The sequence below is a fragment of the Telmatherina bonti genome (assembly GCF_933228915.1).
Source record: "Telmatherina bonti genome assembly, chromosome: 7".
Classification (NCBI taxonomy): Eukaryota; Metazoa; Chordata; class Actinopteri; order Atheriniformes; family Telmatherinidae; genus Telmatherina; species Telmatherina bonti.
The window spans coordinates 37999231-38071319 of record NC_136625.1 but is presented as its reverse complement, the minus strand read 5'-3'; the positions used below and the strand labels follow the sequence as shown (position 1 = coordinate 38071319).

Genomic DNA, 72089 nt, shown 5'->3' with positions numbered 1-72089 from the left:
ATGGATCTGGTGGAGTTTTAAAGCATAAACATCAAACATCAGGACTTCCCGTCAACATCTGGAATAAAGTATGAGACCTTGGTAAACTCCTGTTTTTACAGATGTTTATTGATTCCTCACTTCAGTAAACCGGATTTTACAGTTTTACAGCACAAATTCACACAACTACAACTTAACAGGCCAGAGGGTCCTATTTACAGATGTTTCTGACATGGAGGAGGGAGGGAGGCAGGGTACCGGTAAAAATCTGTTCCCACGTCTTCAGCACGTTTACATTTGTAGCAAAACAATAAATAAGAAGAAACAGAGAGAAAGCAAACAGTAAACAAGTGAAATCGACGAAGGATTCGGTGCGTCCAGCTGAACAGAACGACACACGTTGTTTATATGCAGGAAAACTGTCCTGCTTGTCTTCTCAGCCTGGAATGTCTCGTGTTGGTCTGGAAGACGAGACGCACAAACACCACCGAGCGCAGACTCCAGGGTCGGATTATTCACAGTAAGTTACATCAAATAATAAATAAATAATAAAAAATAAGTCTTTTAGCTAAACAACATGTGCATGCCGACTGAAAGAAGGTTGGTATTAAACACACGAGCCTCCGTCCTCATCAGAGAGACCGGTAACATGCTCCCAAACATCAACATTACAGGACCGGGAGGTTGATGAGTGCAGTTTCACATCGAGTACATCCAGTCAGAGTCCATCCAACATGCACGCTGCCGCCTCGTCGCTACGTCCTCGATGCCTTTTCATTCAGACACCAGCGGCAACATGCAGCACATCATCCTAAATCCTCCCATCATCACATCTTCTTCATATTCACACAATTTAAACGAACACATATGACCTTCAGACATTTATACACGGCTGTGGAAATAAAAGCTATGATCCTCTTTTCTGTGGGCTTTAATAAATAAGGATTTAAAACTACACTTAGCATCAAAAATGAGAAAATGAGTGTTTGGTGGGAATTTCTCCTCCTGGGGGACGTGGACGTGTCTCATCAGTTACAACCAGATAAACGCCACATTTCATTTCGCTGGAAGTTGTTTGTTTACAGGAGAAGTTATTTGTTTGTCATCGTATTCCTGCCTTTACACTGGGAAGAACTGGTTTTATCCAGCTCAGGATGGACGTCTGTCTTTCTGGGACAAACTGAGTCTGAGATGCATCCACGTCCTCCGTCTCTGCAGTTTCACCTGGAGCCCTTTGTAAATGATGTAAACAGAAACTCCATCGTCCTCCTGTAGTCAGACCAAGCAGAAAGCGCTGGTGGTTAAACCTGCAGTTCCCTCTTCATCCACTAGGGGCTCCAAAACAGAGCGAATCCCCATAGACTCCCATGTTAAAAAGACCAACTTCACAGCAGAAAAAAACATGTTTACAGCAGAAATAAACATGTTTAATCTCAAAATTTAACATATTTAGGGATATGTCCTTTTGATTGACAGGTACCCAATCTCCCGCTTCAAGTAAAAACGTAGAACAACCGTGGTTTTTAGCTGGTTTACAGCAGAAATAAACATGTTTACAGCCTGGTTCAAAAATCCATTTTTGGTTTATAGGTCAGGTTTACCTTCATGACAACTGTGGGGGGAGTGAAGTTTTTTTCTAACCTGCCCGTTTAAAAGTAATTTAATCTCAAAATTAAGCATATTTAGGGGCGTGTCCTTTTGATTGACAGGTACCCGATCTCCCGCTTCAAGTAAAAACGTAAAACAACCGTTGTTTTTGGCCAGTTTACAGTAGAAATAAACATATTAACAGCTGATTTAAACATGTTTACACTCTGGTACAAAGACATTTTGCGTTTAGTAGTCAGGTTTACCTTCATGACCATGCCCCATAATTAGGGGCGTGTTGGCTAACAGCGTGATTTAGCTTTAACCCACCAACCTGTGTTAGCTGGTTAGCTCTCGTTAGCGCCAGTTTAATCTAATTAGCTCTTAGCTACAGGCAGCTAGTAGTTTGATGATTGTCAATCATCCACTCCCATGCTCACAGCCCGCCTCTTAGGTCCACCTATTTCCACATTTTAGTATTTTCCTGCAGTGACTACTCGCTGTGACGGCGCCAAGATGGCGGCGGTGGGAGCCACCCACTGGACTTTAATCAGCTCTTCAGAAACCTACTGGCGACGTTACAGAGGCTCCGCCCATTTTCAAAACATACAGTCTGAGAGTGCGACTGGCCTGATGTAGCCTAAAGGTCGAACCTGCAGCAAACCTGCCTGTAAAGAAGACTCAACAGGGTTTCATCAGCACCAGGTTGGTAGATCCACCAAACACTCGTTTTCTTAGCTTCTGTGCTACGTTTAACAATCTACAGGCCCAGCGTGTCACTCCTAAAGCAGCTGACACCACTTTCAGAAAAACCTTTACAAAGTGACTTTTAGATGGATTCCTTAAAAAACAAAAGCAGAAAAACTTCAAGCGACCCTAAACATGAAGAAAGTCCAGCAACAACCCACAAAGCAAGTCTAACATGTTCCCAGCAGGACCACTGAGTGGTCTCAGACTGGACTGGTTCAAGTCCAGTTCAAACTGTGTAACTGGAACCATCATCTGAACTTGACTGTGGAGGGAATGCAAGCAGCTGACTGGTGTTTATGGACGGCAGTGTTTGTGTGTGTATGCATGTGTGTGTGTGTGTGTGTGTGTGTGTGTGTGTGTGTGTGTGTGTGGGGGGGGGGGGGGGGTGGGGGGGGGGGGGGTGGGGGGGGGTGGTCAGTCGGGCTCAACAAGCGCAGTCTTGATGGGACCTCTGGGGCTGCTCGGTGAGCTGGGGGCCCTGCTTGGCTCCGGTGGCGTTGGGGTCGTTGTTGTCCAGAGTCTCTGCCATCCTCTCACAGATGATGTCCACCAGCCGCTCGAAGGTCTGCTTTACGTTGATGTTGTCTTTAGCGCTCGCCTCAAAGTACTCAAAACCTGTAGACACACACACACACACACACACACACACACACACACACACACACACACACACACACACACACACACACACACACAGAGGTTATACTTCCAACGTGAAGATTATCCTACAAATCCACTCAGCTCATCGAGTCAGCACAGACTGAGGTTCCGGTCGGCTCACACCACAAGTTTTCATGTCAGAACCAAGTAAACATGTTACCACCTCCACCTGCTCAGTATCTCACCAGCCAATCACACGGCAGGCAGCTTGTAGTCATGGTGACAACGGCAACTGTGTGATGCTTCATGTCAGTCTGGAGCAAAATCTCTACCTATTCTATTCTATTCTATTCTATTCTATAGTCATTTAGCAGATGCTTTTATCCAAAGCGACTTACATATGAGTGAGAACAACACAAGCACGAAATCAAACAGTAGAGGACATGGTAGGAAGATGCTTGTGGACTGTCCAGTAGGACGCAGGTCCTTACATGAAGGGCTGCAGGCTTTTTTTGTTGTTGTTGTTGTTTACTACCTTCCCACCCCATAATACCACCTGTGTTTTAATACAAAGAATTAAAACCATAAAGTTTGTTGTAAAGAACTGGTCTAAGTTCTCCAACTTTCCAACAAATACAGCTATACTAAGTGTTGAAGTGCTCCTAGAAGAGCTGAGTCTTCAGCTGGGTCTTAAAAGTAGACAGGGACTCTGCAGAGCGGACAGAGTTTGGGAGATCATTCCACCATCGTGGAACAACAGAGGAAAAGAGTCTGGCTGGTGATTTAGCCCCACGTTGTGGTGGTAACACGAGGCGTCTTTCACTGGTGGAACGTAGCTGTGGAGAGGGAGTGTAGGTCTGGATTAGGGAGTGAAGGTAGACGGGAGCCGTTTGAGTTATTGTTTTGTAAGCCAGAAGCAAAGCTTTAAATTTGATGCGTGCTGCAACCGGAAGCCGGTGAAGAGCGATTAGCAGCGGAGTGACATGAGCTCGTTTGGGTTGGTTGAAAACCAGACGTGCTGCAGCATTCTGGATCATCTGCAGAGGTTTAACAGAGCACGCAGGCAGACCTGCCAGTAGGGAACTGCAGTAATCAATGCGTGAGATGACCAGAGCCTGAACCAAAAGCTGAGTTGTGTGTTCTGTCAGGTACGGTCTGATTCTCTTGATGTTGTAGAGAGCATATCGGCAGGTACGGGCAACCAAGGCAACATGGACCCTAAAGGTCAACTGGTCATCCACCATGATACCCAGATTCCAGGCAGCAGACGTAGAAACAAGTGTGATAGAGTCAAGCTTCACACTTAATTGAGGATGTAAGGAAGGATTGGCTGGACAGACAATGAGCTCTGTCTTGCACAGATTGAGCTGAAGGTGGCGATCCTTCATCCATGCAGAGACATCAGCAAGGCAAGCTGATATTCTCATTGAGACGGTTGTGTCATCTGGAGGGAAAGAAAGAAAAAGCTGAGTGTCATCAGCATAACAGTGATAGGAGAAGCCATGAGAGTTTATGACTGCACCAAGTGAGGAGGCATATAGTGAAAAGAGAAGAGGGCCGAGCACCGACCCTTGAGGCACCCCTGTTTTCAACTCGTGAGCTGGACACTTCTCCTCGCCAGGATACTCTGAAGGATCTTCCTGAGAGGTAGAACGAGAACCAGGAGAGGACACATCCAGAGATGCCAAGCTCAGAGAGTGTGGAGAGGAGAATCTGATGGTTCACTGTGTCAAAAGCAGCAGACAGGTCCAGCAGGACCAGGACTGAGGACTGACCGGTGGATCTGGCAAGCTGGCGAGGGAATCGGTGACAGACAGGAGAGCAGTTTCAGTGGAATGGCCTTGCCTAAAGCCAGACTGATATGGATCAAAAAGGTTTTCATCATAGAGGAACTGCAAGATTTGGCTGAAGACTGAACGCTCTAGTAGTTTAGATAAGAACGGCACCAGTGAGACCAGCCGGTAGTTTTCAACCTGGGCTGGGTCGAGTGTGAGTTTCTTCAGCAGCGGGGTGACCCGAGCTTGCTTGAAGACAGAGGGAAAGACACCAGATTCAAGAGAGGAGATGATAATATGGGTCACTGCAGCTTTGAGAAATGCTCTGCAGGATATCGGTAGGGACTGGATCAAGTGCACAGGTTGCTCAATCCATCACGCAAGAATGAAGATGGAGGTCCGACTCCAGCAGGTACCAGCAGCTGGTCTTGATGAAGAGGATGACCCGGTACCAACAGGTAGTTGAAGACCAGTCTTAAAGTGGAATTGTATAAAATGATGAGGATGATGCAGCAGATAACAAAGCTGCCATCTTGGTTCCAGCGGTGGGTTTGGGTCTGGAAGACGTGGGTTAGTGGGTTTGGGTCTGGAGAACTCGGATTAGTGGGTTTGGTTCTGGAAGACTCCAGTGTGTCAGAAGGGGTGAACCACTGTCAATAAGGCCCTTAACCCCTCCAGCTGCTGTGGGGGTCCTGAAAGATGTAACGTAACCTCCTCATCGGGTTAACTGAAGTAAAATCCATCATGGCGTCTTACCCAGCTGCTCCGACAGCTGACGGCCTCTCTCTGCGGCCACCACCCGCTCATCCTCCATGTCACACTTGTTCCCCACCAGCAGGACCTGAGCGTTGTCCCAGGAGTACGTCTTGATCTGGGTGGACCTGTAAGAGACGACGGGGGGAGGAGTTAATCTTACAGCGTGGTTTGTTTCTGTGGAACTGGTTGTGGTTTTTCTATCGCTTCAGTTGAATAAACAGGTCAAGTGACCATGTGACAAAGTGAAACTGGGTTAATTTTATTCTTTATTGTCTGAGGGGAGCTGTGAGCATCATGGTGGATGATTGACATCGAACAAACTCTGAGCTTTCTGTAGCTAAGAGCTAACTGAGCTAACCCGGAGATAACAGGAGCTAACCAGCTAATGAAGGTTACTTCTAAACGGGCGAGTTAGAAAAAAAAATTCACTCCCCCCATAGTTGTCATGATGGTAAACCTGACCTATTAAACCGAAAATGGAATTTTGAACCAGGCTGTAAACATGTTTATTCCTGCTGTAAACATGTTTATTTCTGCTGTGAACATGTTTATCTCTCCTGTGAAGTTGGTCTTTTTAACATGGGAGTCTATGGGGAATTGCTCTGTTTTGCAGCCCTGGCTATCAACCCACCTGGGTGTCGGCCCACCTGGCTATTGATCCACCTGGGTGTCGGCCCACCTGGCTATCAACCCACCTGGGTGTCGGCCCACCTGGCTACCAACCCACCTGGCTGTCGGCCCACCTGGCTATCGACCCACCTGGCTATCGACCCACCTGGCTGTCGGCCCACCTGGCTATCGACCCACCTGGCTATCGACCCACCTGGCTGTCGGCCCACCTGGCTATCGACCCACCTGGCTATCAACCCACCTGGCTGTCAGCCCACCTGGCTATCAACCCACCTGGGTGTCAACCCACCTGGCTATCAACCCACCTGGCTGTCGGCCCACCTGGCTATCGACCCACCTGGCTATCGACCCACCTGGCTATCAACCCACCTGGCTGTCGACCCACCTGGCTGTCGGCCTACCTGGCTATCGACCCACCTGGCTGTCAACCCACCTGGGTGTCGGCCCACCTGGCTATCGATCCACCTGGCTGTCGGCCCACCTGGCTATCAACCCACCTGGCTATCGACCCACCTGGCTGTCGGCCCACCTGGCTATCAACCCACCTGGCTGTCGGCCTACCTGGCTATCGACCCACCTGGCTATCGGCCCACCTGGCTATCAACCCACCTGGCTGTCGGCCTACCTGGCTATCGACCCACCTGGCTATCGGCCCACCTGGCTATCAACCCACCTGGGTGTCGGCCCACCTGGCTATCGATCCACCTGGCTGTCGGCCCACCTGGCTATCGATCCACCTGGCTGTCGGCCCACCTGGCTATCAACCCACATGGGTGTCGGCCCACCTGGCTATCGACCCACCTGGCTGTCGGCCCACCTGGCTATCAACCCACCTGGCTGTCGGCCTACCTGGCTATCGACCCACCTGGCTATCGGCCCACCTGGCTATCAACCCACCTGGGTGTCGGCCCCCCTGGCTATCGATCCACCTGGCTGTCGGCCCACCTGGCTGTCGATCCACCTGGCTGTCGGCCCACCTGGCTATCGGCCCACCTGGCTGTCGGCCTACCTGGCTATTAACCCACCTGGCTATCGGCCCACCTGGCTATCAACCCACCTGGGTGTCGGCCCACCTGGCTATCGATCCACCTGGCTGTCGGCCCACCTGGCTATCGACCCACCTGGCTATCGACCCACCTGGCTGTCGGCCTACCTGGCTATTGACCCACCTGGGTGTCGGCCCACCTGGCTATCAACCCACATGGGTGTCGGCCCACCTGGCTATCGACCCACCTGGCTATCGACCCACCTGGCTGTCGACCCACCTGGCTATCGACCCACCTGGCTGTCGGCCTACCTGGCTATCGACCCACCTGGCTATCGGCCCACCTGGCTATCGACCCACCTGGGTGTCGGCCCACCTGGCTATTGATCCACCTGGCTGTCGGCCCACCTGGCTATCAACCCACATGGGTGTCGGCCCACCTGGCTATCGACCCACCTGGCTATCGACCCACCTGGCTGTCGGCCCACCTGGCTATCAACCCACCTGGCTATCGACCCACCTGGCTATCGACCCACCTGGCTGTCGGCCCACCTGGCTATCGATCCACCTGGCTGTCGGCCTACCTGGCTATTGACCCACCTGGGTGTCGGCCCACCTGGCTATCGACCCACCTGGCTATCGACCCACCTGGCTGTCGGCCTACCTGGCTATCGACCCACCTGGCTATCGACCCACCTGGCCGTCGGCCTACCTGGCTATTGACCCACCTGGGTGTCGGCCCACCTGGCTATCGACCCACCTGGCTATCGACCCACCTGGGTGTCGGCCCACCTGGCTGAGGATTACGGCTTATAAACACCATTCAATGGAAACGGCTGCAAATCGAAACAGTAGTTTGTTGAAATTACAGAAATAACTCATTTAATTTGTGAAAACTGTGATTGAAACACAACTTATGACATCATATGATGTAGAATTAAATATACTCATACAGAACTAAATAACATCATACAGAGTTGATGACATCATAGGGCATGGCAGTCAGCACTACATGAAAATTTATTTTAAGGGTTTGGCGTATTGGAAACGAGGTTTTGGTGGCATGTCCAATCATCATGATGTACGTGTACCAGGTGACACAGAGTGAAGCTGTGATTGGTCAACGCTGTGCTAAAGCTGTGATGGACAAACTGGCCAGAATGTGCAGAATCCATGAAGACTGGCTGAACTGTGTTGCAACACTGTAAGCCCTGCGAGGATCTGTATGGCTGATTCAGACCCGAGTGCTTAGTGTTTACAAAGCGGAATATTTACTGGGATGCAGGGAAGAGACACGAGCCAGGCGGACACAGATGAAGTCAGGCAGTCTGAAACCTCCTCCAGTTTACTGAACCAGTCTCAGATCATCCTGCTGTCTGGCTTCTCCAGCTTCACTTCATCTCAGAAGTTAAACGTTTCATAAAATGTTCTCAGAACAGGCGAGAAGCTGGCTTAAAATACGGAGACATGGACTGCAGCTTCCATCTTCCTACACAAAGACATGCCGGATGGTCTCTTACCAGTCTTGCACGGCATTGAAGGACTCCTCGTTGGTAATGTCATACATGAGGATGAAGCCCATGGCCCCCCGGTAGTAGGCTGTGGTGATGGTCCTGTAGCGCTCCTGTCCTGCTGTGTCCTGCACATACAGAGAAATAAAACTGTTTAGCATGGGGTGTGTCACTGAGGACCGGTGTGACGTTAAAATGAAGACCCCTGTAAAGAATTAGCCTGATGAATGCATTCAGCTCAACTCCCACAAGTATTCCACACTCTCCTGGAGTCTCATGTAACACCAGTCCAATCGGAGCTCACGCTACAAGCTACGCACGCCGTGAAGAAAGAGGTTGGTGTTTAACAGCTGGTCATTCCCACACATACATGATGAGACCCCGTGCATTCGCCACACACGTGATCAGCACGAATAGATGTGTTTTTATTCAGAAAAGTTGTCATCATAGAAATGAGCCATGAAATCAAAACAAAGCTGTTTACAAAGGTGAAAGATGAAACATGTGCTTTGTAAAAGGCTGGTAGGAAGGTAAAGTGTCACAAGTTGTCTGGTTTGAAATTCTCCTAAGAGAAGATTTCCATCACGCTAAGCTGCCTGTTGAAGATGTTTCTGCAAAATAACGAGCAGATTGTGTTAATCAGTCGTCACTGACGTCCAGGTCGTCCTCTTCATCAGGTCCACCTTCTAGAACCAGGTCAGACCATGTAAGTTATTGTAGTACAGTGAACTCATCGCCATGGTGGAGATGATGTGAGCTTTGTGACATGGTGCATCATCCTGCTGGAAGTTTCCATCAGAAGATGCTACACTGTGTCAGAAATGGATGGACATGGTCAGCAGCAACAACTCTTCAGATAACAGATATGTTAGGGGGGATTCTGGGCTACTCAAGGCTCAGTTATGGCCTACCATCCAGGCCATAACCCCACATGGCTGTAATCATGAACAATAAGAAATATAGTTAGACCCCTCAGTTTACTGATGTTCCGACCCAAATAGAGTTCTTCATTTCTTATATTTCGTAGCTTCTTCTCCCGGCTCCCCTCCTCCCCCTCCAGCAGAACATACCTGATAGCCACACTCTGCATATAAACAGCGTGTTAGGATGAAAATACAAAGTAGTGAAGAAGAAACTCGGAAGGCAAACATGGCTGAGAAAATGCAGGAAGGATTTCCCGACCCGGCTCGGTTTATTTACCTCCTCCTGCTAAACAGCCGAGAAAGAGAAAATTGTTGGTGGAAAAAGCTGCGAATAAAAAAGCCTCGGATCACGCAAGGAGCAGAAACAGAGGGGGAGGAGCCAAGACAGGGGGAGGGGCCAATGCAGGAGGGGCCAAGATAGGAGAGGAGCCAAGACAGAGGGAGGAGCCAACAGAGGGACGGGCCAGGAGAGTGAGAGGGGCCATTGCAGGGGGAGGGGCCAATACGGGGGGAGGGGCCAAGACAGGAGGAAGAGTCAAGACAAAGGGAGAAGCGAAGTCAGGGGGAGGGGCCAAGACAGGGCGCCACTTTCACATCCTGCTAGCTCCCTAACATTACCTACCCCGGCTTTAATGGCGGTGGGGAAGCTGGAGTCTATCCCATAAATTACGGTCATTTCCTTTTAGGCCAATGTGGGGGTCATGTGGGTGGGTTATGGCCGCCACACTCACATGGAGTCAACGCTGCCAGTCGATGCAGCTTTGACTCCATGTGAGTGAGGCAGACCAAACTAAAGTGTAGGTGTGCGCCATATCTGGGGCAAACATTTGTTACTCTGTGTCAGGTAGACTTTCTCCCTCATCCTGATGCTCAGACTGAACCTCAGCATGTCTACTGTTTTTTACGCCTGGAGCAGCTAAACGTCCAAATCAGCTCACATATCTGAGTCCTCACCCAGATCTGCAGCTTTATCCTCTTGTCGTTCCTGTAGATGGTCTTCACCTTGAAGTCGATTCCCACCGTGCTAACGAAGGCCGGCGTGAACGAGTCGTCTGCGTAGCGGAAGAGGAACGAAGTCTTTCCCACGCTGCTGTTGCCGATGATGAGGATTTTAAACATGTAATCAAAGTTCTGGTCTGAGGACTCCTTCTGTCCATACGTGGCATTTGCAGACGCCATCTGTGCATGAAAACAGATCACACAGTGAAGGGACACCATGCAAGCCTACAGCAGAACAATAAGCAGCGCTGCAGTAGGAAGCTCCGACAACAGTCCAAAAACAGTCAGAGGAACCAGAATCTCAGGAGGTCATATGAGAAGATAAGCATCATCAAAGGCATTTTACCATCTGATGGAAAATTTAAATCTGATTGTGAATCTAGAAGCAGGTGCTGTGATGATACAGGATGTGGTCCAGCATGGTGGAACCTGCAAGGTCTTCCCTGAAAGAGACGTTGTCTGGATGGGAGCAGATGTTCCAGCATTGATGGAGCTTCCCAGATGTGGAAGCTGCCCACGCCATCGGCACTAATGCAACCCCATCCCATCAGAGATGCAGGCTGATAACAAGCTGGATGCTCCCTCTCCTCTTTAGTCTGCAGGACACGCCGTCCATGCTGTCCACAAACTATTCCACATCTTCATCCAGGTTTCCACTCAGAACATTTTAAATGAGCTTTGGTCCAGAGAAGACAGCGTGTTTCTGGATCCTCTTCACATATGAGGGAGCTTTAACCTGCATGAACTGGGTTCACACTGGTTTCTGGAAGCTTCCTGAGTCCATGCACTGGTTTCCAGTAGAGAATCATGTCTGCTGTTAATGCAGAACATCACCAGCCTTGTTTCGTACCTACAGAAATTCCTTCTGAACCTTTCCACCTGAAACACTCTGCTTCTCTGAAACGCTGCTTTTATGACCAGCCGTTACTGACCTGTTGACAGTTAACCTGATTAGTCGTCGAATGCTTCTCCAGATGTTTTTCAGCTTTTATTTCTCTCTTTCCATCTTTCTGCAGATGTGTTGCTGCATCAGATTCACAATCAGTTCATATTTTCTAGACATGCACTGAAACCAGTATCGGCGTCGGATCAATACCAAGCGTGTGTACTCGCACTTGGTATTAATAAAAGTGTACCGATACCACAACCGATACCCGATACCACAGTCCAGCCAGCACAGATGTGTGTGATGACATGCTTCGGAGTTTTAAAAGAAATAAATGCCTTGAATGTTAAAATGTGACATTTTTTGTTCCACTCAAATAGAGATCTTTGTTTTAAAACCACACATTTATAGTTGTATTTAGGTAAAATGTGCCAAATCAGAATAAAACTTGTTGAAATTGTTCGATCTGTAATGTTATTATATTTGTATTGGTGAGGTAACTTCAGAAAGGATGGGTCATTTATTACAACCTGATGAAATCTGACACAGTTATAACAGCAGTAATAACAAGAGTCACAATAATGTTCACATTAATAGGTCTGGTATCGGCAGATATTCAAGTTTCAGATATCGGTATCGGAACCCATAAAATGGATCGGTGCATCCCTAGTGTTTTCCAGTTTCATCACTTCATGTGTTGTTTAACTTCTGGAAGAAAAGATGACCTGATGAGTTTTATACATCAGTCCCTTCTGGTTTTCTTTATATTTACACTGAGACCCAGCTGTCTTGGGAATCTGGTTTGTAGATTTTTTTTGTTTGTTTTTCTCAACCCTGAACCTCAGAAACTGCTTGAGACAATGAAATAAGAGGAAGCAACTACTAGAACACTATGTCTCGAAGGTTTCTGTCTTTTTAAAGGTTTGCAGACAGAATGGGGTCAACGTTAACTATCTTCCATCTGCTGCAGGAGGACAGAGCTGCATATCTCACCCAAACAACCCCATTAACTTCACTTTACTCTGTAAATTATTGTGTCTCTCCAAGCAGCCACTACCCAGTTCCCAGTCTGGAGTAGTTCAGCTTCATCCTGGTAGGATAAGGAGTGCACACCTCCACCTCACCATGGATAAGAGGGCGGAAGTAGATGGGCTTAACAGACTAAGCATCTGCTAAACTGTCCCATCCAGGCAGGACAGTGCGCAGGCAGGAGGAGTGTCAGGCTGACCACATATTATCAATGTGGCTGCTCAGCATTTGTCTCATCTGAACAAATCAGACTGCAACGTTTCCATCCTGTCTATAAACACCACATTGGCTATTTAAAGGGCCTGAACTAAATAACTAACCCAGAAAAACGCAGCTTGATGAATAACTGTGTTCAGCCTGAAACTGGCACTTTGGTCCAAGTTAGCACAAGAAAATTAATAAAATATTATGCAACGCTTGTCATTACACATTAATAACATAGTTACATTAAGATTAGAGTAATTAAATAGATGTAATACGGATTAAATGATAATATCAGGGTTTAAAATGCATGCAAGCAGGTTAGCATCGCTGGCTTTAAAGCTAATAGAACTACCATTACCAGTATTTACATGTGACAGCAGGAGCTAGCTCAACATCCCAGCTATGTCAAATGAAGGTTACTCCTGCTTATTAACAGATAAGTTTTCCATCTAAATACAAGATCTTACAGCGACAAATAACCCCCATGCTATCTGCTGCTAGTGTGATAATCCACACGGCCCTGCGATGAGAAAAAAGCGCAGGGCTTTACCGTGAAATGTGTGTTTTTTCCTCGGCTTCACTGCAGCGGCTAGTTCACAGCCCAGCTTTGCACCTGCAGAAGCAGAGCGTAAGAGTGATTGGCAGGACGGTCGACCAATCAGAGAAGAGATCCGGCCAACTGACCTCTTCAAGCCCCGCCTCTCTGTCGTCCTCAGTTCACTTTTCCATGTAAAAATAGAAAAAAAATTTATATATATATATATATATATATATATATATATATATATAAAACCACAGATCTGTGATATCAATATGGCTAAATCTGAGACAAAACAAATAAAAAAGAGATGACACAAGAGTAGCTCAAACGTTTTAACTGCATGTCTGAGAAGATTTTCCAACCTGGAAAAAGATTCAAAGAAGAGGAAGAGTAGAATCCAATCCTCAGAAATAATATAACATAAATACTTTATTACAAGCAATGATAATATAATATAATATAATATAATATAATATAATATAATATAATATAATATAATATAATATAATATAATATAATATAATCCATCCATCCATTTTCTAAACCGCTTAATCCAATTCAGGGTCGCGGGGAAGCTGGAGCCTATCCCAGCTGGCTTTGGGCGACAGGCAGGGTACACCCTGGACAGCTCGCCAGTCCATCGCAGGGCTATAATATAATATAATATAATATAATATAATATAATATAATAATAATAATTGTGATGAATTGAGCAGGATTTGACCATTTACAGTTACTTCCTTCATTATTCATATCTTCAGATTCTTCTAAAAAATTATGACAGAAAAACATGGTGTCTAAAAGAACCTGACTTGGCTTACTGACTCTATGGATGACTATCTTTCAGCCGCAATAACTAATGCAACGAGCAGCTTCTTGTTTCTTCAACCAGTATGTGGAGAGACACAGAAAGAAAAAACACTGATGGGTCCAGACTGACCCTGGTCCAGCCTAGTGTCTACAAGTCTGTGATCAGAGGTTACTGCAGTAGGTCAGGTCTAGGGTCAGGTCTAGGGTCAGGTCTAGGTTCAGGTCTAGGTTCAGGTCTAGGGTCAGGTCTAGATTCAGGTCTAGGGTCAGGTCTAGGTTCAGGTCTAGGGTCAGGTCTAGGGTCAGGTCTAGATTCAGGTCTAGATTCAGGTCTAGGTTCAGGTCTAGGGTCAGGTCTAGATTCAGGTCTAGGGTCAGGTCTAGGTTCAGGTCTAGGTTCAGGTCTAGGGTCAGGTCTAGGGTCAGGTCTAGATTCAGGTCTAGGGTCAGGTCTAGGGTCAGGTCTAGATTCAGGTCTAGGGTCAGGTCTAGGTTCAGGTCTAGGGTCAGGTCTAGGGTCAGGTCAAGGTTCAGGTCTAGGTTCAGGACTAGATTCAAGTCTAGAATGAGATCAGACGAATATCCAGAAGGAGCAGGTTATTCCATCTCCCTCCAGGATTCTGGTGGCTCAGACTGTAAAAGAGTGGTTCAGGGAACTGGAGACATTATTTTCACACCCCAGAGTCCAGACCGGAACGCCATGAAGAACCTTTGGGATGGTCTGGAGAAGATAGGACCTGCTGCTCCAGTACAAGATGTTGGTGAAACATCAGCGCTACACTGGATGGAAGTAAATCTGCTGAATCTTGCAGAAGCTTCTGGAGACGATGAGAATGATGCTGGAATCAGCGATTCTGGTTAAAATGGTCCAGCTCAGAAGTTTGATTATATCTAATCAGGACGACACTCCCACCTGACCTTCTGATTGATCTTTGGGAGGAAAAAAAACAGGATAAAGGATAACAAAAGGGGAGTTTTACATTTTTAATGAGTGGCTGAGAGTCTGGACTGAAGACCTATAAACTGATGCTTCAGAAGAATGATGGCTCATGTCTGTGTGAAAACCGCATCCAGAAATGAATTATAAATAGTTATTGTTACACCAGACAGATAAGGGCTTATAAAAACAACATTTAAGTATAATATCCTGAAAGTAAAGGAAAGGTGTTTCAAGAAAGAGGTAAAAGTAACAATTACAAAAATATCTGCAAATAAATTAACTGTTTTTTAATGGCCTCTAATAACTCTACTTAAATATTAAATAATTAAGCTGCTACGGCGTCTCTGAATGGACAAACAGCTATAAACCTGCAGAAGTAGTGTTGTGTGACAGAAGCGAGAGCACCGTTTGGGATGAATAACATGTAGAGCATCATAAATCCACTTTATATCTGAAGGAATTTGGCCCCTGATGGCTACTGTATTCTTCTGTACCACTAGATGGCAATGGTTTTTACACACTAGACCCCGAACACAGCAACTGGAAGCTCACATGAACAGAAAGTTTATCTCTTTACTGGATTTTATACATGAATATATAAAACATAATGTAAATATTTTCTTCAGTATAATTGTCTACATTGTATTTCTATTTTATATTTCTGTTTTGTTTTGCATTGTGCTAATTTTATTTGTTAATTTTCATAGTTTTACACGTTTCCAGGTTCATTCATGGATCCATAAACCCAGGAGCTCAATGGGATTTTTAACCTGGTTAAATAAAGGTTTAACCAGAAAATCCCAGAGACTTCAGACCTCCAGAAAGCAACTCATACGGCGCTCTGGTCCTATATTTCTTTCATATGGATGCACTAGATTCAGGTCAGGGGCCGTGTGGTGGTGTTGAGGTTTTGGTGTTAAAGAAACCCTCAGAACAGGGAAAACGTCAGCAGTCAGTGACACGGTGAAGCATGAAAGACAACACAGGTCGACACAGCTGACTTTTAGAGCTCACAAAGGCACACAAACAAGGCAGGGTGGATGACAGCAGGCGTCTCAGCAGTTAAACTATACAGCATCTTAAACCCCACATGCGTCTTTCCCCTCCTCCCCCAGTCACACAGGGTAAACCATTTTACAAAACTAGTGTTTCCAGAAATTACTAATTACACATAAACCACTATTTACAACCCAATTCCCCATAAATTATTTACATACCTACATGCATTGTGACTTACTAAAGTAACACATAACATCCATCCAAAGATAACAAACCAATCCGAACCCCAATCACTCCCACCCCTCCCTACTCTTCCCCCATTGGTTCAGCCCAACCAGGTGGCATTAAACAATTCCCCACAGCTTGGGTCCTAAGGCTGCCTCCATGTGTGTGCTCCATGAAGCCACGCCCAGCCAGACCTCAGAGAGATGTTAGGGATCTTTATCCAAAACAAAACTTAGCAAAAACCACAATGTCACAATGTAGTAAAACACATTCATCTTAGTGAAGGGGGGCCATTGCCCTACCCTTCACAGGTGGTGTAGCGGTTAGCAATGTGGCCTCACAGCAAGAAGGTCACTGGTTCAAGCTTTGGTGAGAAGAAGGTTTGAACGGTGGCCTTTCTGTGGGGAGTTTGCATGTTCACCCCTGGCTTCCTCCCTCCATACAAAGACCTGCATGTTAGGCTAATTGGTTACTCTAAATTGTCCCGAGCAATGTGTGCAGGCATGAATGGTTGTTTGTCTCTGTGTCGCCCTCCGATGGACTGGCTACCTGTCCAGGGTGTACCTACCTTTCACCAAATGATTGCTGCTACAGACTCCAGCTTCTTTATGATCCTGAATTATACTAAGTGGTTAAGTAGGATCCATTGATAATAAATCCATAGTGCCTCGGCTACATTGTGGTGTTTGTTGCATGTTTGTTCTCCTGCAGTGACAAAAAGTTGTTCCTGTTCTGGATGGTAGGATCCAGGACGTTGTCCCTGTTCTGGATGGTAGTATGTAGAATGTCGTTTCTGTTCTGGCTGGTAGTATCCAGAACATTGTTCCTGTTCTGGATGGTAGTGTCCGGAATGTTGTTCCTGTTCTGGATGGTAGTATCTAGAATGTTGTTCCTGTTCTGGATGGTAGTATCCAGAATGTTGTTCCTGTTGTGGATGGTAGTATCTAGAATGTTGTTCCTGTTCTGGATGGTAGTATCCAGAATGTTGTCCCTGCTCTGGATGGTAGCATCTGGAATGTTGCCCCTGTTCTTGATGGTAGTATCCAGAATGTTGTCCCTGCTCTGGATGGTAGCATCTGGAATGTTGCCCCTGTTCTGGATGGTAGTATCCAGAATGTTGTTCCTGTTGTGGATGGTAGTATCTAGAATGTTGTTCCTGTTCTGGATGGTAGTATCCAGAATGTTGTTCCTGTTGTGGATGGTAGTATCTAGAATGTTGTTCCTGTTCTGGATGGTAGTATCCAGAATGTTGTTCCTGTTGTGGATGGTAGTATCTAGAATGTCGTTTCTGTTCTGGCTGGTAGTATCCAGAACATTGTTCCTGTTCTGGATGGTAGTGTCCGGAATGTTGTTCCTGTTCTGGATGGTAGTATCCAGAATGTTGTTCCTGTTGTGGATGGTAGTATCTAGAATGTTGTTCCTGTTCTGGATGGTAGTATCCAGAATGTTGTCCCTGCTCTGGATGGTAGCATCTGGAATGTTGCCCCTGTTCTGGATGGTAGTATCCAGAATGTTGTTCCTGTTGTGGATGGTAGTATCTAGAATGTTGTTCCTGTTCTGGATGGTAGTATCCAGAATGTTGTCCCTGTTCTTGATGGTAGTATCCAGAATGTTGCCCCTGTTCTTGATGGTAGTATCCAGAATGTTGTCCCTGCTCTGGATGGTAGCATCTGGAATGTTGTCCCTGTTCTTGATGGTAGTATCCAAAATGTTGTCCCTGTTCTGGATGGCAGCATCTGGAATGTTGTCCCTGTTCTGGAAGTTAGGATCCAGAATGTTGTTCCTGTTGTGGATGGTAGTATCCAGAATAATGTCCCTGTTCTGGATGGTAGTATCCAGAATGTTGTCCCTGTTCTGGATGGTAGTATCCAGAATGTTGTTCCTGTTCTTGATGGAAGTATTCAGAATGTTGTTCCTGTTCTGGATGGTAGTATCCAAAATGTTGTTCCTGTAATGGATGGTAGTATCCAGAATGTTCTTTTCTGTTCTGCATGGTAGTATTCAGAATGCTGTTCCCGTTCTGGATGGTAGAATCTAGAACGTTGTTCCTGTTCTACATGTTAGGATTCAGAATGTTGTCCCTGTTCTTGATGGTAGTATCCAGAATGTTGTCCCTGTTCTGGATGGTAGTATCTGGAATGTTGTCCCTGTTCTGGATGGTAGTATCCAGAATGTTGTTCCTGTTCTTGATGTTAGGATCCAGAATGTTGTTCCTGTTCTGGATGGTAGCATCTGGAATGTTGTTCCTGTTCTTGATGGTAGTATCGGAATGTTGTCTCTGTTCTGGATGGTAGTATCCAGAATATTGCCGAGATCCACATCTATCTTTGATATCTTGTAAAACCTGTTGGAAACTTCTCCACGATTTTCTCACCATGTATTGCTGAGTTTTATGCAGATATACTGAAAATGGTTCAATCTCACAATGAGGATGAATCCTTCACAACGTTCTTGCTTCCAGAGGCTGATCTGGATTACTCCCAAAATCTAATGGAGTCTAAGTTAGACCAGGACCAGTTCTCAGAAACACATCAGGAAAATCCTTGCAGGAGTTTATACAGACAGACAGGTCAACACTGGTGAAAACATAAAGTCATGTGTGGATAAAAGACAAGAACAGCTGAGTGTGTTTGCTGCTCTTTCTGTGTGTTCACTCTGCAGTATGAATCCTCTTTGAGACAAAAGTGTCATTGTAGAAACCAGTTGTCTCCTTTTTACTGTTTAATTGTGTGCAATGTAAGAGATGTGAATCTGTTTTAAAGGATGTCAGTTTTCTTAATTTACACTTCATTTGACACATTGTTTGAGGAAGTTGTTGTCAGTGATGTCTGTGGATAAGCCACTGCATTAAACTATGAAGTAGGGGTGGGAAAATTGAATAAGAAATTGAATATTGGAATTTTAAATTCAAATTTTTTGTTACAAAAATCTATTTACTTTTTCAAATAAACAAAAATAATCCATCATAATTTTTTTGTCATTTTTATTGATCTTTTTACTTGTATTCTTGGCCGTTATAGTAGTCTGGCTACTGTGGTTTTTTTTTCTAATTTAGACAAAGAAAAATAACTTGCAAAAACAAGTTGTGTACATTTTTTTGTTTTTAGTCTACAAAATTCAGCAATATCGAGGAATCATGAGAATCACAATTTAAATATAATTGGTGCCAAAAAATTGGAATCAAATTGAATCGGGATGAAAACATATAGTCACGGCCCTAATCCTGCACTGCGGGGGTCCAGTTAGGCTCTGTGGCCTCTCTGTCCAGCTGGTGGCTCAACCTGTGGAGAGCTGTTTCTTTTCTGGTCAGCAGATCCCTGTCAGACCCTGCAGGATGAGTCGCGGCACCTCCACCAGGCCACGCCTCTGCAGGAGGAATAATTTATCCCACGCTGCTCTGTAGCGTCGTGCTGTCTTTCCTTTTTGTGCTGAAGTTCTGCTCTATGTTGATGGACACACTTTCCTAAATGTGATTTTAGTGATTTTAATGGATATTTACTGTACAGACTCTTTGTTTCTGATGGTGTGACTGCAGTCTTATCTGAAATAATTGTTCATTCGGAACTCTAGTGTAATTTTACGTGCAAGCGGACAAAAAAGCATCGTCTCGTGTAATCCTGTTTTATTGATGAGATTTGTCATAAAATCAGAGAAGGTGGAATCAGAGTGAAGAGTTTCTTCTTTATTTGCAAGGCATACAAGTTGTATTTGGAAGGAGGGTTAACACACCCATAGTTTGGATTGTCAAAGCTGCAGCATCATTAAATCATAAAGTCAACAATAGCAGAGGGTGATGGGACAGCTGGGGCTGAAGTCGTTATATTCTCAGATCCATCACGATGGATCCAGTAGAAACAGAGGAAGACAGGAATGAATCCGTCACTAAAACACTGCAGGCGCCCCGTCTCAGACTCCGCCGTCTCCTTCCGACACAGATCAGAAACAAGGAATAAACTCTGCATGAAGCTGTGAAGAACATGTACAAACACAAGCCGTTAGTGCAAAGCAGACGCCTGTCCGTCTGCCGTGCTGCTTCCTAAGTAGTCCTTTGAGTTGAAGGCACCGAGTGTTGGTGGGTTTGGTGCGGTTCGTGGCGACAGAGAAGATTGCACAACTTTTACCAGGAAAAACAAAAAGTGCAAAAATAAGGCTTAAAGACAAAATCTTTCAGCTCATTCACACAAATAACTGAAAACAGGCTTTTCCACGTTGGCAGACCCCCCCGTTTACAGTCAGCGTCATGCATTTCTGCACCCAGTAATGACAAGAAGAAAAATCAGTCCATCCATGAGGTCCGGCTGGTGCAGCACAACCAGCCATGCTGTACATGTACCAGTCAAAGTGCTTTGCTCTTTTTCTTTTTACACTTTAAAAGTCATTCACTCACCAACAGAAAACACGCATTTTAAGACAATTTCAGTTTCAGTTCTGACTGGAAGAGGAGCTATAAAAATACAGAGACACTGAGGTCAGATTGGCGCGCAGGACGCTACGATCAGCCAGCTTCATCAGATGCTGATGGAAAGTAGCCAGTGGCAAAATGGAAATTACAGTACTGGTTGTGTCATGCTTGCTTGGCACTTGTTTTGTCATCGACTACGTCCCTGCAAAGAGCAAAATATTGATCAATGAGAGGAAAAATTCTGGCACAGGCAGCTGTCGCTGGGAGCTTCCTGGTTTTTACAGTTACAGTGATGCTAAAAAGCTTTATTTGGTTAGTTATTTACTAGCAAACCCCCATGCTTTCTCCCCACAGCCCTTATGGGGCCATGCACTGGGTTATTTGTTGTTTTGGAGGATGTCTGCAGTGGTCTAAGCTGCTCCTGTTTTGTCTTAAACCCCTGAATGCAACTGAAAAGTGCGTAACTTAAAGGCAATCTGATTAAAAAAAAAATAAAATAAAAAAAAATAGGGTGCCAAAAACCAAAAACCCCAAATTTATCTTCAAATATGAAAAAAAAAAAGTTAAAAAGAGAGAAAAAAAAAAACCTGCTGTAGCATCAAAAGATGTGTGTAGTTTCCACTGGAGGTGAAGCTGTTCCAGTTCCTGCTTCAGCTGCAGAGATGCAGCTCCGGGCGTGGACACCAGGGGGCGCTACATGCTCTGCACACCGCTTCAGTTTCACTGACGACCGTCACACATCAGGATGATAAAAACAAAACTATGCATGTCAAACGACTGAAAACATTAAAATAATATGTAGTGGCAGCTCCTTCATCAGTCTTCCTCAGAGAAAATCCCGCCTGGTGAAGCATTTAAAAGATCTGGGCAGCATCGGCAGCAGGACGAGGAGGAGTGTTCACAACAGTCACAGTCCGTGACAGACAACTGCAACAAGTTAAATGGTGCGAAGCTCCTTCCGACGCGGCCGGATCTGAAGAAGAAGAAGAAGAAGGCAGCGGCGTCGTCCTTGTGGCAGGATTGAGACTTGTCCCCTCGTTTTAAAGAGGAAGACGGTTTGGTGGAGACGCTTCTTCTCCCGGCTGTGAAGATGGAAAGCTTGTCTTGCATCCTGACTCAGGCGGTTCGAGTCCTGTGTGGACCACCCTGCTCTCCATCCTGGGTCCGGGGAGAACCTGAGGTGTCGGCGTGGAGGAGGACGAGGCACCAGGGAACGGAGACAACGAAGGCCAGCGAGGTGCTATGTGCCCAGCCTGAAGCGCGGCGCCTCCGACTCCGTTTCTCTATCTTCTGCCATGTCCTTCTCAGAGTCCAGAGAAAACGTCCTGCCCGACTCGCTGTTCAGGATCTTGTTCAGCCGTCGAGTGGACGAGGAATCGAACCCGCCGCTGTGTTCAGTTCTGCGCAGCTTGTGCCCCCCACTGCTGCCGTAGCCCCTCTGCTCCTCCGGTACGCTCTCCGCATCAGACTCGCCTTCTTCCTCCAACGTCAGCACAAACTGGAACTTATCGGCCGGAGCGGAGCCGCCTCCAGGCGCCGACGCCTCACCCAGCAGCGCCTCCTCCTCCTCCTCCTCTTCCTCCTCCTGGCCCTGCTGGTTGGGTGAGGGGCTGTGGGGGATCATGCTCTGGTACCACTCTCTGTTGTCCTCCAGCGTGTCCAGGATCTCCTGAGCATCCGGATGCACCAGGTCAGCCCACGTCTCCCACAGCGGGTGGACGATGTAGTCGATGAAACCCACCTACAGGAAGCAGGAACAGAAGTTTGATCCTGGAACGTTTACATCGTGCAACACTGGAAAATGCAGGAACACCACATTCAGTTCAGCTTTGTTTCAACTTTTTAATGTTTTTAACTCCAGTTTCCTCGCGGGGACCCAGCAGACCGGGGGCTCGGCCCGCTGGGGGAGACTGACTGGGGTCTGGCAGTGTGGAAGGACCCCAACAGCATCCTCACAGCAGCATCAGGCCAGATGTTTATTGTGTTTCATTTGATTGGTATTGTTTGGGCAGACGGGGGGGAGGGAGAAACTTGATCTGATAAATGAGCAAATTTCCATAAAACTTTACTGGTTTTTCTTCTCTGCCAGGAAAGAACCAATCATCTGCTCTGCAGCATTTCTCAGACACGTCTGATTAATGAACACGACGTGTTTCCACTGCTGGCTCTGGACTGTCAAAGCCTCGAGGACCCCGTGTGCTCTTCGAGGGACCTCTTGGGGGTCCAGGGACCTCATGTTGAGAACCACTGCTTTACAGCCCTGCAGACTGAAGTGAAACAGATTCAGCAGCCTGAAGTTCTGTATAATAACTTATTGATCTGAGTCGGGTGTGTTGGAGCAGGGAAACATGGAAAACCTGCAGGAATGTGGCCCCTCCAGAACCAGGACTGGACCCTCCTGGTCTACTCTGAGACAGACAGGTGTTCCTGATGGGTATCATGACGCATGCAGAGCAGGGCTGTCCAGGTCCAGGACCCTTTCTTACACACAGGTATGTGCATGTTGTGTGTACATGTATCTGTGCGTACATGTCGTAGAGAAGATTTCTACGCTGTGTAGAATTTATAGTCTTGTACTTTGACTTGTTGTACATGAGAGGAGCGGAGACTTGCGTACAAACAGAACCTACTGGTAGAAACGTAAAAATCATTGTTTCTGCAGCAGAAGAATCTTTATTTCATGCAAATAATTACTTTAAAAATTAGCTTAAAAACTTATTTAATGTGGTGGAGACATCCAGGTGAGACAGGTGAGACGTCCCTGACCATCACTGAGATGCATTTCATCCTCTACATATTCATTTCTTTCTCCGCCAGGAGCGTTAATCTCAAGTAGAACCAAACAAAGAGCTCGACAGGATGAAAACACACCTGCTGGGTCTGTCTCGTCCAGGTTCTTCCTTTAATCAGTTTGATATCAGGCGATTCTTTTTTATTCAGAGAGAAAAGACGTGAGAGATCTTCTATTGATCCTGGATCATTTACTGCTTTCATTCCTCTCAGCTGTCAGTAGGAAGCCTTGATGCAGTCTCCGTATTGTTTATGAGGCTGTTAAATCATGTTTATCTGCAGCGTTTAAACGTTTGCAGACATGAATGTTAGCTGGACCTGAACTCAGGTGATTTCTGCCTGACCTCTGACGGGACTGTTGTCTCTGAATCAGGTGAAATGAGGACGTTTGACCATGACGGAGCTGGTGAGGGGATCAGACAGCTGATTGCTTACTAACACATGCACGACTGGCTCCACAGGCGGGATGAATCCGGATTTCTTCTTACATCTGACCTCTCTACTGATCATTTGTCGATAGGGTCCTGGAGGTCAACCAGATCCAGGCACACCCGGATCAGACCAGTGGCTCATCGCCCGGTGTCTGCAGAGCTCCCGGACCGGATTCCAACCACCCCTGCGTTAGAACGGGAGAAATTCCGTACCTGGTTCTTCTCTATGGAGGCGTTCTGCTTGTCACACATGGGGCTGATCTCCATCCCTTTCTCTCGCTCTCTGTCCCCCTGGGTGAAGAACTCCACCATGATGCGGTCCGTCCACTGGCGGTACAGCTCCAGAGGTTTGGTGGGGTTGCTCAGGTCTGCACAGTGGACCATGTTCTGCAGAACCTGCAGAAACATCACGCTCCCGTCAGTGACTTCTCAGACTGATGCAGGTTCCTATGTGAAAAGGTTTCTCACCTGGATGCGGTCTGAGTAGTTGTCCAGGAGCAGGACACCCAGACTGGTGACTTTCTTCGTCTCCACCATGGTCTTCAGGTCTGCCAGTAGGTTCATGTGTTTGGACATGTCCGTGGCCAGCACCTGCAACAGCCACAGTCTCCTTAAACCAGATCCAGGTCCAGCATCCACTGCAGGCCTGCGTTAGCCGTCTCCTCTTACCATGTCGATGACCATCTTCCGCAGCGACTGCCGCTGCTTTTTGCTGACGTTCTGAAAGATGTCGCACTTCTCGTCCTGCAGGAGCTTAAAGCCGACGGCCAGGTGGTGGTTCTCCAGCACCGACAGGTCGTTGTACATCAAGGCCAGCTCCGAGTCTGAGGAGACGCAGTTGCTACGTAAACGGCGTGAAAACGGGACAGTCACATGATCCGTGTGGAGGAAGGAGAACTCACTGGTGTTGATGAGGAACTGGTTGGAGACTCCTGGGTGGTCCACATCATGGATGGCGCTGGCGAACAGAGCAGCCAGGATCTCCAGATCAGTAAACACGGCCTTGGACACAGCAAGAAGACGACAATCCATGTGAGATTAAACTACAAGTACATGTCTCGTCTCACGTCTTACGTCTCATGTCTCATGTCCCGGGTCTCACGTCTCATGTCTCATGCCTCACGTCTCATGTCTTACGTCTCATGTCTCACGTCTTACGTCTCATGTCCCGGGTCTCATGTCTCACGTCTTACGTCTCATGTCTCACGTCTTACGTCTCATGTCCCGGGTCTCATGTCTCACGTCTTACGTCTCATGTCTTACGTCTCATGTCCCATGTCTCATGTCTTACGTCTCATGTCTCACGTCTTACGTCTCATGTCCCGGGTCTCATGTCTCACGTCTTACGTCTCATGTCTCACGTCTTACGTCTCATGTCCCGGGTCTCATGTCTCACGTCTCATGTCTTACGTCTCATGTCCCATGTCTCATGTGTCACGTCCCATGTCTCATGCCTCACGTCCCATGTCTCACGTGTCACGTCCCATGTCTCACGTGTCACGTCCCATGTCTCATGCCTCACGTCCCATGTCTCATGTCTTACGTCTCATGTCTCACGTCTCATGTGTCACGTCCCATGTCTCATGCCTCACGTCCCATGTCTCACGTGTCACGTCCCATGTCTCACGTGTCACGTCCCATGTCTCATGCCTCACGTCCCACTTCTCATGTCTTACGTCTCATGTCCCGGGTCTCACGTCTCATGTCTCACGTGTCACGTCCCATGTCTCATGCCTCACGTCCCATGTCTCATGCCTCACGTCCCATGTCTCACGTGTCACGTCCCATGTCTCATGCCTCACGTCCCACTTCTCATGTCTCACGTCTTACGTCTCATGTCCCGGGTCTCACGTCTCATGTCTCACGTGTCACGTCCCATGTCTCATGCCTCACGTCCCATGTCTCACGTGTCACGTCCCATGTCTCATGCCTCACGTCCCACTTCTCATGTCTCACGTCTCACGTCTCATGTCCCGGGTCTCACGTCTCATGTCTCACGTGTCACGTCCCATGTCTCATGCCTCACGTCCCATGTCTCACGTGTCACGTCCCATGTCTCACGTGTCACGTCCCATGTCTCATGCCTCACGTCCCACTTCTCATGTCTCACGTCTCATGTCCCGGGTCTCACGTCTCATGTCTCACGTGTCACGTGTCACGTCCCATGTCTCATGCCTCACGTCCCATGTCTCACGTGTCACGTCCCATGTCTCACGTCTTACGTCTCATGTCCCGGGTCTCACGTCTCACGTGTCACGTCCCATGTCTCACGTGTCACGTCTCATGCCTCACGTCCCACTTCTCATGTCTCACGTCTTACGTCTCATGTCCCGGGTCTCACGTCTCATGTCTCACGTGTCACGTCTCATGTCCCGGGTCTCACGTCTCACGTGTCACGTCCCATGTCTCATGCCTCACGTCCCATGTCTCACGTCTTACGTCTCATGTCCCATGTCTCACGTGTCACGTCCCATGTCTCATGCCTCACGTCCCACGTCTCACGTCCCATGTCTCATGTGTCACGTCCCATGTCTCATGTCTCACGTCCCGGGTCTCACGTCTCATGTCTCACGTCCCATGTCTCACGTGTCACGTCCCATGTCTCATGCCTCACGTCCCACGTCTCACGTCCCATGTCTCACGTGTCACGTCCCATGTCTCACGTCTCATGTCTCACGTGTCACGTCCCATGTCTCACGTGTCACGTCCCATGTCTCATGCCTCACGTCCCATGTCTCATGCCTCACGTCCCATGTCTCACGTGTCACGTCCCATGTCTCATGTCTCACGTCTCATGTCCCGGGTCTCACGTCCCATGTCTCACGTGTCACGTCCCATGTCTCACGTCTTACGTCTCATGTCCCGGGTCTCACGTCTCACGTGTCACGTCCCATGTCTCATGCCTCACGTCCCATGTCTCACGTCTTACGTCTCATGTCCCATGTCTCACGTGTCACGTCCCATGTCTCATGCCTCACGTCTCACGTCCCATGTCTCATGTGTCACGTCCCATGTCTCATGTCTCACGTCCCGGGTCTCACGTCTCACGTCCCATGTCTCACGTGTCACGTCCCATGTCTCACGTCTCATGTCTCACGTGTCACGTCCCATGTCTCATGCCTCACGTCCCATGTCTCATGCCTCACATCCCATGTCTCACGTGTCACGTCCCATGTCTCACGTCTCATGTCCCGGGTCTCACGTCCCATGTCTCACGTGTCACGTCCCATGTCTCACGTGTCACGTCCCATGTCTCACGTCTCACGTCCAGCCAGGAACTCTTCATTTTGACCGGTTCTGAATCCTGCTGAGGCTGTTTAAGATATACTTTTATGTCTTTTACACCCAATTTTATCTGTAAAACCTTGTTAAAGATGTTCCTGCAGCAACACACACACACACACACACACCTCCTGGAATAATAAAAACATCGAGATCAATAAGTCCATCCATCGGTGATGAAGTGCAGCTTATAAAGCACTTTAAATGAAACAGTTTTAGGATATTTCAGTGTCTGAAGTCTAGATTGTTATTCTTATTCCAGGAAATGTTACCAGGTGTACTTGTCTCATTTCACAGACTGATAATTTTACTTGATTATGGTCTCAATCTTCTGGATTGATACATTTTTAACCTTTTTTTTTTTTTTAATTGTCTTGTTCAGCATTTAAGCAGCAGACTGATGTTCTGGATGCTGTGTTCTGCTGAGCAACTTTTTTTTATAGATATAATGATCCCCTTATGTTTCTGGATTCTTATTTTATTTTTCTATTTATTTTATTTATTTCTATTTTCTATTTATTTTGGATAATTGTTTGTATTGCAGAGTTTAGGCTGCTTGACCGGACCGGAGAGGACAGAAGAGAGACAGAAAGAGAACAGAAAAGAAAACAGAGAAAACAAGAGAAAGAGATCAATACATATGTATACACACACACACACACACACACACACACACACACACACACACACACACACACACACACATATATAGCCCACACAAGCCAACTCTAGATTCATGGTCCCTGCGGAGAACAAAACCATCAACTTCAATGCGTTTTTAACCATTAATGGCAACATTTTGTTGCATATCAGCTGTTTACAGCCTATAGTTTTATTTCCAGAAAGTCTCTTCATCTTGTTTTAGGAGACAAACCAGAGCAGAGAGTGAGATTATTAATCAAGTTTTTTGTTACTAATTTCTAAAATCTGTCCTTTTACACACACTAAACATGGACTACTGGATAGCTGGCTATCCGCCATGAGCTGCAGTTCTCATGAAATCTCACTGCAGATGAGATTTTAACAGAATTACTGTTCATATGCCTAACGCTGTTTAATGGAAACGGCTGCAAATCACAACGTAGTTTATGGAAACTTTAGAAATAGAACTTTTATTTAGTGAAAAACTGTAACGGAAGCTTGTGAGCAGCTCGTTACCTCCAGCGCAGGTGTGGACAGCAGCACATGCGTGGACTGGACCACGTCGGCAGCGTGGATGTTGTTGTGGTAGGCCACGTCTGCGTGGTAATGGTCCTCCAACGTCATCATGAAGTTAATGAAGATGTCTACAGGAATCTTGAAGGACTTCAGCAGGTCCCGTTCCTACAAAACACTGCAGCTGGTCAGGATTCATCGTGCATCAGCAGTCATACCTTCAGCTCTGCTCTCGTCTTACCTGGAAGATGGTGTACATGGTGACTGTCAGAGGACGTTTTCCAGAATACTCCGAGACCTTAAAGATGTCAATTCCCCATCTGTTGATGTCCTCCAGCTCCTACCAACGAAGAAGCATAAGTGAAGGTATTTAACAACGGATCAGGTCTGGAAGATGGACTACGGAATCCCGTAAGACTCATCCATCATGGACCTTGGCGAGGAGCCCTTCCTGGCTGGCGTTGACCCCAAAACGAGGGATGGTGGAGGGGGCGAGGCTGTGGGTGGCCTTCTTCACGCCGCTGATCTGCGACATGGGACGCTTCTTTTTGTCCTTCTCCTTGGTCGGGGGGGACATGATATCCATGTCATGTGGCTTCTCTGTTGGGTCAGAAAAATGGTTAAAGCAGCGATCTCAGACATCAGATTTTCAGGATTTACACGTGACGAGGAGAGGAGCAAAGAGGAGTCGCTCACCGAGGAAGGTGCTGGAGATGAACTCAGACACCTGGTTCCCAGACCGACTGGTTTCTGACAACTGGGTCAGCTCCCGGTTCAGCATCCTCTTGAACTGAGAACAAACAATAAGTCTGATCAAACATACTGTTTACTTCTTCATGGACGTTCCAAGACGCGCTGACAATAACTATCTACGTAGGGAGGCAACCAGGTTGGAGCTGATGGTTGTAAAACGTTCCTCTTAAAGTAATCCTGTGAAAAAGTAAGGTAATCCTAGGAATAAGTAAAGTAATCCTGGGACTGGGTGAAGTAATCCTGGGACTGGGTGAAGTAATCCTGGGACTGGGTGAAGTAATCCTGGGACTGGGTGAAGTAATCCTGGGACTGGGTGAAGTAATCCTGGGATTGGGTGAAGTAATCCTGAGATTGGGTGAAGTAATCCTGGGACTGGGTGAAGTAATCCTGGGATTGGGTGAAGTAATCCTGGGACTGGGTGAAGTAATCCTGGGATTGGGTGAAGTAATCCTGGGACTGGGTGAAGTAATCCTGGGATTGGGTGAAGTAATCCTGGGACTGGGTGAAGTAATCCTGGGATTGGGTGAAGTAATCCTGGGACTGGGTGAAGTAATCCTGGGATTGGGTGAAGTAATCCTGGGACTGGGTGAAGTAATCCTGGGACTGGGTGAAGTAATCCTGGGATTGGGTGAAGTAATCCTGGGACTGGGTGAAGTAATCCTGGGATTGGGTGAAGTATTATTAGAGCTGGAATAAAAAGCTGGGTTGTGCTGGCAGAGGATTCGTCCCACAGTGACGAGACTTTCAGCTGAGTTTGTCAGGAATGAGATAATCCTTGCTGCTGCTGGAGTGAGAACAGTGGACAGAACGTCTCAGTTCTTCATGTTTCATATCTGCAGGAACTTTTTCTTACCTGACGGAACATCTGTGAAGCGGAGCAGAAAATCGTCACATCTGGCATGTCGGTGTGAGGTCAAGCATGAGAGCGAAGATAAAAACCAAATGGGGGACACGTCTGTCCTTGTGGTCCTCTGCCTGATCCAGACAGCAAAGCACCAAGACTTCCTTAAATCCAGGTTGACTAGACAGTCCAGATGTAAAAGCTCTGATCAGAACTGCTGATCAGACGGAGGAAACAAAAGGTTTCTGGCTCCATGAAGATGAAGGGATGGAGGCGAGAAATCTGTGTGATGCAGGGATGCGGAGCAGCAAAGCCACGTTCCTTCATTCACTCTGCTCGCTGTGTGTAAACAGAGGGAGAACGGGGTTCCCAAGACTCCGCCTCTTCAGAAGAAAATAAAGAAATAAAGGCTAAGAATAGCAGCCAATCAGGCGGCAGCTACATCCACGCTTGCAGAACTGGAGGCCGGTCATTGGCTGAGAGATGCTCAGAGTAGGCAGGACGGTTGTGAGATGCACCATGTGCATCAAGTTCACAGAAGATGAGAGGGGAAATCTTTGAATGGGGTGGGTGAGTGGGGGGGGTCATTCATGTGGCTAAAAATAACATCAGTAGATCATGCACTGTAGAAGATGCAGGAACATCCACCATGTCTGCTCAAAGCAGGAAGTCTGACATGAAAATCCAGCAGAGAAACATGATCAGTCCACATATTTATCTACCGGTGCACCCATCAGCCTCAACGTGCACCAACTGGTCCTGCCATCTGCACTAGAATAATCTGTAGTTACACTCATCTTCGTCTTCATCATCCCCACCTGCTCCGGATTTAAGCAGCATATCAGATGTCAGCATTTAGACATGCTGAAGTCCAGAAGGAGGAAGTCGCACGTTAGCAGATAAACATTTACCTGGAGTCGCACCTGAGTTCATACCATGTTGTATATTCAAAGAGTTTGATTTTGAATGTCTGACTGGAGACAGAACATGTCCTGAAGGACACGGCAGCACCTGTCCGCACCTGTGTGTGCAGGTGTGTGTTCAGATGTGTACTCAGGTGTAGGTGTAAAATCAAGTGTAGATGCAGGTTTAGATACAGGTGTGTGTAAGTGTTGATGTAGGGGTGTGTAAGTGTTGATGCAGGTGAGTGTAAGTGTGGATACAGGTGTGTGTAAGTGTTGATCTAAGGGTGTGTAAGTGTTGATGTAGGGGTGTGTAAGTGTTGATATAGGTGTGTGTAAGTGTGTGCACAGGTGTGTGTAAGGGTAGATGTAGGTGTGTGTAAGTGTGGATGCAGGTGTGTTTAAGTGTGGACCTAGGTGTGTGAACAGGTGTGTGTAGGTGTGGATGCAGGTGTGTGTAAGTGTGGACATAGGTGTGTGAACAAGTGTATGTAAGTGTGGACGTAGGTGTGTGTAAGTGTGTGTACGTGTGTGTAAGTGTGGGTGCAGGTGTGTAAGTGTGGACGTAGGTGTGTGAACAGGTGTCTGTAAGTGTGGACGTAGGTGTGTGTGAACAGGTGTGTGTAAGTGTGGACGTAGGTGTGTGTAAGTGTGTGTACAGGTGTGTGTAAGTGTGGATGCAGGTGTGTGTAAGTGTGGACGTAGGTGTGTGAACAGGTGTGTGTAAGTGTGGACGTAGGTGTGTGTACAGGTGTGTGTGTAAGTGTGGACGTAGGTGTGTGAACAGGTGTGTGTAAGTGTGGACGTAGTTGTGTGTAAGTGTGTGTACAGGTGTGTGTAAGTGTGGATGCAGGTGTGTGTAATTGTGGATGTAGGTGTGTGAACAGGTGTGTGTAAGTGTGGATGTAGGTGTGTGTACAGGTGTGTGTAAGTGTGGACGTAGGTGTGTGAACAGGTGTGTATAAGTGTGGATGCAGGTGTGTGTAAGTGTGGACGTAGGTGTGTGTACAGGTGTGTGTAAGTGTGGATGCAGTTGTGAGTAAGAGTGGACGTAGGTGTGTGTAAGTGTAGATGTAGGTGTGTGTAAGTGTGGATGCAGGTGTGTGTAAGTGTGGACATAGGTGTGTGTAAGTGTAGATGTAGGGTGTGTGTAAGTGTAGATGTAGGTTGTGTGTAAGTGTGGACGTAGGTGTGTGTACAGGTGTGTGTAAGTGTGGACATAGGTGTGTGAACAGGTGTGTGTAAGTGTGGACGTAGTTGTGTGTAAGTGTGTGTACAGGTGTGTGTAAGTGTGGATGCAGGTGTGTGTAATTGTGGATGTAGGTGTGTGAACAGGTGTGTGTAAGGGTAGATGTAGGTGTGTGTACAGGTGTGTGTAAGTGTGGACGTAGGTGTGTGTAAGTGTGGACGTAGGTGTGTGTAAGTGTGTGTACAGGTGTGTGTAAGTGTGGATGCAGTTGTGTGTAAGTGTGGACCTAGGTGTGTGTAAGTGTAGATGTAGGTGTGTGTAAGTGTGGATGCAGGTGTGTGTAAGTGTGGATGCAGGTGTGTGTAAGTGTGGACGTAGTTGTGTGTAAGTGTGTGTACAGGTGTGTGTAAGTGTGGATGCAGGTGTGTGTAAGTGTGGACCTAGTTGTGTGTAAGTGTGTGTACAGGTGTGTGTAAGTGTGGACGTAGGTGTGTAAACAGGTGTGTGTAAGTATGGATGTAGGTGTGTGTAAGTGTGGACGTAGGTGTGTGTAAGTGTGGATGAAAGTGTGTGTAAGCGTGGACGTAGGTGTAAGTGTAGATGCAAGTGTGTGTAAGTGTGGGTGCAGGTGTGTGTAAGTGTAGATGCAGGTGTGTGTAAGTGTAGATGCAGGTGTGTGTAAGTGTAGATGCAGGTGTGTGTAAGTGTGGACATAGGTGTGTGTAAGTGTGTGTACAGGTGTGTGTAAGTGTGGATGCAGGTGTGTGAACAGGTGTGTGTGTAAGTGTGGACGTAGGTGTGTGAACAGGTGTGTGTGTAAGTGTGGACGTAGGTGTGTGAACAGGTGTGTGTAAGTGTGGACGTAGGTATGTGTAAGTGTGTGTACAGGTGTGTGTAAGTGTGGACGTAGGTGTGTGTACAGGTGTGTGTAAGTGTAGATGCAGGTGTGTGTAAGTGTAAATGCTGGTGTGTGTAAGTGTGGATGCAGGTGTGTGAGCAGGTGTAAGTGTGGACTTAAGTGTGTGAACAGGTGTGTGTAAGTGTGTGTACAGGTGTGTGTAAGTGTGGACGTAGGTGTGTGTAAGTGTGGATGCAAGTGTGTGTAAGTGTGGACGTAGGTGTGTGTAAGTGTGGACCTAGGTGTGTGAACAGGTGTGTGTAAGTGTGGACATAGGTGTGTGAACAGGTGTGTGTAAGTGTGGACGTAGTTGTGTGTAAGTGTGTGTACAGGTGTGTGTAAGTGTGGATGCAGTTGTGTGTAAGTGTGGACCTAGGTGTGTGTAAGTGTGGATGTAGGTGTGTGTAAGTGTGGATGCAGGTGTGTGTAAGTGTGGATGCAGGTGTGTGTAAGTGTGGACGTAGGTGTGTGAACAGGTGTGTGTACAGGTGTGTGTAAGTGTGGACGTAGTTGTGTGTAAGTGTGTGTACAGGTGTGTGTAAGTGTGGATGCAGGTGTGTGTAAGTGTGGACCTAGTTGTGTGTAAGTGTGTGTGCAGGTGTGTGTAAGTGTGGACGTAGGTGTGTAAACAGGTGTGTGTAAGTATGGATGTAGGTGTGTGTAAGTGTGGACGTAGGTGTGTGTAAGTGTAGATGAAAGTGTGTGTAAGCGTGGACGTAGGTGTAAGTGTAGATGCAAGTGTGTGTAAGTGTGGGTGCAGGTGTGTGTAAGTGTAGATGCAGGTGTGTGTAAGTGTGGACATAGGTGTGTGTAAGTGTGTGTGTAAGTGTGGACGTAGGTGTGTGAACAGGTGTGTGTGTAAGTGTGGACGTAGGTGTGTGAACAGGTGTGTGTAAGTGTGGAAGCAGGTGTGTGAGCAGGTGTAAGTGTGGACTTAAGTGTGTGAACAGGTGTGTGTAAGTGTGTGTACAGGTGTGTGTAAGTGTGGACGTAGGTATGTGTAAGTGTGTGTACAGGTGTGTGTAAGTGTGGACGTAGGTGTGTGTACAGGTGTGTGTAAGTGTAGATGCAGGTGTGTGTAAGTGTGGACGTAGGTGTGTGTACAGGTGTGTGTAAGTGTAGATGCAGGTGTGTGTAAGTGTAAATGCTGGTGTGTGTAAGTGTGGATGCAGGTGTGTGAGCAGGTGTAAGTGTGGACTTAAGTGTGTGAACAGGTGTGTGTAAGTGTGGACGTAGGTGTGTGTAAGTGTGGATGCAAGTGTGTGTAAGTGTGGACGTAGGTGTGTGTAAGTGTAGATGCAGGTGTGTGTAAGTGTGGATGCAGGTGTGTGTAAGTGTAGATGCAGGTGTGTGTAAGTGTAGATGCAGGCGTGTGTACAGGTGGGTGTAAGTGTGGACGTAGGTTTGTGTAGGTGTGTGAACAAGTGTGTTTACAGGTGTGTGTAAGTGTAGATGCAAGTGTGTGAGCACGTGTAAGTGTGGACTTAAGTGTGTGAACAGGTGTGTGTAAGTGTGTGTACAGGTGTGTGTACAGGTGTGTGTAAGTGTGGACGTAGGTGTTTGTAAGTGTAGATGCAGGTGTGTGTAAGTGCAGATGCAGATGTGTGTAAGTGTGCACGTAGGTATGTGTAAGTGTGGATGCAGGTGTGTGTACAGGTGGGTGTAAGTGTGGACGTAGGTTTGTGTAGGTGTGTGAACAGGTGTGTTTACAGGTGTGTGTAAGTGTAGATGCAGGTGTGTGAGCAGGTGTAAGTGTGGACTTAAGTGTGTGAACAGGTGTGTGTAAGTGTGTGTACAGGTGTGTGTAAGTGTGGACGTAGGTGTGTGTAAGTGTAGATGCAGGTGTGTGTAAGTGTAGATGCAAGTGTTTGTAAGTGTGGATACAGGTGTGTGAGCAGGTGTGTGTAAGGATGGACGTAGGTGTGTGTAAGTTTGGACGTAGGTGTGTGAGCAGGTGGGCATCTGTCCAGGTACCTTATTGGAAGCCATCTCGCTGACGGAGTGTCGGGTTTTCAGCGTCTCCAGCTGCTCCAGACACCAGTCCAGCTCGTCCAGAGTCTCAATAGCGAGCTGCTGGTGCGGCTCCTCTGTCCCACAGAAACACAGAAGATGATTGTCATTCTTTAAGTCTTACAGGATGGATGTAGTAAAACCAGGTTTTATTCTTATTGTTCACAGATAACATAAATAAAAGGAACATAGACACAGAGGACGGTGTTGATGGAGAAATGCTCGAAGCGGTTGATGCTTTATGAGGACAACAGAAAGGTTTCAGGACTGAAGGAAACTAGAGATGATATTTTACCCACATTCTCTCCTCACATCTGCTTCACCTCGTCTGAATGATCATAATCATCATGATTCATCCTGGAAAAGCTGTTAGAATGATCCATAACGATGGTTTATGTTCACACCACACATACACACACACACACACACACACACACACTCCCACACATACACACACACACTCCCACACATACACACACACTCCCACACATACACACACACACACTCCCACACATACACACACACACGGGTTGAATGCAAACAGGGAGTAAAGGTGATTATTGTTTATTGATCATGGGTGGTAAAACGGCTCCTGCTTCTTTCCAAGGATTGAAGTGTTACATTGACTTCTCACCAGACTGTGTTTTAGTTTGTCATTCATTCATTCATTCGTTCATTCAGTTGTGTGTCAGCTTGAACCCATAGTCTCTGTGTCATTCAGATCCGTGTTAATTGTGGGATATTGATCACAGAGCAGACCTGCCAGACTGGTCTTGCACATGGATGGAGGGTTGCTGCCGGAGGATCGCGTCCTGTAACGAGACAACATCAGCAGTCAGTCTGAGGCATCATGTGGATGCAGCAGGATCAGAGACAGGAGTCCGGCTCCTACTTGCTGGCGGTGCGATCTTGCTGGCCGGTGATGATGGCGAAGTTACTCCGGACCGTCCTGAGACTGGCGAGAACCTAAAGACAGGAACATGGAGGTTTCTTTATCCTCATTTAACCTGAGAGCTTCTCTGCAGCAGCTGACATGCAGCCTGGACCCCCCCCCCCTGATGTTTTCATCACCACACTCCTCTATGTCACGTCTGTCGCTCCATCAGCAGCCAAACACTGACTGTGCATGCAGAGGAAGCCCACAGAGTGTCAGATGTCCAGAGATGACCCTGGAACAATCCTTATAAGCTCACATGCAAATTTTAAACAGCATGATCTGGCAGGATAGGATTCTCTTCTTCGTTCAGCGTGTAAGCTGAGCACGAGTGTGACGCACGTCCCACGCCAGAGTCAGGCAACACCGGAGGGAAGGTGGGTGCTGTCACAGAGCCAGCAGGGCGGAGGGGGCGGGGCTTCCTTTCTAAAGGGCTGTTATTCTGCCGTCTGTGGCAAACAGGTGAATATGGATGTTTAAAGCTGCCTCGCTGGAGCTGGAACACTCACCTGTGCAAACGGTGTGACTATCATGTCTTCTGAATGTCTGCAGTCAGGAGAGGAAACAGAGAAAGTTAACAGAACGTTCTCACATTTAAAATGAAACAAATAATGAATGAAATGATTCATTTACAGGTAAAAGCAGCTGTAAAACACCTTAGTCTGAGGAGAAACCTGTAGAAGCCCAGTTACAGTTATTCTCTCTACATAAAATGGAAATAAAACCTGAAGCTCATCCGTCCCAGCAGAAGCTTAAACTCAGACCTTTGATCGTCTAACGCAGCAACACATCTGTAAACAGCTGGAACACTCAGGGTTTCTACTGGGACCAAGAGATTCTGCTTTTATTTACATTTTACTCCGAACTTCTTCAGGAATGGAGGTTGGAGGAAGAGATGATGGTCGGTTATCTTCATTCATCTTTCAGTTCACACACACATCATACCATGATCACTGAGGAAAGATGGGTGAGGGTGGGTGACGCCGTTTACTGACAGCTAAATAAAAAGTGTTGTTATGTCTGCATGACATGCAAAACGAGTCAGAACTGGGTGTCTAACAGGGTCAGAGGTGTTGCTCATGTTTTCAGGAGAGGTGAGAAATAACCATGAAACTGTTAGGAGGAAAGCAGAGGGCTCAAGCAGAGTTCCTTTCAAACATTTAGCTGGCTTATGTTCTCCTCACCGAGACGACAACCAGTTGACCTCCCAGTGCTTCAAGCTCTCTTCCCTTTGAAAACAGACAGGCAAGAGTCCGTGAGGAGACCAGAGACCGCTTACATTCACAACATGAAGGTGTTTAGACAGTTTAAAACCCAAACAACCCCTCCAAGCTGCTTTCAGAAAGCAGAGACACGACCGCGTCTGAAAAACACGCTGATCCTGGCTGTGCCCAGAAATTTACTGATAAAGTCTGACTAGAGTGATCCTGCAATGTAGAGACCTCCCAGTACAGATGAACAAAACCAGTTTGTACAACATGAAGTTAGCGTGACATTCCTGACATATGTCACATATGTAAAAAAACACACGTAACATCATATTTTTGCAGCTGAAAACATGAAAAAAAAAATCAGTGAAATTCCAATAAAATTTCCCAAATAAATTTACAGTTTATAATTTTACCTTTACATCACAGCTTTTATTTCATTTCAGCTTTTTAATGTTTAATAAAAAACTATAAAACAGTTAAAAAAAAAAAACCTAAATGACCTTCAGATATGGTCAAAAATACAACATAAGTTTTTTACTTTTATTATGAACATTATTTAAATGGAAAAATCTGCAGATCCAGTTAAACGTAGAAACTTTGCTCATATTTTGTGAAGAACTGGAAACGCGGCGGTAGTTATCATCAGTCTGGTGCAGCTCCAGGTCCACCACGCAGGTTTACTAAAACTGTATAAATACATTCCCAAAAAAACAACTGAACATTAAGATGACTTTTTAATGAAATTTATTCATTCATTTTCCGAACCACTTAGTCTGACTAGCAGTTGCGGAGAAGCGGGAGTCTCTCCCAGCAGGTGAGAGGTAGGTATACCTGGACAGGTGGCCAGTCCATCACAGGGTTTAATAAAGGTTTTATTACAGCCTTTTATGGGAACCTGAGTCATGTTTTCCTTTAAAATGTTAATTTTATTGTATTTTAGTTTGAAGTTTTTCATGCTATTTTGCATCTGACATGTAAATCAGTTTCTTACCATAAACTTCTGGAATATTTATTCATTTGTAATTGATCTGATGAGTGTTTTACAGTTTTTCACAGCGTGCGATCAACACTTGGGAAGGTGAACTTACAGGTCGCTGGCGGAGGACGGGTTTCTGGAGGGACCTTTGGGTGAAAGGTCAAAGTCGGAGTCGGAGCGGTAGAGGAATGACTCCCGCCGCTGGCTGTGAGGGAAGTTGGCCTGCAGGACCAGACCAGAACCAGGACTGGCCTGGGCATCCAGGGGGCTGCGTCCCACCGATAACCCATTCTCCACATCGAAACTAGAGAGAGAGTAGAGGTTGAAGTTTGTTGCAGTCATACTGTTAAAGGAAACATGGAAAAGCAACAGCTTGAACAGAAGCATTTCCATCCTGCTTCATCCAGAAAACTGGACCAACCAGCAGAGACGGGCCACGACACGAGATGGCGGGGGAAATCATGTTCGGTCGACATCGCATGAGGACGATCATAGAGTTGGTTACAGAGGGATTATTTCTCTTATTCTGTAATATATATGGATACACCGATACCAGTATCTGTATCGATGCCGATACCAGTCTTACTGTTACTGACCTGTTGACAGTTAACCTGATTAGTCGTCGAATGCTTCTCCAGATGTTTTTCAGCTTGTATTTCTCTCTTTCCATGTTTCTGCAGATGTGTTGCTGCATCAGATTCACAATCAGTTCATATTTTCTAGACATGCACTGAAACCAGTATCGGCGTCGGCTCAATACCAAGCGTGTGTACTCGCACTTGGTATTAATAAAAGTGTACCGATACCACAACCGATACCCGATACCACAGTCCAGCCAGTGCAATGAGTTTTAAAAGAAATAAATACCTTGAATGTTAAAATGTGACATTTTTTGTTCCACTAAAAGCAGATCTTTGTTTCCAAACCACACATTTATAGTTGTATTTAGGTTAAATCAGAATAAAACTTGTAGAAATTGTTCGATCTGTAATGTTATTATATTTGTATTGGTGAGGTAACTTCAGAAAGGATGGGTCATTTATTACGACCTCATGAAATCTGACACAGTTATAACAGCAATAATAACAAGAGTCACAATAATGTTCACATTAACAGGTCTGGTATCGGCAGATATTCACGTTTCAGATATCGGTATCGGATCGGAACTCTCAAAAAGTGGATCGGAGCGTCCCTAGTCATGTATTGTGTCTTTTCTCACGGCATGGTTGATGGCACGAGTTCAGATACATGGCTGTAACTCATGATGGCCTTGAGTCCGTACTTAATTCTGAGGGGTGTTACACTCCTGTTTAAACACACCGAGGAAGTCCAGAACACTGGACTTTTTTATCTGTCTGTTTTTATAAGACGTCTGAAATAAACCTGAACATCTGGTGGATGAATGTTAACCAGAAGGCTGAAAAATGTGACAAATTAAATCCTAATCAGGACTCTGATCACAGTTTGCTGTGCGGTCGCTGACGATGTGAAAATCTAGTGACTGGAAGACCTGATCAGATGGATTTAAGATGTTTCAGCTGAAACTGCAAACAGCAGCACCATGGTGGCAGATGTCTGCTGAAGTCTCGTCTTCTGGAGATGTTCATGGCACAGGTTTCCATGACGACGTCATGGTAAAGCTCAAGGGAAACGAGTCGTTTTGCTGTTTGTTGCTTTGACCTGGATGGAAGAGGAGCCTGCAGGCTGATGGCAGCCCCCTCACCCCCCGTCCATCAGACAGGTGAAGGTTCCTCCATTCCTGATCCGTTCTGAGTCAAGAGGAGAGTCAGAAGGATCTGGACGATGCAGCCTGCATGTTTCATCATCTGCTGTCTCCAGTGATGCCGCCAGAAGCTGCTTCTATTTTTATCTCTGCATCCTGCTTCGGTCTCCGCAGAGCTAAATTTAGCTGCGACTTCACGGCGAACAGACTGAGACACGCAACGCTGCAGATAAAAATAGACTCTCCTCCTCTCTCCATCTTCTGAGCAGAACCTTCCCTCCATTCATGAATATTCACCTCCAGCCTGCTGCTAAAGTCCCACAAACCATCACACATCCTGCTGTTTGCAGACAACCCCCCTCTTCCCCCGCCTCCCTCCCTCCCTCTGGATCAATCCATTAAGAGTGTGTGAGAGATAATGATTGATTAGGTGTGTGTGTGTTTTATTCGTGAGGTCGTTGAGCTTATTTTTCCTCAGAGGTGAAAGATGAGACAGTTCTTAGAAACAAGCTGTTATTCTTTATGAAGCATTTTTCCAGCACTGTAAAATCAAACATAACGTTTTAACTTAAAAACACGAGTGAAAGGGCTGTCTTAAAATTTTACGTTAAATGAAAAAGCATGATTTGTTCTCTTGACGTCAACATATGTTATCCTGAATAAAAATCCAATGTTGTATTAACATCTTTGTTAGTTAGACTGATTTATAATTAAAAGTTGACATAACTTTTGTTGTTTGTTATTTGAACTTAAAATTTTAAATGGTCTTAAATATATTTTAAGTTGACTAAACTTTGTTTTTTGGCTATTTTGACTTACATTTTTTAATTGAGAGAACTGATCAGCATGTTCATTCAAATCTGGAAATTAATTTAGACTCAATTAAAATGATTAGTTTGTTTAGAACAAATTTATAAATTAAGTGAACTAAAACATTACTTAAAAATGTGATATTCTATGTCAGGACAATATATGTGGCCTATTGGAATTACTGCCATCATACAAACCACATTCTGACTATTTTAAAACAAATTCCTGTCATTTTAAAATTTAAGTTTTAAATATTCAATTTAACTGTAAATTTAACTTTTTAAAATTTGAACATTTTTTATCAATATAAGTACAACAAATACACATTTATCAACAAGCTAGTTTTTTTATTTAACAATAATGCAACCTGTACAACTTTCTTGAAGCAGTCTTTAGTCACAGGTTTTACTTTTTCTAAACTTAAACCCCATTTTATCAAGAACACAGCTTAGCAGTGTGCAGTTTTGCAACATCTATCACTTTCAAAAAAGCATTTTCAAATACCTAAGTACCTGTTTCAAGAACTGGTGACACTGGATTGCACAATATGATTCAAACACAAATCCGCATGGAAATGAAAATACAGTGTTGTGATAAAAACAATGCCTAAATTAAAATTGAGAAAAAAGGAAAAATATAGGATTTACAAGAAGTCATTCAGACCATCAAATCTCGTGCCAATTTTATCCTTGTCACATATTGTTTTGGCTTTAAATCTTGACTTCTGTCTCTTTGTACTTTTTATCAACTAATACAGTTTTTTTTCCTATACAGAGACATTTTCAGATGGAATTTAGTTTGAATGAATAAAACAGAACTGGAAAGATGCAAATACTGTGCCAAGGTCGTACTTAAACTGAACAATGTTGAAGAAGATAACATTAAGAAATGTTTTCCGGATATAGACTTTTACTCAAGTGATGCGGAAAATGATGTGAGGAAAAGCTACACAGTTTTTCGCAGGAGTCTGTTTCTCAGACCATGCACAAGAGAGGAACACCGTCCTCCACCGATGTTCATCAGGACTTTCTGGATCCCTTCAAATGTATACCTGAGCTCCTTTGGATAGTTTATATTGATTGCAAAGAGCAGACCCATCAGCTGAGCAATGGCATGCGCGATGTCCTTCACATCAGGCAGGACCACTTGCTCCTCAAGAACTACTGAAGTGGCGATGCCGTCTTCCCCATCTTTCACCATCACAACACCAACTTTCATCCCTTGAATGAACATGGCTTCCTCATCAGTGGCCTGGACAAGATATAGAGTAAAATACACAAAATGATCATTTGCCAAATTTGAAGAATTAATTCTACAAACATGATCTTGAACACATTTTGTTCTACAACATATAAATTATTTTGACAAATCTGTTCACAGTTCATTTTATTACACACAAACTAAGTTTACCTGGAATGTTTAACACGCTGGAAGCATCTTCCTTGAGAAAGTGAGACAGGCCCAGCAGAACTACAGCCCTCTTCCTCTGCACGGAGGACTGCTTAGATACAATAATTAAAAAAATACACTTTAAATTGTGTTTTTAAATGACAAAATCTTGATACTCCATTGTATACAGCTGCTTTCAGTATACAATGGATTTGTTGAACATCTTTATTTGAAGTTTACAGACCAAAATACAGTCGTCTCCCAGAATGCTAAACTTTCTTGTCATCTCTTAAAGTTAATCAACAGTTCTAATTTTCTGAAGGTTCTTTAGTTTTTCTTTGTAATTTGGCAATAATTTTTTTAATTCTTCATTCTATTATTAAAGGATATTTTTTGTTTGAGTTGCTTAACCATGAACTATCAATCAGTGGGATATAAGAAACTCCAAAGTGGAAGATATTAGTTTGTATTGTATAAAAACATAAAAGGTTCTTGTATATTTAATAATTGCAGTGTGTAACAGAAGTGCAAAAAAATACAGATATCTCCAATAGAAAACTTAGTCATTAAAATACACAAACCTGTATCAACATTTCATTACTTACATTATCAAGACATTTCATCAGTCTGCTTAGTTTAGCCAACTTCCCACTCTTGGCCTTGTACGGCTCAATGAACCTTGGTGAATACTGATCCAGTCCACAGAAGGAGGAGTTCTACAGGTCAACAGACGTAAGACAAGCAAACTCTGCTTCAATCTGTAGATATTGAAAGAAGTTGAGCCAAAAATATCCAAATTAGTTCTTGGAAATGTGTGTAATAATTTTTGAGTAATGACTACAGTACAAGCTGGAGTCAAAAAGTCGAACAGGTAGGTGAAGTGGTGACCATTTTTTTTTAAACGTAACTTGTGATTTACCCAGTACTCTTCTTTTTTTTTTTTTTTTTTTTTTGCCACCTGCTTATTCAAAGAGGCTGTGGTGACTATCTAATTCAAGTCTTGCACATACATTAATCTATATATCATCTTCAGTCAAAATAATGCACAGCAGTATGATGGAACTGTGTTAAAAAATGAAAACAAAACAAAAACATAATTCCTCTACCTGATGGACTTTGGGGCAATATTATTCAAAAATCTTATCTAGGGTAAACTTAAAAGAAAAAAATAAATAAATAAAAAATAAAGTTGATATTTTTGGAGTAAGGTCATAGTGCTATTTTGGAGTTATTTATAGATGTTAGTAACATCCAACTGCTGAGAGATGACTAAACCTCAATGGTAACTTATAGTAATTTATTGTTAACTTGTGTGAGGAAAAAATATTACCTCAATACATGAGAAACCACCAGCTGACTTTGCAGAGTGTAGGTTCAGCAACAACTGACCAGGATCTCTCTTGCAGACTTTGTAACACCTAAGGTGCTCCAAAAACCAGGCTGCGAAAGATTCAAGAACAAAGAATATCTTACTGCAAACAAGCAACACATAGACAATTGTTTAAAAAAAAAAAAAAAAAAAAAAATCAGTCTACTTCTGTTTCCAACTGACACAAGCATTCCCTGAGTGTATCTTGTCCCATGTATGTATACAGTTGTTGCCAGAGATGCACTGTTCCAAAGTCCACATTTCTTTTCAATCACTAGCTTCACAGAGAAGTCCAGAATATCCAAAGAAATATCTGATACACCTTTTAGCTCTACATTTGCTTTAAACAGGCTAGGCATGTCCAAGTAGTAAGCCAACATAGGAACCTTCAGAATAGAATATTAAAATGGAGAAAACTCAGTTATCAACATACAGTGCTGAATTAGTAATTTGTTGTTTGAGTATCTGCACTTTTCATTCACGAAACTTGCATGCAAGTCCTAATAATCTAATACTATCAGAATCGAACCGGATCTCTAAAAAAAATATATACACACATATGTATACATATATGCATTACATTACCTGCAAAAAATGTTGGGAGCCACTTTTAGACAATGGGCAGCAGCTGTGGTGAATCTGTGGTTTAAACAATGGGGAGAAATATCTTAATACACTGATAATTTTTTATTTCTTGCTTACTTCTGTTCCTTCATTTAAATGGAACATAAGCCTAATTGGCTTCACAAACATACCAATGTATAAATGTGACAAAGTATAGCAGGCAACTTTATTATATGCCAAAGTAAAGCTAAATGTGGTTCTTAATCTGTAATAATAAAATGTACATAATAATGCAACTTTAATATCCCACTGTAAACGAACAGCCTCTCTAACAAATAAATAAATAAATATGTGTCCATCTCGTAGACCAGAGGTGTCCAGCTCCGGTCCTCGAGAGCCAGAATCCTGCAGGTTTTCTATGTATCCCTGCTCATACACACCTGATTCAAATTAATTAGTAGTAGAGCTTAATCAGTTGTGCACGTCATTGGCTGTTTGATCAATTTAGTGGAAGCTAGATGTGTTGGAACAGGAATACATGGGAAACCTGCAGGACAGCGGCCCTCGAGGACCGACTTTGGACACCCCTGTCGTAGACTAACATCTGTAGGCAAGTGCACTGACATCAATCCAGGTGCTTCCTGGACTCCCTTAGACCTTTCAGACCGCACTCGGCGAATAAATAATCTTATACTATTAGACAGACACTGTCCCACGGTCAATGTAGCTTTGGAGCTCAGCTAGTTTAGCATTTAAATGAAGTTTTTGCCATGTATAATCAAACCCCTTGTAAAAAGACCTCCACCATACCAAACTTTTGCGCTATTCCTCCGCCTACTCAACCACCTGCAAAACAACCGAGTTAGCAACTTCTTACATTTATGCATAAAATATTTATAGTTCATTTAAAACTAAACATATACTTGTAAAGACTTAGAATTTTTAATCTAATTTCGTCATTTCTCAATCACTGATTAAGCTAATAATGTTAAACTACTTTAAAAAAAAAAAAAACAATATGAAGGAAAACCAAAAGAAACTTACCAAATAAGTAATAACTCCTCTTCAAACTGGTCCCGTTTCGCTTTTATTTCGTTGAAACACTCGTAACTCCAAACAAAATGTAAAAATGCCTTTTCACAGCGAGTGAAAATACGTTACACCGACGTGAGACTAACGGCTCCAAAAGCTTCTTCTTCTGTTCATAATTGGGGCCTGGTAGAGCTGATATTGCTACGCCCACCGCCACCTAGTGGACATACGTTTTTATGCTCTTAAGTCTATTTGACTTATATTTCTGAATTAGCTGGACACAAATTTTTAGTTAAACTCTTTTTGTGTAGTTAGGATGTGTTTGACTGAGTATTTTAATTTATTACAACAACATTACTTGAAGCTTGTTAAATTGACAAAAAATAACTTCAAACAACAAAAATGTCTAAATGCAATTTACAGTGTGCAGCATGAAAAGAGCCGATCAATCTGACTGATTGATCTGTGCAATAGTTCATATTAATATTAACATTAGTTTTTATTGTAAAGATGAACAAAAGTTTCAATAAAAACTGCAATAAACTGACATGAAAATTTATCATCTAATTTATTTAATTTAATTTTTTTTGTTTTTATAAATGAATGCTGTTATGTTATTCTGTACTTATTAGCTGAATTACAAGAAATAATTTTTATTTGAAGTTATTTAAAGTATAAAATATTACTTGACAGAATTTACGTTTAAATTCCTTTGTCTGGAAAAAAAAAAAAAGCCTGATTTGTTTAGTTTTCAGTGATAAATGATGTAAAAGTGGAATCTCGACTTTATTATTGCTACAGGACCTTAAATAAATGATTTATGTAACATATTCAGATGAATTTTACGTGAAGTTAGAGGTCAGTATTCAGACTAGGAAACTAGGTTTCTGTTCAGATGGTTGAACATTAGAAATAACTTCCCATCACTGTCCCATCCATCCTCTTCTTTTCTCCCCACCAGAACGGCCAAAACTAAAACAAAATGTTTTGTTTTAATAATCCTGAATAGCCGCTGAGTCCCTCTGGACTCTGGTGAAGCTGCAGGTATGGTCGGGTAGGAAGTCTGCAGGAACCAGCGGAGAGACGTGATGGACGTCTGTCCTCACTGTCCCAGAGTTCAGATTCTGAACACTGAAACCTGCAGGATGGTCGGATCAGTGACTGCAAACAGAATCGTCCCAGTTTTCCTCAGGTTGGCTTTGAAGGCTCCACGTTCTACGTCTGTCATCCCTTTCATTTGTTATATCTGTTATATCCGTTTTTTAAAAAAATCTGTTTCATTTGTTTATTTATTTAATCGGTTTCTTCTGTTTAATGTTTTGTCCATTTCATCCATTTTATGTGTTTTATTTGTTTAATCCGTTTCATGTTTCAACAGTTTCACCAAAATTCAGTCTTAATTTCTCCCAGTCCAGTAGTCAGTCTACGGTCTCTCCTGATAACAGGCTGTTTCTGTGGTGTCTGTCCACGCCCACACCACTATCCACGCTCACTAATCTGTCCAAACCCACTCCACTGTCCACGCCCACTCCACTGTCCACGCCCACTCCACTGTCCACGCCCACTAATATGTCCACGCCCACTAATATGTCCACGCCCACTAATATGTCCAAACCCACTCCACTGCCCACGCCCACTAATCTGCCCACGCCCACTACACTGTCCACACAATCAATTTTCCATGCCCATCCCATTGGTCACGCCCACTCCACTATCCACGCCTACTCCATTATCCACACCCACTTCACTATCCATGCCCACTTTACTATCCACGCCCACTGCCTGATCCACGTGAGGTCACACAGGGGAAGATCTCCGACTCACTCGTTGACACTGAAACGTGGAGAAAGTGAGCGAGGAGCCTCACAGGACATGGAAACACGGTGACTGTCAGAAAACGTGGTATGAGACCTTTAAAGGGTTAATGCGTCTGTCTCAGCGGGGTGTAAGACCCCGTCTCTGCTTACAGACCCTCCAGACCTGATGTCTGAAGTTCTCAGGTACCCTAAAGCAACATGTCGGCAGCCAGACGTGACCAGAACCTCAAACCTGACAAAGTCATTTATATCTGCCTTGTATGCCGACACACACACACACCTGAAACACACGCTTAAACAACACACACACATACACACACACACCTCAGCTGGATTGTTGTTACTGTGAAGCTCAGGAATGTGAGCTAAACATGAGTGTGTTATTTAAGCATGTCTGAGGTGTGTGTATACGTGTCTTATTTAAGCGTGTCCAAAGTGTGTGTGTGGTATTTCAGCGTGTAAGAAGCGTGATTGATGGCGGCCTGTCCCTGCTCCTGACACCCGACACCCTCCCTGCGTCACGGCCACGTCGGTTTCATCTGGGCAGCATTAAGATCCCGAAACTACCGGCCGAGTGAAGAAGAGGAGCACCAGCTGTCATCCATCACGGACAAGCCGACCTGCGGATCGGTTCAGACGTTTCTCCCGGAGAGGTTTGAAGCAAAGCAGCACCAGTAACACCAGCATAAACAGCTGCTTCAGAAACCAGTTCAGGGTTGATGCGGGGGACACAACCGTAACGTCACCACAGATTTCATTCATACAGTTATATTCAGATAAATAATCAGCATCGTTCTACGTGAAATTGCTTCCCAACATCGTAAATGTTCAACATGAAAACAGGTTTTTATGATGTGAAGATGTCCATGCAACACTTTCTTCCTCGTGTCAGATTAACCTCTGAATGTGGCATGATCTCCACGACAGAAGCTGATTTAGCCACGCGTGTAGCTTCATCCTCCTCATCATCTCCATGTGGAGAAAATCCAAGTAAAACAGATTTTTACCAACATTCATCTGTCTATCGGTCACTTTACATAAAAACTCCTGGAAGGATCTTCATGATGTGTTTCTGAGAATTGGTCCTGATCTAACTTAGACTCCATTAGATGTTGGGAGTGATCCGGATCAGTATCTGGATGCAGGAATGTTGTGAAGAATTCTTCCTCATTGTGACATAAAACCATTTTCACTATGTCTGCATAAAACTCCACAATACATGGTGAGAAAATCCTGGAGAAGTTCCCAACAGGTTTTCCATGATATTAAAGATAAATGTGGATCTCAGCAACATCCTGGATACTACCATCCAGAACAGGAACATTCTGGTTACTACCATCCAGAACAGGAACATTCTGGATACTACCATCCAGAACAGGAACAACAATCTGGATACTACCATCCAGAACAGGAACATTCTGGTTATTATCCATCCAGAACAGGGACAACATTCTAGATACTACCATCCAGAACAGGAACATTCTGGTTACTACCATCCAGAACAGGAACATTCTGGTTATTATCCATCCAGAACAGGGACAACATTCTAGATACTACCATCCAGAACAGGAACATTCTGGTTACTACCATCCAGAACGGGAACAACATTCTGGATGATCTGCAGGACTGTGCAGATGCAGATCTGGTCCTGCCTCTCTTCTCCCACAAAGCTGGACCAGATAAAAGTCTAGTTCCTAGACCGATGGTCTGCAGAGTCGGATGACATGAGGATGGAGGGATTCAGACACCTGATCCCGGTATGTTGGAGAAAGGATTCATCTGGACATCCAGGACCAGACACGGATTTTCCTAATGCAGAAGTTTGCGAGCCATGACCCCAAAGATAAGCTCCATCGTTGTTCACAGCCCCCACCACCTCTGCGACTGCGTTGTTGATGTATGACACAGCAGAAGTTCCCTCCTCTGTAAGCTGCAAAACTGTCTGGATCTTCAGAAATAAGCAGGGTAAAGTGGTTTTAGTGGATCCGGTTTGCCGCTGTGACAAACTACCTCCATGCTCCGATCCAGCTTATCTTATGGAGATGATGCCAGATTGTGATTTTATTGACATGTTAACCATGTTTGTTGTGTGTGTGGTAAGAAATTAAGGTTCTGATTTCATAGATTTATCTGCATAAATGGTTTAATTTTAACAGCTCTGATATACATCCAGTGTGGGCTGTAGGGTCTACGGGCTTCAGAGTTCAATGCAATGACATGGCCGTACCACAGCGCTCCAGTTCCCTGTTGCCTAGCAACCGAAGATGTGACAGCTGTCCGAAGTTTTAAAAACAAAGTCCTTCTGATTCTTCCTGGATTTCAACCAGTTCCTCATGATTAATCATGATTTCTCCAGACCCAATCACATGTCTGCAGCCGTCATTTCACAACCGTGTCTGTCATAAATCTGGCTGAAGGGTTTCTGATGTTTTTATCTACAGTTTTCATGTCATTTTGTTATATTGTGGTTAACAATTAACATTACATTAATTAATGTATCCTGCAGAGAAATCTCCTAAAAGCCTAAATGAGGTGAAGAATGTTACACCTTCATATCTGCATCAGAGGCTGCAGATTGGGGTCGAATTAGAGCCTCTTCAGGGTGGGACTGATCGTATTTAAAGCTCTGACATCAAGCCTGTGGAGCTCTCATTGCTTTTCAAGCATGTGGTGTCATCATGCCAAGATCTTACCCTTCTCACAGAGACAGAAAAAAAGGACAGGATGCCTGGTGAGACTGGAGAGGGATTTAAAAAGGTCTGCAAGTTAAAAAAATTAAACCGTGAGATTCACATTTTAAACAGCTGCTGCAAAGAAGAAGCATAACAAGCGAATCTATGAAGAAGAGGAGGAACTCGATGGTGATGTTTGATAAAAGCAGAAGAAGACTGTAAAAATGGAACGTCAGGGGTCTTGTGTCTGCAGCCAGTGGACAGTCATGTCTACTGGCATCTCAACACAAACTGCAGAACAGGATTTCATGTCCTGCAAGAATAAAACAAATATATTAATCTATATAATTAATATAGTTCTTCATCTTCACAATCAATCTACAAGTCTGTTTTTTCCTCTTATAAACGGAGGAACATCTGGACAGAATGTCCCTGAACGTAGGAGAAAGTTGATGTGGATTCATCTCCATCTCCACTCAGATCAACCAGCATCCACATTGCAGCATTCATGTTCAGAGTTCATGTCAGCTCGTCCAGGTTTCCCATCATGTCCATGTTCAACGTGGTGCTCATTCCTGGAATTCCAGCAGAATCCAGGTGTTGGATAAACCAGGCAGAGCAGCAGCTTTCCGCCTCCAACATCAGGATAAATGAGACAGGTAATGTTCCTCCAGGAAGAAACAGGAAAAACTTCCGCTTTCTGAGAAATTCTCCTCCTAAGGACAACATGCAACCAACGCAAACTGTCAGCTGCGTTAATTCAGAAGCATTTTCTCCCAAACATACAAACAACACCAACTTTATGGATGGATTTTCCATCTCATCCCTGGTAATCCTGCACGTCGCCTCCCACGGCGCAGCCTCTGCAGACAGCAGTTACTGGCTCAACGGGACTCTGCAGGCGCTTAAAGGCTGGTAGAAAGTAATCCCGGTGATTTACCAGCATCATTTATTTAAGTCTGACATCCCAGGTTTCACTCCTGTTCCTTGTTGTGGAAATAAGAGAAGTCTGAAGGGTTAGATACTTAAACGAAGCTTAAAGCAGCAAATCGACAAAGACAGCACAGAAATACTGAAATTCCTGACCCTCTGAGCTTTCAGAATATGAGCCTGTACGTAGACGGAGAGACTTTAACCTCTTATTTTATGGAATATTCTGTATTAATTTAGTATGTAATGTAGTAAATTCACATATCATCAATTAAACATTTTATTCCGGATATACTTGAACGAAGCTGGACGTCCAGCCTCGACTCCACCTCTCTGACCTCTCCAACACTATTAAACCTCTACACTATAAAAAACACTAAGATTTTTTTCCATAATAAAACTGTCAACAAATGGAAAACCAGAATGTTTAACATGAGATCTTTTGTTTTAATTGTTTTTGTTAAATCTTTCATTAAAGATGTTAGTGTATGATTCATAGTGAGAATATGAGTCTCACTTTCACATCTTTACTTTTTAACGTCTTTGAGGTAAAATGACGTTTCACATGGTTTACGTTTGGTTTACAGTTTGTGAACCAAAACTGTAAATATTTCCGAGGTGACTTCTTGATGTTTTATGTCTGCGCACAACAAACGATGAAGTGGGCAAGATGGCAAAAACAAACACGTTCCACATCCAGAGAGGACGGTGTTGTCATGATTCTGCAAAAGGAAAGAAAGAAAGAAGCACTGGGTTGGTCCTGGTCTAGAGGAGAGAGGATGACTCGTTTAGTCCAGGACCTGAAGCTGGACCTCGGTACCTTCAGGACGAACTTTAGGACGTCTGTGGGACAATCTGGGAATCTGCTTCAGCTGCTAGCATGAAGAAGCAGAGAAAAGTAAGACAATGAGACACTCAGCCATGGTTGCCATGGTGATGCAAAGTCTGTATGAAGCAGCGACGATGTGACACTTGCAAAGCTCGCTGCTGGTGACGCTGTCAACACGCCTTCTCTGATTGGTCCATTGTGCATCTGTCGGATGGAAATATCAGGATCACCCACTTCAGTTTGCAAAAAGTAAAACTTAAAAAATCTTCAGAAGGAATTTCGTCATTGATGAACGTTCACGTTGAGATGACATCGATCTGATTAAAAATGTAGCCGTACGAATTATTCAGATGAGATATGAAGAGTAGGTGTGTAAAAACCTGAACGCCAATGCCATATGCTTAAATATATTTACAGTAAAACAGAAACTTATTGATTTAAATTCAAATTCAGCATTCAACTATTTTTAATTACATTTTTGTGAAATTATGACCAGTTTAAAAAAAAAAAATCCTTTTTATGTGAATTTTGTTTAAAAACAGAAACTATGTTTTTTAAGGTTTTAAGGTTTTCATGTCATTTTACATCAGACACATTAAATTTGCAGTCTTTTGCTAAATTTTACTGGTATTTTACAGTTTTTATAAAACACAGGAAACGCTGTCATGTTTGATTTTTTACAGTGTAAAACCCAGACGATTCCAACAATCTGAGATGCTTTTAAATCCACCTCTCTTTTCTCCGGCTCGCCGGGTCTGATGGCTTATAAAACTCCGTCTGCAGAAAAACCACATAAATCTACTGTGAGATCACAAGAAGCTCCTACTTTATCTGCCTCTCAGATGAAATCCTGCCGACAGCTGCTCTTCTGCACAACCGGCTGCTTTTCCTTTTGCCTGTTTCTGTTACTGGAACCATTTATTCCTTCATCTGCAGGGTTTCAGTTCTTCAAACTGCTTGTAACACCAGAACAGTTCAGATTAAAACAAACAAATAGATGCAGTCCCTGCTTGGGAATTTTTCTGCCATCTTTCAGGCAAAGCAGAGAAAAAGTTTTCATCATGTATGAAGAAGAAAAGATGGATTTCAGACGTGTAAAGACATGAATGACTGGCTAATAACACGCTGCTGTCTCTGCAGATAACTGGACTTCAAAGCAAACATGGAAGACATGCGACATACTGTTTGGTGTCTTTCACGCCTCGTGCACGTTTATTTTTCCAGCTTATTGGTCTGAAAGGCAACACTTATGCACGTGCATGTTGTCTGCAAAATAAAGGCTGCACAGGATACATGTATGGATTTACTTCTCACCAAGCTGTGAAGCAGCAGACAAGTGTCTCCTGTGTAAATACGTCCTGTCATTAGATTCTGATCAGTCAGGATTCATCTGGGATGTTGTTCAGACCCCAGAACCCAGAATCATGAAATAAAATCTACTTCACAGCTTTTCAGACTTGCAGGGGGTGAAATAGTCCAGCATGTCCAGTAAGATCATGTAAAAAACAGCAGGTTTAACACCCCAGAACGCCCTGCAGCCTCTCTGAGGAGCATCCTGAGAACCAGGAGCAGGACTGGATCTGCAGGACTGGATCTGCAGGACTGGATCTGAGAGTCCTCCTGAAGTCAGCCTGAAACTTCAGCTCTGCAGGTTTAAGCTGCACATCAGGGTTTAAATCTGCAAGTTAAACAAAGCACTGAAGTGTCTTTTAATCGGCTGAAAACGATGCTTCACCTGTTTGTGTGAATTATAAAGTTTTAACTTTACTAAAATGCAAACATGAATGTTCTCGATTGTTTATGTGTCGAAATGCTGCAGAGTGGAGCGGGACAGTCACTTCATTACCGCCAGATGGACGTTAACCTTCACGAACAACACTGAATTATTTCATTAATAAACCACAACAATTATAATGTGCCTCAAGTACAATAAAAAATTATCATGATGTATAATAAATAATAAAATGCTTCATTATTGTACACATGTATCATTGGTTTTTTTTTTTTATATGTAAATGTACTTTTATTATTGCTGCAATAGTATAGAAATATATTATAATAAACATAAATAATATCTAAAAATTATTAAAAATGAATGCTTCGCGGTTTATACATATAATATAAATCCCATACATATAAGTTACTTTATACCGTGGTAAGAAAGAATTCTAATACCAGCTGGCTGCATTATTTTTGTATTTACACGTTTCGGCGAGTTAAATCAGTGTAACATCACTCTGTTACGGGCGTTACCATAGCAACACGTTAACCATCTGATTCAGATCAGCTGCTTTTAACAGGTGAATGAGACGAACGTGCTGCAGCTTTACAGCGGTTGTTTAGCATAAAACAAACATCGAGGCCAACATGAAATAGTTCCTATACTTTAACATATTTAGCAAGTTTTGTAAAACAATAAATAAATAAAATACGTGTTATAAAATGGTTACTGTGTGGGACCATGGTATGAGCAGATTAAACAATTCAGATCCGTTCATTAGATGGTTATAATGAACTTCCTGGTGGAACACCACCCCTCCTCTGCACGTCAGGTGTTCTAGATTCTGCATTGTGCATTAAAACCATGTAATGGACAGCATGCTGGCTAACAGCTAGCTGCCTGTTTGTATGACTGTGTCTTGTTTCTCAACAAGCATGATGCCAGCTAACGTCCCACTTTCTAAACCAGTTCAGCTCCTGTGTGTCCAGGTCAGACATGTCTACAGTAATGAGCTTGTTGGTGCTCAACACCTGCATGATGATCCAGAATCCTGGTTTCCAAACCTCCGTCTGACGTAACTTCAGCTAGCAGATCCAGCTTCCAGCACGTTTACAACGAGACGCTCAGTTTCACAGGAACTAGAAGCTACACGTCGCCAGAGGTTTCTTCATGTCTGCTGGCCGGATGGGAATCAAACCTCCGGCTGTGGGAAGCTCCCCAAACAAAGTACGTTTCAAACATTTGTCATAATGAATTATTTGTAAAGATAAAGAAAAATAACAAAGTAAATCATTATATCTTCATTATGATGTCATATTAAAACTATTTGTTTTCATCCCTGTAAAGAAACTGAGGTTTAGTTTATGAATATTTAGTTAGATTAATTTGTAATATCTCAGAAAAACCACCAGTGAGCAGAAAAAACATTTATATATATAATAATTATAATTAATTATAATGAATATGATGTAATCTTAGAGTCCAGATGATGCTGGATGTTCTGAGCGTCAGATGAAATATTTATCAGCTGATTGTTGTGTTTTAATAACAACAGAATAATCATGAGTTTCCTGAAGGGAAGGATAGAAGCAGCAGACAGAGGATGACCTTTGACCTTGCTATGCTGCTGTGCTTGTGTGGAAAGAGACATCAGATAAGAGATGAAGAGGAGAAGGAGTGATGTGGAGTAAATTACCGCCTGCGTTTCTGTGTGATGTCTATGGGTCTGTTGACAGCGCACGGCGAGCCCCATATGTTCCCACTCCTCACTGTGATACTCCGCTCCACGGAGTAAAAAAAACCCCAGCTGGTCGGCACACTCATCTTTATCCTACTGTCTTTGAGTCGTCCTCACCCTCCTCTTCTGGCCAGCTTGGCTGATCTCCCTCGCTTGGTTCTCCTCAGCTGGTTGCTCCTCTCATCCCTGTTAAGTCCAGTCCGCCTCCTCGTCTGTCTGGCTCTGTCGGGCTGTCTGCTGCGCCACGGCTCTCCGGGACTTCTCATTACCTCTGCCAGGGCTGGACACCTGCTGCCAGACCTGCAGCTCCAAGCAGAGCCAAGGTGTCCTGAGCACTCCTCAGGCTGAGCAGCTGAGGAGAAAGCTCCTTCTCAGTCAGCAGAGCTCCATTAATCCGTCCCCACGTACATATCTGGTCTCGGCTCCGGGTCTAAATGTAGAGCAACCTCTTCCCCCTCTCCCTTTCTGACTGTCTGCTCTCTCTTCTTATGTTTCACTCCTGCGATCGCCTGCGGTAGCTGCACCTTTAATCACAGAGCAAACACAGACCTTTTCTTTCTCTGGACAAACTTGCTCTCCTGCTTGTCATCTAATGCGCGTCCTCTCAGTGTGCATGCATGTTCTTTCAGCCTGTGTGTGTGAAGGCATGTAACCCAGCACGTGTGTGTCACACACACAAAGGGGACCTGGTTTCAGTGTGAGGTCAGAGCTGAGAAAGGGGGCGGGATCAGGGCCAGCTGGGTTCCTGCCTCCCTCAGATGGTTAAGCCACATTAACCCTTTAAATCCTGCTCAACACACTCACATTCAGTTAGACTGTCTTCTGCTGTACGGAGCTACAAAACGGACAAATTTCTCACAACTCACATACAGTTAGACTGTCTTCTGCTGTACGGAGCTACAAAACGGACAAATTTCTCACAACTCACATACAGTTAGACTGTCTTCTGCTGTACGGAGCTATGAAACAGACAAATTTCTCACAACTCACATACAGTTAGACCACATATGTCAAAGTCAAGGCCCGCGGGCCGAATCCGGCCCACGAATGAATTATCTATGGCCCCCGGGATGATATTTGATTAGTATTAGAACCGGCCCGCAGGCTGTAGCCACCCGCTGGTGTTTTGCACGCACCAATACTACATTTCCCACAATGCAACGGTAACCCGCGAACTCACTGCAGCGCAGCAAGCGGACCTCGGCTTCATCATTCATTAGCAGTCAGAGCAGATGTCAACTTTCAGCTACCTCCTCCCCAAAAAATGGCTAAACGGAAGGTGGATGCTGAGAACAGGGGGTTTCAAGCTAGGTGGGAGGCAGAGTACATGTTCACTGAGGTAAATGGCAAACCTGTGTGTCTTCTGTGTGGAGAAAGTTTGGCTGTAATGAAAGAATACAATCTAAGAAGGCACCATGAAACGTCTAAGAAACACACAGAAAGTATTGTTTTGTCTGTGTGCCATATATTTTTGCATTTTATTTTATTGTATTTGATTTATTTATTTATTTATTTATTTATATTTATTTTTCAGTTAATGGACTCAGGGGGAACTGCAGATAAGAGCCATGAGAAAGAATACAACTGATTTGATTTATTCTATATTTTCTCATTTTACTATTTGAAGCAGTAATTGGTAGGATAATAGAGCAGCATAATATTGCATTTTCAGTTTATAATGCATGCAGTTTCATTTATGCATTTATCTTGATATAAGGAACTTATTTTGTTTCTGAAGGAAAATTGCTTTTTTGCTGTTTGCCTGTTGAAAATGTTTTCTCTTCAACTTACTGACAGAGCCATAAGAAAATATTACTTTATTCATTTAATGTACAGGACATGTGATTTTTCTTTGAAGGCAGTTTGTTCTTGTCTGTGTGCCTGCTGAAAAATGTTTTCCCGATTATTCATTTAATCATTAAATAATATACTGTGTTAGGTCTTGGTTCAATAGACTACGTGCAATAATTTCAATATGTTTTAATAAACATTGAACCAATCCGGCCCTCGGCTTATAGCCAATTTGTTTTTTTGGCCCTCTGTGTATTTGACTTTGACATCCCTGAGTTAGACTGTCTTCTGCTGTACGGAGCTACGAAACGGACAAACGTCTCACAACTTATATACAGTTAGACTGTCTTCTGCTGTACGGAGCTACGAAACGGACAAACTTCTCACAACTTACATACAGATAGACTGTCTTCTGCTGTACGGAGCTACGAAACGGACAAACTTCTCACAACTTACATACAGATAGACTGTCTTCTGCTGTACGGAGCTACGAAACGGACAAACTTCTCACAACTTACATACGGTTAGACTGTCTTCTGCTGTACGGAGCTACGAAACGGACAAACTTCTCACAACTTACATACGGTTAGACTGTCTTCTGCTGTACGGAGCTACGAAACGGACAAACTTCTCAAAACTCACATACAGTTAGACTGTCTTCTGCTGTACGGAGCTATGAAACGGAACAAACTTCTCACAACTCACATTCAGTTAGACTGTCTTCTGCTGTACGGAGCTACGAAAGGGACAAACTTCTCACAACTCACATACAGTTAGATTGTCCTCTGCAGTACCGAGCAACAAAAGGGACAAACTTCCCACAACACACATACATGTAGACTGTCCTCTGCTGTATGGAGCTACGAAAGCGACAAACTTCTCACATCAAGTAGACTGTCCTCTGCTGTATGGAGCTACAAAAGGGACAAACTTATCAGAACTTGTGTTTCCAGATTCCAGTACAAATCAAGTCAGAAAATAAAAGTAATAAAAACACAAGTCAGCTTGAAAAGTGAAAAAAATACAAGTCAGAAAACTCAAGTCTGAAAATACAAGTCAGTTTTTCAAGTCAGAAAATCAAAGTATTAAAAAAACAAACAAAAAAAAAAAGTCAGTTTTACCTGTAAAACCATTTCTCAACATTTTACCTACCTACCATGAACTGACTTGTATTTTTGCCAATAAAATGAATCCATACTTGCAGATCTGATTTGTGTCTGTACTTGCTGTTACGGATGTAACTGTAGAGCTACAAGGCAGACATGTTCTGTCACCATCGTGGCTCCATACCCTCCAGAAGGAGTGTGTATTTGTGTCAGTGTGTGTCTAGAAGGTCTTGTCTGTGTTGGTTGAAGAGATTGAAGACAGAATGAGTGTGATGGGGTATTAGAGTAAGTAGCTCTCAGGACAGAGCTGATAACACACACACTAATATTCATGATGTACTAACAGACAGGCTTAGACATGAGCATGCAAGGTCACCCTCGGGCAGAGGCCATGTATTTTTGAAGACCATAAATATGAAAAGTAAACATGAACTGCAGATGGACCGTCTAAATAACTAAAATAAAACGTGAGATTGTTTTCAGACTTTATTGAACTAAACTGTGTGAGTTTAGTGTGGGGAGATACAGGTGCTCTGATCTAATGAACATGAAGCAGCATGAGCCTATTTTAACCTACGATCCAGTCATAACTTGGCAACTGAAACCAGGCAGGCGGGTCCTGAAAGCTGAAGCAATGTGCACTGGGAATGGCTGAAAGATCCCAGTGGTTTCTTTTTTAAAATGTTTTTACATATCCACAGATACAAATATATACATGTAGCCGCCATAATATCCCTCGCTGGATCCTGGACTTCTGTATTTCCAGTATTTATGACATGAGGTGGATCTGCCTGAAAACCCAAACACAGTAATCGTACCATGAATTAATGTATATCTGTCTTTTCACATGCAGTGGAAAGCCTCATTACTCAGCTTCAGCACTGAATAAACAGAGCCAGTGTAGAAACGTCTCTGTGTGTGATCAAACTACACGGCAACATGGTGGAATTACAAGCATGTTCCACCATGCCAGCTCGCCTTTGGTTTGACTCGGAGGTCGTCTTCCTTAGCTGCCAGTGGTAAAATGACAGCCTGACTTATTTTATGAAGACGAAAGTAAAGTCGCCCCCTGCTGTCCATGTGGGAGAATGCATGCTAAAGGAACTTCTACACAGGCTTCAATTCACAAAGAAGTTGCATTTCCTGTTCACAGATCTGACTAATGATAACTATAATACCTGTGTACAGCAGAAGGTAATTAATATGAGCAAATAAATGGTAAATTACTCGACTGTCATCTTTATCATCTCCAGATTCTCAGCTTCCTGTTTTCACTCATCATATTGTCCATCATCTAGAGCAAACAGTGTGCAGAGTTGTATTGGGTATGTTTATGTGACGCAGGCTGACCGTTGAGAAGGACACAGAGTTCAAACCGCACCATGGAGCGCTGCTGAACCACATACATACTACAACTCTGTTACTGCATATGCAGTTTTTGGTTCAGTTTCAGATTTCCACTGCCTATTTTCACTGGCTGAGACTTTCAGCACATACAAGTTTTACGCTCAGAGCAGCTGATATACATCTTCCCCGTGATGCCAGGATTCTGTGTCTGTCGTTCAAAACACAGAAGACTTCCATTTAAGGGAATTTCAAGAGGTGAAAACTAAAACACTCTGAAAAGACCGAGAGGATGAAGGCTTTCTGAGTTATATCCCATCAGTCTGATGCCAGAGTTTTGCTTTAAATGGCTCCATTCATATGTTTTGGGAGCTATTTTCTCGGCCCACCTTGGTCCCTTCAGTACCAGCATGACATGGTTTAACCACCACAGCCTGCCTAAGTATTGCTGATGACCATTTCCATCCCTTTATGAGCACAGTGTAGCATCTTCTTGAACTAGAAGGTGAACCAAATGAAGTGGAAACTGAGCGTACTAAAAAACAAGCCTTTTAGGTTTAACAGGAGTAACTGAGTAAGAACAATCACACTCCGGGTCATCATCCATAAAGAAAGGTTTTGTAGTTTCGCTCTTTAAGGTTCTAGTCTTTAAGGTCAATTTACAGTGACTCTGATGAATTTCTTTAAAAACTTGTGGAAACAAACCCGCCTGAACATCTCAACCAGCTGGTTTGGGTCTATAAAACCCAAACTGTTTGTTATAACACCACTGTTACACATTTCAAATGTTTCATTGTTAGATTATTATTATCTTATTATTTTTAACATTTCAAACATTTGCTAAAAACATTTATTTGGTTTATTCTTGTCTTAAACAAACAGAAACACAGAGGAACATTTTTCTCTGGCCTTTTTGTTCGTGTGAACCATAGACAGATATATAACAGATGGGTGGAGCTTCCGTGACGTCACCTGTAGGTTTCTGAAGAGCTGAATTGAAGCTCGGTGGGCGGTTCCTACCATCACCATCTTGGCAGGGGCATGCACGTCGTCTCACCCGGAAAATATAAATATGGGCAAAGAGGCAGAGCTGAGAGGGGGGCTGTGAGCGTCATGGTGGATGATTGACATCAAGCGAACTCCGAGCTTTCTGTAGCTAAGAGCTAACCCGGAGATAACAGGAGCTAACCAGCTAACGGAGGTAAGCGGGCTAAAGCTAAGTCACGTTGTTAACCGGCTAAAAACCGCGGTTGTTCTACGTACTTCTGACCTGAAGTGGGAGATCGGGTACCTGTCAATCAAAAGGACATGCCCCTAAATATGCTGAATTTCAAGATTAAATTACTTTTAAACGGGCGAGTTAGAAAAAAATTCACTCCCCCCACAGTTGTCATGATGGTAAACCTGACCTATTAAACCTAAAATGTTTTTGTACCAGGCTGTAAACATGTTTATTTCTGCTGTAAACATGTTTATTCCTGCTGTAAACATGTTTATTTCTGCTGTAAACATGTTTATTTCTGCTGTAAACATGTTTATTCCTGCTGTAAACATGTTTATTTCTGCTGTAAACATGTTTATTTCTGCTGTAAACATGTTTATTTCTGCTGTAAACGTGTTATTTCTGCTGTAAACATGTTTATTTCTGCTGTAAACATGTTTATTCCTGCTGTAAACATGTTTATTTCTGCTGTAAACATGTTTATTTCTGCTGTAAACGTTTTATTTCTGCTGTAAACATGTTTATTTCTGCTGTAAACATGTTTATTTCTGCTGTAAACATGTTTATTTCTGCTGTAAACGTGTTATTTCTGCTGTAAACAAACTTTGACTGCTTGCTTCTGCTCAGCATCACATCACGTCTCCCGGTACGTCCTGCTCGTCAGAAAAGCCAAAATCATGTCACGGGATAATCTCTAAAACTCATAAAAAGACGATGGATCATAAATCCTGGCTGAACCTTCGGTTCTGGGTTTATTAGTTCATTATTTATGAAGGGGCCTGATGATATCATGTGTTGGAGGCTTGGTGAACATTCCTGAACAACACGCTGTTTTACAGCCATCATGGCGGCTGGCTTGGACGGCTGCCACAGCCTTATTTCTATCTTCGTATTCACAGATCCTTTCACAGGCAAACTCCTCGACCAAGCTGGGTTCGAGTCCTGGACACTTCCCTCCTCCTATCTGACCGCTCCTGCACCAAACCAGCTCTACCTTCAGCTATACATGCCATCTGGAGACATGCAGAGGAAACTGATGATGAAGAAACCAGTTTTTACTCTTTATGCCAGTTTTTACTGGACACAGAAGAAGCGGACAGTTTCGTACGTCCTTTTGTCGGTTACGTAACTTGGTCAGTTTTTGAGGAGCTTGGCTATCCGCCAGGAAACGGAGCAATACCATCTGTAACCACTGGGGCAGTGTTGAGTTGTATAGCTGACACACAATCAGAGAAAGGAACGAAGAAGAAGCTGTAGCGACAGGAAGAAGACGACGCAGAAAACGCCAAATAAAAATTACCCAAAGAAGTTGAGGAGCACTACAATAAGACTTTGTGGTTTTCTTCTTCTGGTGTTTTTGGACGGTTGTAAAGAACTTTATTGTGATGCGTTACCACTAGCAACTGGTGTCAGAACGTGAAAGTGATGTCATCATTGCCTACTAGTGGATGAATTAATTTAATGACCATGGCAACGTGAAAGACGCGTGGAAGCATGAAGGCGGCGGCGTATGACAATATTGAGAATATAATATCACCATTTACGTACATCAGGGAGCTTGAATCCCAGAAACAGGGCACACAACCGACATGCATGAGATCCAGAAGTAAATCCATTAAATAACAATCAGTTTGATGAATATTAATTTAGCATAGTTTTTTTATGAGGGCCACGGTATCAGAGGAATAAAGAGGAAGACAATGGTGTTTTTCTGCTGTCTTGATGCCCAGAAGATGCTCATATGGACCATTGGTTTTATGGGGCGGGGGGTCATCTGCAGACTGGTGTTGGGGCGTTACACAGGCACAGTAATAGATAATGACATTTTAAAAAACTATTAGCTATTTATTTTAGAAAAAAACATTACTAACAAATAAACCCAACTAGATGTTTGTGCCGATATTAAAACTTTTGTGCAGTTTTGTTTGTCTTATTCTGAGTAAACTTTCAGTGAAGGAGTGAGCGAGAAGACAAAATAAGTGACATCAAATTAAAGCCAATCAAGTTTCTCATGAAAAAGAAAAATGAATTAACTGTGTTTTACATCCTACAGTTGTTACATAAACCCAGCCAGTGTCCATGTGGGGCCCGTGGTGTTCATATCCAGGCAGCAGACGAGGAGACCATCCTGGTTTGTCCACAGTTACCGCGGTGACCGCACCTGTGTTTCCCAATATGGGTTTCATGTTATTTCAGATTATCCACCCCATGTGGGCTCCTCATGCTCACCTGGTCCATCTACATCCCTTATGGAGCTCATACAGCCCACATGAGCCTCACATATAGAGACCACATAGGACCTGCCCACTCAGTACCACATAATACAGATTGAACCCTCATGGGCCACACATGGACATGCTGGCTGGGAAACTGTTCGATTATAGAGCCTTAAGTTTGACCAATTACATGGAATAACTGTTATTATTATTATTATTATTATTATTATCATCATCATCATCATCATCATCATCATCATTATTATTTTTATTATTATTATTATTATTTACAAAGAAAAAAACATAAGAAATGCTTGCGTGCAATACAAATATTTTATTTGACAAAAATATAACACTAATTTCTAAATAAACTGTGCACAAAATAGTTCAATATTTTAGAAAAAGTGAATAAATAATCAGTTGTTTCTGTGATTCCCAAAGTTTCTGAGACCTATTTCATCACTTTTTGGTAAAAACTTTGGTGTTCTGTACTGTCTGCCGCTTGTATTCTGCCTCCTGGTGGACCCAATGTGCACTACAAGAATTCTGATATAAATTATACATTTATACAGATTATTTTTGTTCATTTAACATTTTTAAATTGGTCTATAAAAATTCGTTTAGAAAAATGACTAAATTTTTTCTATTATTTCTTTGTTCAGGGTTAAACCTGCTTCTCAGTGACCTTTTCATTATACTGCAGATGTAGCCGCTTCACAAAGAAATGCTGTAAACGATCCAAGTCGGCATCATCTTTGTAAACTTTGTAACTTTACTACAAATGAAAACTGTCCTCATGTAAAGGATGTGCCTTATAAAGCTGAGTGTTTATAATAAAACCTGAGCTTCAGTCTGCTGCAGCTCGTGTCCTACATCGGCCTCCGTGTGATTCCACTGTTATGTTACACCATGTACTGTTGTAAAGGCCACGGCGTTGCCTGGTGATTCAATAAGCGGCAATCCGCCAGCATGGCTGTGAGTTCAGAGTTTGTCTGATTGATCGAGCAACTGACTTGTATACATACATATAAATGCACTCATTCAGCCAAAAAGCTGATGACTCAAACTCATAATACAACTTTTACACCGTTAGATCCACCTGTACTAGAACCAGAACACTAGAACCCTGTGATAGGAACATCCATCCACATGCCTAAAATTAGCTGAGCAGAAATGTGATGTTTTGCATTTGTATGACTATTTATGCACGTTTGTTTAAAAGTCCAACTTAACCAATGGACTGCTTGGACAATGTAGGCCATAATCCATCGTTTACATATTTATGTAACACAGACATGATTTGTTGACGTGACATTTGCAGAACCTGAAGACATGTTGGCATTTCACAACGTCTAAGACTGAACTTAGGAATGATGTTTAGTCTTCTTCTCAATGAGATCTAGTTTTAGCAGAAACCAGCAGTACCTTCATCTCCATGGAAACCAGCAGGACCTTCATCAACATGGAAACCAGCAGGACCTTCATCAACATGGAAACCAGCAGGACCTTCATCAACATGGAAACCGACAGGACCTTCATCAACATGGAAACCAGCAGGACCTTCATCAACATTAAAACCAGCAGGACCTTCATCTCCACGGAAACCAGCAGGACCTTCATCAACATGAAAACCAGCAGGACCTTCATCTCCACAGAAACCAACAGGACCTTCATCTCCATGGAAACCAGCAGGACCTTCATCTCCATGAAAACCAGCAGGACCTTCATCAACTTGGAAACCAGCAGGGCCTTCATCAACATTAAAACCAGCAGGACCTTCATCTCCACGGAAACCAGCAGGACCTTCATCAACATGAAAACCAGCAGGACCTTCATCAACATTAAAACCAGCAGGACCTTCATCTCCACGGAAACCAACAGGACCTTCATCAACATTAAAACCAGCAGGACCCTCATCTCCACAGAAACCAACAGGACCTTCATCAACATGAAAACCAGCAGGACCTTCATCAACATGAAAACCAGCAGGACCTTCATCAACATTAAAACCAGCAGGACCTTCATCACCACGGAAACCGACAGGACCTTCATCAACATGAAAACCAGCAGGAACTTCATCAACATTAAAACCAGCAGGACCTCCATCTCCACGGAAACCAACAGGACCTTCATCAACATTAAAACCAGCAGGACCCTCATCTCCACAGAAACCAATAGGACCTTCATCAACATGAAAACCAGCAGGACCTTCATCAACATTAAAACCAGCAGGACCTTCATCACCACGGAAACCGACAGGACCTTCATCAACATGAAAACTAGCAGGAACTTCATCAACATGAAAACCAGCAGGACCTTCATCTCCATGAAAACCAACAGGACCTTCATCAACATGGAAACCAGCAGGACCTTCATCAACATTAAAACCAGCAGGACCTTCATCTCCACGGAAACCAACAGGACCTTCATCAACATGAAAACTAGCAGGACCTTCATCAACATGAAAACCAGCAGGAACTTCATCAACATGAAAACCACCAGGACCTTCATCTCCACAAAAACCAGCAGGACCTTCATCTCCATGAAAACCAGCAGGGCCTTCATCAACATGAAAACCAGCAGGACCTTCATCAACATTAAAACCAGCAGGACCTTCATCTCCACAGAAACCAACAGGACCTTCATCAACATGAACACCAGCAGGAACTTCATCTCCACAGAAACCAACAGGACCTTCATCAACATGAAAACCAGCAGGACCTTCATCAACATTAAAACCAGCAGGACCTTCATCACCACGGAAACCGACAGGACCTTCATCAACATGAAAACTAGCAGGAACTTCATCAACATGAAAACCAGCAGGACCTTCATCTCCATGAAAACCAGCAGGACCTTCATCAACATGGAAACCAGCAGGACCTTCATCAACATTAAAACCAGCAGGACCTTCATCTCCACGGAAACCAACAGGACCTTCATCAACATGAAAACTAGCAGGAACTTCATCAACATGAAAACCACCAGGACCTTCATCTCCACAAAAACCAGCAGGACCTTCATCTCCATGAAAACCAGCAGGACCTTCATCAACATGGAAACCAGCAGGACCTTCATCAACATTAAAACCAGCAGGACCTTCATCTCCACAGAAACCAACAGGACCTTCATCAACATGAAAACCAGCAGGACCTTAATCAACATGAAAACCAGCAGGACCTTCATCAACATTAAAACCAGCAGGACCTTCATCTCCACGGAAACCAACAGGACCTTCATCAACATGAAAACTAGCAGGACCTTCATCAACATGAAAACCAGCAGGAACTTCATCAACATGAAAACCAGCAGGACCTTCATCTCCACGAAAACCAGCAGGACCTTCATTTCCATGAAAACCAGCAGCACCTTCATCAACATTAAAACCAGCAGGACCTTCATCTCCACAGAAACCAATAGGACCTTCATCAACATGAAAACCAGCAGGACCTTCATCTCCATGAAAACCAGCAGGACCTTCATTTCCATGAAAACCAGCAGGACCTTCATCAACATTCAAACCAGCAGGACCTTCATCTCCATGGAAACCAACAGGACCTTCATCAACATGAAAACCAGCAGGACCTTCATCTCCACAGAAACCAACAAGACCTTCATCTCCATGAAAACCAGCAGGACCTTCATCAACATGGAAACCAGCAGGACCTTCATCAACATGAAAACCAGCAGGACCTTCATCAACATTAAAACCAGCAGGGCCTTGATCTCCACGGAAACCAGCAGGACCTTCATCAACGTGAACACCAGCAGGACCTTCATCAACATGAAAACTAGCAGGACCTTCATCAACATGAAAACCAGCAGGACCTTCATCAACATGAAAACCAGCAGGAACTTCATCTCCATGAAAACCAGCAGGACCTTCATCTCCATGAAAACCCGCATGAACTTCATCAACATGAACACCAGCAGGACCTTCATCTCCACGAAAACCAGCAGGACCTTCATCAACATGAACACCAGCAGGAACTTCATCTCCACAGAAACCAACAGGACCTTCATCAACATGAAAACCAGCAGGAACTTCATCAACATGAAAACCAGCAGGACCTTCATCTCCATGAAAACCCGCAAGAACTTCATCAACATGAACACCAGCAGGACCTTCATCTCCACGAAAACCAGCAGGACCTTCATCAACATGAACACCAGCAGGAACTTCATCTCCACAGAAACCAACAGGACCTTCATCAATATGAACACCAGCAGGAACTTCATCAACATGAACACCAGCAGGACCTTCATCAACATGAAAACCAGCAGGAACTTCATCAACATGAAAACCAGCAGGAACTGCACCAACATATGAAAACCAGCAGGAACTTCATCAACATGAAAACCAGCAGGACCTTCATCGACGTGAAAACCAGCAGGACCTTCATCAACATTAAAACCAGCAGGACCTTGATCTCCACGGAAACCAGCAGGACCTTCATCAACGTGAAAACCAGCAGGACCTTCATCAACATGAAAACCAGCAGGACCTTCATCAACATGAAAACTAGCAGGACCTTCATCAACATGAACACCAGCAGGAACTTCATCTCCACAGAAACTAGCAGGACCTTCATCAACATGGAAACCAGCAGGACCTTCATCGACGTGAAAACCAGGAGGACCTTCATCAACATTAAAACCAGCAGGACCTTCATCAACATGGAAACCAGCAGGAACTTCATCAACATGAAAACCAGCAGGACCTTCATCTCCATGAAAACCAGCAGGACCTTCATCTCCACGAAAACCAGCAGGACCTTCATCAACATGAACACCAGCAGGACCTTCATCAACATGAACACCAGCAGGACCTTCATCAACATGAACACCAGCAGGAACTTCATCTCCACAGAAACCAACAGGACCTTCATCAATATGAACACCAGCAGGAACTTCATCAACATGAACACCAGCAGGACCTTCATCAACATGAAAACCAGCAGGAACTTCATCAACATGAAAACCAGCAGGAACTTCATCAACATATGAAAACCAGCAGGACCTTCATCTCCACAGAAACCAACAGGACCTTCATCAATATGAACACCAGCAGGAACTTCATCAACATGAACACCAGCAGGACCTTCATCAACATGAACACCAGCAGGAACTTCATCAACATGAAAACCAGCAGGACCTTCATCAACATGAACACCAGCAGGAACTTCATCTCCACAGAAACTAGCAGGAACTTCATCAACATGAAAACCAGCAGGACCTTCATCGACGTGAAAACCAGCAGGACCTTCATCAACATTAAAACCAGCAGGACCTTGATCTCCATGGAAACCAGCAGGACCTTCATGAACGTGAAAACCAGCAGGACCTTCATCAACATGAAAACTAGCAGGACCTTCATCAACATGAACACCAGCAGGAACTTCATCTCCACATAAACTAGCAGGACCTTCATCAACATGGAAACCAGCAGGACCTTCATCAACATGGAAACCAGCAGGACCTTCATCAACATGGAAACCAGCAGGACCTTCATCTCCATGGAAGAGTAAGATATAATGTGTGATTGTACTGGCTAGCTCTCAGAGTTTTCCTGTCCCACGCAAGCATCGCTGCAATGCTACATGTTAGCATTGCTGCTATGCTAAAAGTAACCATAGCTGCTATGCTACATGTTGGCATTGCTGCTATGCTACATGTTAGCATTGCTGCAATGCTACATGTTAGCATTGCTGCTGTGTCACATGTTAGCATTGCTGCTATGCTACATGTTAGCATTGCTGCTATGCTACATGTTGGCATTGCTGCTTCCTGATGTGTCCAGACACCTCCTGGGCTGCTACACTCTGTACGTGGAGGTCTGGTCATGACAAGGTTAATCACACATGATGAGACAGCCTCCTACACAACTGGACGCCACGTGGCCGTTCATTCTCCATGTTTTATCAGAAGCTCAGTTCTGTCTGAGCTCGGATACATAAAGCAGAGAATCTTCTGGTCAAACATCCAGAGATCGTCACAGTTTCAGGGCGTATTGTCAGCAGCTGCAGGTAAACTGTGCCCAGCATGTCTCTGGTGTTGAATGTTGGGTTAGAAAACTGTTTCTGCTGAACATAATCTGGTCACTGTCGAGCTGACCTTTGACCTTTCTGGATATGAGGCTAGGCAAGTTTATTTATATCACACAATTCAACAACAGGGTGATTCAAAGTTCTCATTAAGAGGAACATTTAGAGCTGGAGTTATAGCCCAAAGAAAGAGTTGAGAGCATCAAATAGCAGTCAGTCCATCTGAGCTGAGTCGGGTTTTTTACAGCGAGATTCATCATGTGAGACAATCTGAACGTTTATTTTCCACGTGGAAGGCGAAGCTTTGCACTGATCGCTGGAGAGAACAGTCTAAGGCTGAAGCAACAACCTTCTGATGTTGGCTGGACAATTCTAAAAGAAGAAAATTCATCTGGAAAGGCAGATAAACGATTTATTGATCCGGTAGGAAATGTGGGTTTATTAATATGTTTTAGGTCTAACTATCAAAGTGTTGTCTGACCTGAGCTCTGGTCCAGCGTGGGCATAACTTAGTCGGTTCCTCCCTCTAGTGGGGACAGCAGCTTTACTCTCAGAACCACCGTCAGAAGAACCGGAACCACAGCCGAACAGCTTCACCTCCTCCTGATCTCCTGCAGACCTCCTGCTGTCCTCCTCCTGATCTCCTGCAGACCTCCTGCAGACCTCCTGCAGACCTCCTGCTGTCCTCCTCCTGATCTCCTGCAGACCTCCTGCTGTCCTCCTCCTGATCTCCTGCAGACCTGCAGACCTCCTGCTGTCCTCCTCCTGATCTCCTGCAGACCTCCTGCTGTCCTCCTCCTGATCTCCTGCAGACCTCCTGCTGTCCTCCTCCTGATCTCCTGCAGACCTCCTGCTGTCCTCCTCCTGATCTCCTGCAGACCTCCTGCAGACCTCCTGCAGACCTCCTGCTGTCCTCCTCCTGATCTCCTGCAGACCTGCAGACCTCCTGCTGTCCTCCTCCTGATCTCCTGCAGACCTCCTGCAGACCTGCAGACCTCCTGCTGTCCTCCTCCTGATCTCCTGCAGACCTCCTGCAGACCTGCAGACCTCCTCCTGATCTCCTGCAGACCTCCTGCAGACCTGCAGACCTCCTGCAGACCTCCTGCTGATCTCCTGCAGACCTCCTGCAGACCTGCAGACCTCCTGCTGTCCTCCTCCTGATCTCCTGCAGACCTCCTGCAGACCTCCTGCTGATCTCCTGCAGACCTCCTGCAGACCTCCTGCAGACCTCCTGCTGATCTCCTGCAGACCTCCTGCAGACCTCCTGCTGATCTCCTGCAGACCTCCTGCTGATCTCCTGCAGACCTCCTGCAGACCTCCTGCTGATCTCCTGCAGACCTCCTGCTGATCTCCTGCAGACCTCCTGCAGACCTCCTGCAGACCTCCTGCTGATCTCCTGCAGACCTCCTGCAGACCTCCTGCTGATCTCCTGCAGACCTCCTGCAGACCTCCTGCTGATCTCCTGCAGACCTCCTGCTGATCTCCTGCAGACCTCCTGCAGACCTCCTGCAGACCTCCTGCTGATCTCCTGCAGACCTCCTGCAGACCTCCTGCAGACCTCCTGCTGATCTCCTGCAGACCTCCTGCAGACCTCCTGCAGACCTCCTGCTGATCTCCTGCTGATCTCCTGCAGACCTCCTGCTGATCTCCTGCAGACCTCCTGCAGACCTCCTGCTGATCTCCTGCAGACCTCCTGCAGACCTCCTGCTGATCTCCTGCAGACCTCCTGCTGATCTCCTGCAGACCTCCTGCAGACCTCCTGCTGATCTCCTGCAGACCTCCTGCTGATCTCCTGCAGACCTCCTGCAGACCTCCTGCAGACCTCCTGCTGATCTCCTGCAGACCTCCTGCAGACCTCCTGCAGACCTCCTGCTGATCTCCTGCAGACCTCCTGCAGACCTCCTGCTGATCTCCTGCAGACCTCCTGCAGACCTCCTGCAGACCTCCTGCTGATCTCCTGCAGACCTCCTGCAGACCTCCTGCAGACCTCCTGCTGATCTCCTGCAGACCTCCTGCAGACCTCCTGCTGATCTCCTGCAGACCTCCTGCAGACCTGCAGACCTCCTGCTGTCCTCCTCCTGATCTCCTGCAGACCTCCTGCAGACCTGCAGACCTCCTCCTGATCTCCTGCAGACCTCCTGCAGACCTGCAGACCTCCTGCAGACCTCCTGCTGATCTCCTGCAGACCTCCTGCAGACCTGCAGACCTCCTGCTGTCCTCCTCCTGATCTCCTGCAGACCTCCTGCAGACCTCCTGCTGATCTCCTGCAGACCTCCTGCAGACCTCCTGCAGACCTCCTGCTGATCTCCTGCAGACCTCCTGCAGACCTCCTGCTGATCTCCTGCAGACCTCCTGCTGATCTCCTGCAGACCTCCTGCAGACCTCCTGCTGATCTCCTGCAGACCTCCTGCTGATCTCCTGCAGACCTCCTGCAGACCTCCTGCAGACCTCCTGCTGATCTCCTGCAGACCTCCTGCAGACCTCCTGCTGATCTCCTGCAGACCTCCTGCAGACCTCCTGCTGATCTCCTGCAGACCTCCTGCTGATCTCCTGCAGACCTCCTGCAGACCTCCTGCTGATCTCCTGCAGACCTCCTGCAGACCTCCTGCAGACCTCCTGCTGATCTCCTGCAGACCTCCTGCAGACCTCCTGCAGACCTCCTGCTGATCTCCTGCTGATCTCCTGCAGACCTCCTGCTGATCTCCTGCAGACCTCCTGCAGACCTCCTGCTGATCTCCTGCAGACCTCCTGCAGACCTCCTGCTGATCTCCTGCAGACCTCCTGCTGATCTCCTGCAGACCTCCTGCAGACCTCCTGCTGATCTCCTGCAGACCTCCTGCTGATCTCCTGCAGACCTCCTGCAGACCTCCTGCAGACCTCCTGCTGATCTCCTGCAGACCTCCTGCAGACCTCCTGCAGACCTCCTGCTGATCTCCTGCAGACCTCCTGCAGACCTCCTGCTGATCTCCTGCAGACCTCCTGCAGACCTCCTGCAGACCTCCTGCTGATCTCCTGCAGACCTCCTGCAGACCTCCTGCAGACCTCCTGCTGATCTCCTGCAGACCTCCTGCAGACCTCCTGCTGATCTCCTGCAGACCTCCTGCAGACCTCCTGCAGACCTCCTGCTGATCTCCTGCAGACCTCCTGCTGATCTCCTGCAGACCTCCTGCAGACCTCCTGCAGACCTCCTGCTGATCTCCTGCAGACCTCCTGCAGACCTCCTGCAGACCTGCAGACCTCCTGCTGTCCTCCTCCTGCAGACCTCCTGCAGACCTCCTGCAGACCTCCTGCTGTCCCAGGCTGTGTGAATCGATGAGGCTCTGGAGGTGATCGGTGAAATCAGTCATGCTGAAAACAGGAAGTACAGCCGTGACGCACAGGACGGCCGTCCCGCCACAGCCTCACACAGGGCCTATTGACTGATCTGTGTGTGTGTGTGTGTGTGTGTGTGTGTGTGTGTGTGTGTGTGTGTGTGTGTGTGTGTGGCAGCTATATTGGGACCTCTAACATTGACACTGTTGCCCTTTAGTTGAATGGCCTCACTTGACACCTTTGTCTTTACTTCTTTCAGTCACGATGAATCTGTGTCTGCTGGTGTCGACAGAGTCTGTCTTTATTCCCAGCAACGCCCCTCTGGCCCAGCAGAACTCTCAGGCCCGGTCCTTATCACGCCGCTAAAAGCAGCGCTATCTCAGCTCCAGTTCCACTATCACGTCTTCACCACCCTCTCGTCTCCATTTGTCTACATGATCCGGTCTTATCGGCCGGTCGCCCAGCTGGCTTCATGCAGCGCCGATGTTTACGCCCAGGAGGTCACATGCTCCTACAGCAACTAAACTCTCCTCACCGACAAGTCCAGGTCTGCATGCC

General features: G+C 44.8%; 2 protein-coding genes and 1 long non-coding RNA gene across 6 annotated transcripts; all 3 read right to left on the bottom strand.

Moving 5' to 3' along the window:
• Nucleotides 1-2740: 2740 nt before the first annotated feature.
• On the bottom strand, nt 2741-13240 carry LOC306757980 (ras-related protein Rab-3A-like; the record flags this gene model as incomplete). The annotated part of the gene is made up of 5 exons (XM_079243185.1): nt 13165-13240; nt 10451-10675; nt 8583-8701; nt 5448-5572; nt 2741-2931 (listed from the first exon to the last, which is right to left on the bottom strand). Exons 2-5 carry the CDS (start codon nt 10673-10675, stop codon nt 2741-2743), a joined length of 660 nt encoding a protein of 219 aa, XP_079099311.1. The 5' UTR covers nt 13165-13240.
• Nucleotides 13241-19803: 6563 nt separating this feature from the next.
• Nucleotides 19804-55152, bottom strand: pde4ca (phosphodiesterase 4C, cAMP-specific a). Of its 3 annotated transcripts, none has more exons than XM_079243568.1 (16): nt 54614-55152; nt 38016-38207; nt 36901-36945; nt 36226-36262; nt 35675-35748; nt 35542-35594; nt 34747-34859; nt 28886-28979; nt 28623-28789; nt 28431-28529; nt 28193-28357; nt 24655-24754; nt 24422-24576; nt 24221-24343; nt 23966-24148; nt 19804-22272 (listed from the first exon to the last, which is right to left on the bottom strand). In XM_079243568.1, exons 1-16 carry the CDS (start codon nt 54760-54762, stop codon nt 21772-21774), a joined length of 2250 nt encoding a protein of 749 aa, XP_079099694.1. In that variant the 5' UTR covers nt 54763-55152; the 3' UTR covers nt 19804-21771. The 3 variants fall into 3 exon arrangements, with proteins under 3 accessions (XP_079099694.1, XP_079099695.1, XP_079099696.1); XM_079243569.1 differs by having other exon boundaries at nt 54455-54757; XM_079243570.1 differs by lacking the exon at nt 36901-36945.
• LOC306758292 lies at nt 40869-45291 on the bottom strand. Of its 2 annotated transcripts, none has more exons than XR_013771375.1 (5): nt 43780-45291; nt 43156-43265; nt 42431-42583; nt 41847-41934; nt 40869-41687 (listed from the first exon to the last, which is right to left on the bottom strand). It is a non-coding gene; the product is annotated as an uncharacterized lncRNA (long non-coding RNA). The 2 variants fall into 2 exon arrangements; XR_013771376.1 differs by having other exon boundaries at nt 42431-42541.
• Nucleotides 55153-72089: the final 16937 nt, after the last annotated feature.

What these genes read in the sequence shown, in the direction of transcription:
- pde4ca (XM_079243568.1), bottom strand. Translation starts at nt 54,762, where the DNA reads ATGAGAAGTCCCGGAGAGCCGTGGCGCAGCAGACAGCCCGACAGAGCC. An exon ending in GTCAACTGGTTGTCGTCTCG is followed by an intron (nt 36,263 to 36,900) that starts GTGAGGAGAACA and finishes TCCTGACTGCAG; the next exon opens with ACATTCAGAAGACATGATAG. An exon ending in CCATGTACACCATCTTCCAG is followed by an intron (nt 28,358 to 28,430) that starts GTAAGACGAGAG and finishes AGTGTTTTGTAG; the next exon opens with GAACGGGACCTGCTGAAGTC.